Here is a 72089-nt window from a genome sequence, read left to right on the forward strand (position 1 = left end):
GTTAAATTTCGTTAAACTAGTTCCAAATGATGGATGAATTAGTGGGACATCCAGTAGTGGGGTGTGACAAACACTTCTCAATCAGTAAACTGAAGATTCACTCAAAATTAACTCATGCACGTCAGATCAAAGAAAGACCCAATTGAGATTAAAGTTCAGGGACAGTGTATTATCAGTGGTAAAATCATCCAAATTAAACCGATGATGCATGCAATCAGAGGAAGGCCTAATGATGGATTATGCAGTTATGGATGAGTAGTTTCCCAATTAAATATGGGTTAATTCCCTAGGAAACTATGCAAGGGAATAAGAGCTTGGAATGCAGCAGATTTGGATAAGTATTGGCGGGAGCTTGCTTGTGAAGCAGTGAGATAGATTGTGATAGTGCAGAGTTTTCTCGAGCTTGAGAAAAACATTGTAATCTTTTCAAATTTTCTGATTAATGAAATATACAGATAAAAGGGGTTTTTAGTTGTTGATTTCCCCAGAAAAGTATTGTGTTATGCATGATTAAATTCTTCCTTTTTCTGCTTCGTGATTTTATCAATCAATTATTGTTTCCGCTGATGGGCAAAGTAGATTCAAGTAAATTGTTTTAGCATATTACAATCTGAAATTTGAATCTATAAGGAATTAATACATGGTATCAAAGATGAAATCACTATAGAAGAGGAGAATATGCTTTTGTGTTTTGCAGGAGAAATCAAATTTTCATTGTCATACTAAAGAGTCAGCAAGATGTTGTTCTATGGATTGAGGCTCGAATATGCCCTTGAGGGAAATTTGAACTATATTTCTTGGCAGGACAAGATGGAGGTAGTGTTTGAAGACAACGGGCTTAAGAAATTCATAGACAATGATATTCCTAAGCCTCCAACAACTGATGCTCAAGATCTGGCAGAGTGGAGAAAGTGTGTGGCAAAGGCGAGAAGGATTATCCTAGAAGGAGTTCAAGATCATATTTTCTAGAACCTCCACGGTAAGGAAACTCCATTTGTAATGTGGAAGGCCTCGACCGAGCTGTTTCAAAACAATAGTGACCATAGGAAGTTGGCACTGAAGGAAAAGCTCAGAAATATCAAGATGGAGAAGGACGATACAATACCAAAGTACTTGACCAAGTTCACCCAATGTCGGGATGAGCTTGGAAGTGTCGGTGTTACAGTTGCTGAAGAAAATATGGAGAGCCTAGCACTTCTAGGACTTCCCAATAGCTGGTACAACTACTAAGACTCAGTTAATGGGAGAGAGAAGCTACCAAAGTGGGAACGATTGTGGTCCAACTTGGTACAAGAAGAGATCTGATGGAATATTAGAGATGGATCCTCATTCAAGCATGATGATGAGGAGAACTGTGCCTTAGCTGGGGAGATGAAGAAAGGGAAGGGGAATTCATCCCATTTAAATTCATATTCCAGTCAAGGCAGAAAGAATAAGGACATGTTGAATATTAAATGTTTTCACTGTCACAAGATGGGACAATGCCACAAACTGTCCACAAAATAAGTCTAGTAAGAAGCCCTCAGGAGGACATGAGGGCTTCACTGAATGAACCTATGACATAGCGTGTGCATTCATAGTATACTAAAAAATACCCTTAATTTGACTACATATTGGAAAATACCTCTAAAAATCACATTATCTAACCCCCTACCAATATGAACCCAATACACCTTCCAAATTAAAAAACCCCTACTATCACTAGATATTGTAGGTATCCATATTTTCGTTAACATTTTTTATACCCCTTTATATTTTTTCATTAACTTTGAGCTCCATTTTTTGTACCTCCTAATATAAAAACCCTTTACCCCCTATTATATGCTCAATATATTATGTCATTTTTTCCGCAATATATATCCCCCAATATGAATGCACGTGGTATGATATTGCTCTGCTAGTGAAGCCCCCGTGCAGGAGGAGCGGCAGGTGAAGCCCTTGCTTCACAATTCAAGCCAGATTTCACCCTCATCACTTGCATGGTGACATCAATGATGGATAGTGTGTGGTAACGGAATAGTGGAGCCTCATTCCATATGATTGACAACAAAGAGTTCTTCAATGACTTAGAGGAGAAGGACCTCCAGAAGCACATCGAGATGGGAGATGATAGGAGGTATAGCACGATCGACATCAATATTGTTACCTTTCAGAGGGAGTCTAGTTCTCCCCTCAAATTAAAGGATGTCATGTATTTTCCAGGTTTAAAGGAGAATTTGGTTTTAGTTGCCATGTTGGAGGACCGTGGCTACGATTTGATATTTAGTAAGGGAAAGGATTTCATTTGACACATAGCCTTAGGACAGGTGAAGCGGATCAGGGTTTGAGTGAAGAACCTCTACAAATTGGATGTAGAAGATTCCATTGCTTTGAGAAAAAAAGTAGAGAAGGCACAGAGCTGATACATTGGTGATTTGTGGTATAGAATATTGGGTCACTTGTACCACAGAGTTTTGAAGATCATGCAACAAATTTCTACAGGACTTACCAAGGGTACACTAGAGCAGAGAGACACAGGAAAAGGGTGTAAATTGGAGAAGTACACCAAAGGTTCCTTTCATGATAAAGACAGTTGAGCAGAAGTGATCCTTTATCGAGTTCACTCAAATGTGTGTGGACTATTCTTGACATCATCCACAACCAAGTACAAGTATTATATAATATTTGTTGATGATTTTTCCCATAAGTTTTGGATTTTCTTCATGCAAAAGAAATATTATACTTTTGATAAATTTTGTGAATTTAAAGCACTTGTCGAGAAAGATATTGGCGTGAAAGTTAAAGCTCCCAGAATAAATAATGATGAATAATATGTGTCAAATGAATTCAAGAACTTATGTCCATCAAAAGGCATTCAATAGGAGCTAATAGCACCTTGTAACCCATAACAGAATGGGGTGGCTGAAAGGAAGAAAATAAGTATTTTGGGAGCAGAACAAGAAATCTTACATGTTCAGGATATACCTTTGCACTTGTGGGCTAAAGCATGCAACACAATTGTTTATTTGCAGAACAAAATCCCTCGCCGAATACTCAGGATGAGTACACCAGAAGAAGCTTTTTCAGGTAAGAAACTAGATGTGGAGCACTTCAGGATCTTTGGTTCACCATTCTACTTTCATGTTACCAAGCATGCATAGAAAAATCTATATCCAATAGCTGATTTGGGAATTTTTGTGGGGTATACTGATACACCTCACAACTATCGGGTGTACCTGCCATCCAACATGATGACAATGGTTTGTAGAGATGTGAATTTCGATTAAGAGAAGGCCATGAGATGTTCCCTTGAGAGGGAGCTTCAGTTACATGTAGAAGTGGAACTTTTAGCTCCAAAGGAGGAACCTCGTGATGATGTGGAGAAGCCACATGCAGAGGAACAGAGAGTGGAAGCACCCACTCATGCAAAGACTTCCAAAGATGGAATGAAGCACACTAGAGAGGATGATAAATTGATGCATGATGCAAGAGAGAATGTGGGAGCACCCACATCACAGTGAAGGAAGAGGAGGTCACCATATCGATACACTAGTTTCATGGCTCTGATGAGCGAGAGTGTAGAGATTGAGCCATCCTCATTTGAGGAAGAAATGCAACAAACAATATGGGTTGATTCCATGGTTGAGGGGTATGTCCTCATTATCAGAAACATTGTTTGGGAAGTGGTCCCAAGACCAGAAGACAAGTTAGTGGTGAGTTCTAGATGACTTTACAAGGTAAAGTTATGTCAGCCTAAGCTGGCTCAACCCACAGTATGCATATAAATTACGTAATCTATTCTATCCTAGGAATTACAATTTCCCTACCTAGTCAAACCTTCACAAATTAAGGCTTTAGGCTTCTTAATTAAACCTCATGCGGAAACATTATATTTGACTATTTAATAGTCTAAACCTTCATTAACATTTGAGCGGAACTTTACTCAACCTTCATAAACTTCAGTTAATCCTTAAACGTTATTACTTAGCCTTCTAGTTGATTTCCACCTATCCGCTCACTCTTATTCATACCATGGTCTAAGATTTTGGTTAAACTCAACTTAACCCCAATTCATTAATCCACTTTATTTCTATTATAACCTTCGTATAATAGAAATACTCCACTTTTCCACGGTGTTTGCACATTCAATGCTTACCTTTATCGCGTTCAACCTCCACCATTGATTTCACTCCACCAGATCAATGGTTGTCGCGACATCTCCATTCATCTTCCGGAACTCAAACAAATTTAACTCACGTCCATAACCATATCAGGTCCACTCAACATATTAACATGCACACACCTTCTCCATGCGATATCCGTTCGATCAGACCAACAACAGACGGTCCTGATCACCAGATCTCAACAAGATTTAACCTCGCTGCATAAACTCTCATCGCGTCCATTTTTCAGAGATTCCTCCGCACTTGCTTAGCATGCAATACCCGTTCAATCACGGATTCAACGGATGGTCCGATCACATCTGGACTTCAATTGAATTAAGATATGGTTCATTAACTTTATCGGGTCCATTTTTCACTTACCACTTACAGTTTTGATGCCACGCGAAAACCACTTCCACCTAAGGAAACCACTCCTCTATTCCGCTAGCACTTGGGTTTAATCTCTACCGTTCATCTCTTTTACTTTATGTTATGCGACTTAATCTTGGTCACCCATCGCCTTCAACCTCGTTCGTTGATCTTATAGATCCAATGGCTCTTGCGCATCGTCATTTCATTTATTTATCCTTCTCTTTACTCTTTTTTAATGTGGTTTCTCAAGGTTCTTCTCTAGTTTCGGGCTTCTCCAGGCTTTTTGGCCTTTGGTTGTTTTGCAACACAACTCCCTCTAGGAATTACTCTACATACTTTAATCACTGTCACTCCTGAACCTCAACTGTGATCCTTCAAATTGATTCAAGCGATCCAACACGATCCTTCATCCTCACACTACTCTGTGTTCTGCTCGAACTCCACCTGCATACATATACTATGTAGAAACTCTAATTCACACACAATTTACCCTTTGATTTATCAATACACACCCTCAAACAATTCAAGAATTGAATCTCTCTCTCTCTCTCTCTCTCTCTATATATATATATATATATATATATATATATATATATATATATACAAATGATTACATAATGAGACTCTCTGTCTCTCTGGCCTGATTTTCTAATCAGTGGCCTCTGTTTTCCTACCTGCTCATAGGATTATAATCAAACCTCTGATTCCTAACTAGCTAACCATCTAACCCCTTTCTATGCCTTTTAGGCTTACATTTATACAAAAGGATTCTATAACCAATTCCTGGTTTAGATCCATAACCTTCTCAACAAAATCCTAAAATCTCTTCTTTATCCCTAAGGATCGTCCCTAGTTCCTCAAATCATGAAACCAACTCCTATTCTAGGATTTACAACTGATTCCCAAATCTTTCAACTATCCTAAATCTCTCATGTTCTCCAACATTCAAGAACATTTACAAATATGCCTCAGAATACTTAATTAATTCCTATTTTCAGTAAAATCACTCAAAATCCTAAATAATTACATTAATTTAACACCTAGGAAACCAACTTCCTTAAAACACAAGACCCCCTATCAGGGAAAACTTTAAGAACCACCCTAAATTTATATGTATAATAAATGGGCTAATCCTCATGATACATAGGAGAAATGGGAGGCGATTTTATCAATAATATAATATGTATATATAATTTTTTTGGCGAATCTCTCACCAAATTATATTATCTTGTACAGTGATGGAGAATCTTTCACTGAATTATAAAATATTGTAAGATCTTGGCAAATATTTTACTGAATAATAAAACATTGTGAAGTCTTGGCGAATGTTTTGTTAAAGTATGAAACCATATATGATAATAAGAAAACATATTCATTAAACTGTAATATACTAACATACATGTTTGGAAAAAAGAAACATAATTTTCTCTTCCTACAAACAATGTTCCAAGTTTCAGTGGCCGTGTTTGTCAAGGTTCTTACAATACACTCTTTCATATCCTTCTATTAGTTTTGATAATATTCCACAACAAAGATCTTGTAGATGTTGATGTTGATATTCACAATGACTTCTGTTAAGGTAGGAGAGATTAATCTTTTCTCTACAACTTTTGTCAAGCTACCACTTTTTTCAAGTTATCAAATTTCTTTCTTATTCCATAGACTCCAACTGCAAGATAAAAAAAAAAACCCATCAAGTTTGTTTACCCCAACACGCTAACAAGTAGCAAGCCCCAACTATATTATATAAGAAAGTATTAGGTATCCCAAAGGCTTGAAGCGGATCTAATTGAAAGAAGTGAACATTGTGAGAATCCTTTCAATCAATATATGAATATATAAATGTAGATTTATTATTATTTTAATTGGAAATCTTCAATTAAATAATAAAATTTAGTTATGTCTCTCCTAATCTAAATTGCTTATTAGCATAATTCACTACCCTCATAGGTCATTTTTTAACAACATTGTAACATGTATATTAATTTCCTTTTTGGTGAACAATCTCCACCTTTTAGGAAAATATGGTGCAGTGGCTCCAACCCCTATAGATCATTAGGACAAACTAAGAATAGAAAGAAAACATAAGATGAAAGGTTGTACAAACCAGCTTATTTTCAAACAACTAATCCAACATCAGTACCTAAACTTTTTCATGAAGATATCATATTGAGAATGTTTGAAAAATGGTGAGAAATCTTCTATGAGGGTGATGCGGAAAGAGTGATAAGGTTTCATTGTTTTGAATTTTTTTTGTTAAATCAGAAAAAAGTTAAAAACCAATATTAATGGAGATATTGGTATTTTTTACTAAATTTTGTGAAGTGACTAAATGTAGCTTTAACCATTCACCTTAAGATGTTTTTACAATATAATTTCCTAAGTCTATTTAATATCTTCATTATCATAAAAACCAACCTATATCCATCTTAACTCCACAACTACCACTCTTAGCGGATGAAATCTATTTATCCCTCTGAGCACTTGGTAGACCTAGAATTAACATGGATCTAAGATGATAGAATTTCCCCTTTAAATAGTCTATGCTCACATGAATACCATGGTATTACCATGGGTTATCATAACCTTGGAGCTTAAAAATTACTATTAGTAATTTATAAAAATTAATAAAATTAATAATTGATTTTTATTTTATTTTTTATTTTAACCAAGTTAAAATGTTTAACATACATTAAATTACAACATCCATTTTTACTCTTGATCCACCAAGCCCCGAGAGGGATCAAATATTTTTTCACTCTATGCTAGTTTGCATATCACGATATTTGATCCCTCTGGGGGCTTAGTAGATCCAGAGTAAAGATGGATCTATGCTGGTTTAATTCCCCCATTTAAATAGGCTACATTCCACGTGAATACCATGGTTCAATATCATGTGCCATTTTTATTAATACTAATATTAGGGTTAGTAATGTTTTTTTGCATGGTATTAATAATAATCTAGCCCATGGTATTTGGCCCATAGTATTTTGCCCATAGGTTTCACCTAAATATAACGCATTTTTTGAGTGTTCGTAAATATAAGGTGACTTATGGAGTAAATATAAAAAAATATTTTATTTGCTTACCATACCCCTCGTTTATTTATATTTTTATTAATTTACCATACCTCTTTTACAAATATGGTATTTGGCCCATAGGATTCACTTAAATAAAACCTCTTTTTTGAGCCTTCATAAATAGAAAGAGGGTTATGGACTAAATATAAAAATAGGTTTTATGTATTTACCATACGTCTAGTTTATTTATATTTTTATTTATTTACCATACCTTTTGAGTAAGTATAAAAAGAGGTTTTATTTATTTATCATACCTCCACTTTAGTTATATTTTTATTTGTTTACACCCTTGCATGTATATAAGGTGACTTATGGAGTAAATATAAAAAATGTTTTATTTATTTACCATACCTCTCATGTATTTATATTTTTATTAATTTACCATACCTCTTTTATAAATATTGTATTTGGCCCATAAGATTCACTTAAATAAAACCTATTCTTGAAAATTATATTTTTATTAATTTACCATACCTCTTTTATAAATATTGTATTTGGCCCATAAGATTCACTTAAATAAAACCTATTCTTGAAAATTAGGGCGAATGGAAGGTTGTAACTCCTAATTTCAAGGGCTAAATTTAACTTTTTTACCCTCTCCCTTAAAATAAGGTGGGCTATTTGAGGCTATTTGTAAAAATGTACTATAATACAAAATATTTGCCCACTAAAAATTTAAAACCCCTTAATTTCGCCTAAGGGCGAAAATTCGCCCCTAAAATATTCCATGCCTCTCAAGGTGTATGAAAATTTGCAAGTACAAGCATTTGATTTAATGGAAAATTGACATATTATACGACACTAATTTTTTTTGCAAAAAATGCTATTAGAAGAACAACATAATTATTCACAAATTGTCTGTTTACTTCGAATCAAAATTCACAATGCTTATATGAATTTTGAGGGTTTCAATTCGATAAAAGAGTAAAATCTTGAAATTTCATCGCACATGTGGCCCAAAAGTGCAACCCATCTTCATTCAGTCACCCATTACTGAGATCTTTGAAAAGAAGAGATAAGATTAAGGGGGGCTATATGTTTGCCTAAATATATAAATACAAGTTTGTAACCTCTTGTTCTATATCCTTCCTTTCACAAATACCATATGATTATTTACATTAAGTTTTATTCTTGTATTAACAATGACCTTATTATTCCTCACACCAAGTTTTGCAAATTTCACTCATTATGATCCATCAAAACTCTCTAAAATAATGACAATGAAATTATCTGTGAATATGAAAACAATTCATAACATAGTTTTTTATGAATTCAATATCACAATGCTAACATGATGCAATATATTTATGAATAAGAGGTTATTTTGACACAATCGACAAGTCAACGATTATAGTGATGCATGCACAAATATTCAATATTGATGCAAATAGACGTAGTCACGAGATAAGAAAATTAATTTTCTTCTAAAATTTTGAGTGTCATATGTTTGATGCAAACATGAAATTAATAAATAATGTAAATATGGTTAATATAATAACCTCATCCATAAAACTTTATTTTCGACTACCCTCCGTTGGCCCATAGCAAGTTCGCCTATGATTGGTACATCTATGACGCTCACATGAGCCTCCATGTGGCCTCTCTTGGCCAAAGTATGCTTCAAATTCTAATGGTCCAACCCTCATGTAACATGAGTTGTTGGTTTCTCTTGTTGCAACAATGTTATCCATTACTAGAGGATGTTGGGCACGTGGTTAGGCCTTTGTCCATGTGGATGAGGGCCTAGTGCTAGGTTGCGCCTAACATTATTGTCTATCTTGTGCAAACCCAACACACACCCCGTGGGAATCTCCCGTGTCAAAGTAGTTGACATGGAGTCCTAACTTGAACTCTACCCACAACTTCCTCAAGAAATATAAAGGTACCTCACTATTATTATAGGGAGGTTTATCAAATACCATGAGCCACCTAACCATCCAATTGTATTGAAATTATGGACAGGTGCATCGGTTTATACAAATGAATTTTTTGTTGATTGGTAAAGGTTGGTTTTTTCTTTGGTCAATGAAAAATGACAACTCTTTAGAAGAATGGAAACGAAATTGTGTGAATACGACAAAAAATTCATAATATATTTTTTTATGAATTCAATATCACAATGCTAACATGATGCAATATATTTATGAAAAAGAGGCTATTTTGATGTAATGATGCATAAAATATTATAATGACACATGCACAAAAATTCAATAATGATGGAATTAGACGCAGTCGCGAGAAAACGGAAATAATTTTCTTTTAAATATTTTGAGTGTTGTATGTTTGATGCAAACATGACATTAATCAAGAATGTTAAGGTGGTCAAGATAATAACCACCTACATAAAAAATTATTTTTTACTACCCTTCATTTTCCCATAGCAAGTTTGTCTACAATTGGTACATGCATGAGGCTCACATCAACCTCCGTGTGGCCTCTACTAGCCAAAGTATGCTTCAAAGTATAATGATCCAACAAATCCTGGATACAATGAAATGAACATTTTCTTTTTATGATAAATTTATTCAAAACTCTATAGTTAGTGACTAGATTCCATTCATGGGTTTGCTTCTTAGGGATTACCAAGCTATTGATCCATAGGGTAAGGTGGTGGGGTGAATCATGCATATTTGCAACAATGGCTAGATTTTTATGTCAATGTCAATTGTCTTGGTAGGAGTAAGACAATATGGCTAGGTATTAGGAAGATGGGTGTCAAGCACAAATTTGATGGTATGGTGAATATGTTGAGGGGGTGACAAAGTGGAGGGTTTAATGAAAACATCTTAGTGGTTGGAGAGGAGAGATTCCAATAATGTGGGGGTGAAAAGGTTTGATGATAAATAACACCTTGGATATCTAAATAGAAGAAATAAGAGTTGAGAATTTTTTATTCACTCCAAAAAGAATCCTTTTATAGGAAAATCCAAGATGGGGAGGTTAATTTTCACCATATTATCTCCTTTATTTTTAGTTGAAGGCTTCCTATTTCAACCGGCGGAAGGAGGCTTGTTTACTTTTTAATTAATGGTGAAGATTCGATATGCTGGGAATATGCTTCGCGTGAATCTTTATCTACAACTAGCACAACCACAACACATCTGGTAATAGATAAATATATAAGTGCATCGGGTAATGGATCGGGTATTGGGTAATTTTTTAGAAAATTGTGCTTGGTGTTATGACAGTTTGAATGGAATACAACTAGGTGCGGTACCAGGGGTGGTTCCATGAGCGTGATGGGTTGTTGCTCATCTACAACTACATGCCCAATGGAAGCCTCGACAAGTTCATCTTCTGGAAACCTGGGGAACAACATTAGAATCATAATCATCACCCTCTGAGTTGGGCGTTGATGCACCGAATCTTATGCGAGCTAGCTTTGTCGTTGTTGTACCTTCATGAAAAATGGGAGCAAAAAGTTGTACATCGGGACATTAAGGCCAACAACATTATGCTTGACAAAGACTTCAATGCTCGTCTCAGTGATTTCAGCCCCACCTACCTCATTGAGCAAGACAAGACATCTTCGGTTGTCAATACCAAGCTAGTAGGGACACCTTGAAACTAAGCGCCCCAATGTGGTTACATAGGTAAGGCCACTTCAGAGTTAGATGTTTACAGTTTCAGGGTCATCATGTGGGAGGTGGCAAGTGACATGCGGGTGGTGGAGCGACATCTGTTATTAGAAAAGGAGAATTTGGTAGATTGGATATGGGGTATTTATTGTCAGGGACAAGTTATCGAGGTGGAAGATCAGAGATTGAATGGTTATTTTGATGAAGAGAAGATGAAATAAGCACTCATTTTGGGACTTGTTTGCTCGCATCTTGTTCCCAAACTGCGTCCTTCAATAAGACAAGTTCTACAGGTTCTCATAAATCCCAATGAAGAGTTGATGTTGCTTCCTTCTTTGAGGTCATTAGCCATATATGTCGTTTTTCCACCCATATCTCCACTTAGTTCTCACTCCGCTTCTTCTTATTCAAATGATGTTGTTCGCGTCGCATCTTGTAGTGACAATGGAGTTGCTTTAGTGCAGACTCCACCCTAATTTATGGTAAAAAGAGATGAAACTCATCATCAGAATGAATGTATGATCATCATCTGATGGCATCGTATAGGAAAATATATGAAATTTAGGTAATAAGAAATAAGATTGTGATAAAGATTGTCTCAAATGAAAATCAACAATGATTAACCATGGTCCAATGTCAAATTACAACAAATATTGTCTCAACAATAGAATCAAGTATGGTCAGCCATGGTCAATAACCATGGTCACATTGTGACAAAGTTTGTCTCTTGGTCCAACATCACATTGTGACAACCATGGTCAACCATGGTCCAACGTCACATTACGACAAATATTCTCTCAATATGAAAATCAACCATGGTCAACTGTGGCCAAGCATTGTCCAACGTTGCATTGTTCCAAAGATTTTCTCAATATGAAAATCAATTATTGTCAACCATAGTCCAATATCGCATTGTGACAAAGATTATGTCAATATGAAAATCATTCGTGGTCAACCACGGTCAATCATGTTTATTTTAGGGTTTATAATATTTATCTTAGGGTTTATATACCTTGGGTTTATAATAGGCTTTTCTCAATATGAAAATCAATCATGGTCAACCATATTCTAATATCACATTGTGGCAAAGATTGTCTCAATATGAAAATCAATCACGGTCCAACATTGCATTGTGACAAAGATTGTCTCTACATTACAATCAATCATGATCAACCATGGTCACATTGTGACAAAGATTGTATCTTGGTAACATCACATTGTGATAACCATGGTCAAGCATGGTCCAACAATGCATTGTGACAAAGATTGTCTCAATATGTAAATCAACCATGGCCAATGTCACATTGTGACAAAGATTGTGTCAATATGAAAATCATTTGTGGTTAATCATGGTCAACCATGTTTATTTTTGGGTTTATATAGGTTTATAATATTTATCCCTTTGGTTTAGTATTATTCCCTTGGGTTTATAATATTGATCACTTGGGTTTAATATTATTCCCTTTGGTTTATAATACCTTTGGGTTTATACTATCAATCCCTTAGGTTTATCAATCGAAGCGTTCATATCCCTTGGGTTTATCAATCCCTTGGTCTAACGTCACATTGTGACAATCATGGTCATCCATGGTCAACCTTAGTGAACCATGTTTATTATAGGGTTTATAATATTAATTATTTATTATTAATATTTTTAGGTTCGAAACGTTGGCCATCAATTATCGCCTATGTGATTTATCCGATAACTTTTACAAAAATTATTATGGATCACAAAAGCCTTAGATCAAATAAAAAAACAATATTATTGTTAGTATTATTGTTTAATTAAATTATGTAATATTATTTAGTTATTTAATATTATTTAATTATTTGATATTTTTACATTATTTATTTTTTAATATTATTATTTATTATTACTTAAATTATTATTATTATTATTATTATTTATTAAATAATAATAATTAATTAATTAATTAATAATAACTAATCATTATTATTAATAATTTAATATTCAGAGTAATAATTATTAATATTTATTTATTTATAAATAATAAATATTTATTAATAGTGGTTATTGTTATTATTAAATAATTATTGTTAATAAATAAACATTTATAAATATTTATTAATTATTAATTATTTTTATTTTTATTTAAATTATTTTTATTGTTTAATTATTTAAATGATTTATTATTATTTTTATTAATTATAATAATAATATTTTTATGGTAATAGTTTTTTTTAATATTATTTTTATTATTATATATTTATCAATAATTTGTGTAATAAATATAAATGAAGGTTTCATCGTATATCAACTACATTTAATTAATTAAATATGTTGTGCTATTAATAATAAAAACCAACCCCTTATTAATTGTACTATTATAATGGAACATTGCTATGTTCAATATCTCTCTAAATTCATATTAATTATTCTCAAATATATTAAAAAAAAATCATGAAACAAAAATACTTTATTATATATAAAAGAAAATGCTCTTAACAAAACAAATTAATATATTTCTTAAAAAAATTAAAAACCTAAAACATCATTATACAAATTTATATGAAAGATAAATATAAAAGGGAAAAATTAATTAAAAATTTGAAAAAATTAATTCACTAAACTTTTTTAATAACCTTCCAATTTATGACCTATTTTTACATAGATAAAATTTATAATCTATTATATATGTATTATAAATAAAACTGGTATATGATATATAGTATTTTGCCCCTTTCTTTTCTTCATTATGAAAGTGAATTCTTATTCCGAAGCGAATAGTAGAAGGCCGTACTTGCATGTGAAATGGCCTAATGAAAAACACTGATGTTGTACTAGTGTGGTAGGGAATATGTGATGGCTTTGCCCGAAGATGAAGTTAACGAAGAAAAAGGAGAAGATGCCCTAATAAAGAAAAAGGTTGATGAATAATAAGAAGAGGAGGACCACAAAGATGGCTTTGCCCGAAGACGAAGTCATGAAGAAAAAGAAGATGCCTTTGGGAAAGAAGGATGAATATTAATAATAATAATAATAAGAGGACACAGATCAGTGAGCAGTGAGCTGAGAGAGTAGGCTATCCAAGGTGGAAGATCAGTGGAGTGAGTGAGTAAGGAGAGTGGATAATCTTTCATGGTCAAGATGTCAAAGGAAGAAGGCAATTTTGGGTAACGTCCTATTGGCATTCCAACTCTGCTTGGGCCTCTGGCAGTTTTTGAAGTTAACACCGCTAGGGGCTCTGCTACAAGGGGTAGTGGGCTGCTTGTTGCGCCCTTTGGGCCTCTCCCCATCTTACACCCGCCTTCAATGTTTGCCAGGACGTCTCTTCAAGAGAGTGCCGTACTTTCTTGTGTTCGAAGAGCCGCTTATACCACCACCTGGGAACGAGGGGGGGATATTGATGAGATCCGATTGAGGTACTTGGGCGCAGATTTCCATCTGCAGAGAAGGGGAACCGACAAAAACATGTTGTTTGTCAATGGCAAAATGTGTTATTACATCACACGACGCATCTGGAATGAACTGGTGGACACAACTGACTACCTCGCCTACGGCTCCGCCAACGCCGAGGTCCCCAGTGCAGTGTTTCTGGAGAATTATAAAGAAATTTGGGAACACGTCGCCACCGGTAGGGACATGACTTTCGAACAAGTTTTAGATCATATCATACTCGACCGCCACACACTGAGGCAGATAGAGGGTAGTTCTATGCTTCTAAGTTCTGCCTGTGGACTTGTCAGTTTCTGAGGAAAAGGTACTGAAAATGTTAAACTTGGCTGGGTTCTTCCTACAAACTAAGAAGGTCTATTGGCTAATTCCTCTGTTACTAAGCTTTACTTCCACAGTGTTGGAATTCAGCACACCATTGAGGATATGGATTTACGAAAAGATCAATTTGTTGTTCTGTTGCGCGATGCATGTGATATGTGACCCACTGCCCCGCTCAATGAGAAGCCACATATATGCTCTAGGGAAGTTGGTGGACAACTTAAAGCCGACGAACGACATAAAGCTGAAGGTTACGAAGGGCAATATAACTGCTACCATTGCGGGAGGTGCCAAAGTTCATACAGAGGGTGCATTAACTTTGGTTCCTTTGTTTGCCTTGGAAGAAGAAGCAACAGAAGCCACTTTCCATTATGACAACATTAAAATACAGTGCAGGTTTGACGCAGCCAACAGAATCTGCTTCATATGGGCCACCACGTTTGACGAGATTTCTGTGGGGGTTGGCAATCGGTTTGGTTTTTTGTTCACCCTCACATTGGTTTGGTCAATAGCAAAGAATGGTTCGGGTTCGTTGAAATCTTATGGACCTCACCGGAAGGTATGTGTTCGCGGGTTAAGGGAAACTGTGTACAGCTATATATTCGATGGTTGTCCAAAGGTATATGAAATGGAATTGGAGAATGTAGTCGTTAATTGATGTGAAGTAATGAGATTTGTTCAAAAGTTCTGTTTATATGGCAACATTGTCATTTTTCTCTTCCACATCTCCACCGGCTTCTATCAAATCGATTTTCGTTTTGATTGTGTAAATAAATTTAAACATAAAATGGCTGATCTAAAGCTATTCTAAGTTAGCATGAATAAAAGTTAGCATGGAATAATGCAAAAAAAAATATAAGATTGTAAATTTCAAGTAGAAAAAAAAATTGCTTTTCATGGGTAATTAATGTTTTTTCATTGGTAATTAATGTATTTCTTGTTTTTTTTTAGTTTATTTCTTTTTTTTTTTATAATTTTAAAAGAAATTTTAATTACATTTATTTTCACTATATCTTTACTAGTGGCAAAGAAATTTCAAAATATATTAAAACCCTCACATAATAAAACGTTAATAACTATAAACTTTTTATATTTTTATAATTTTAATAAAATCTATTCATTTCTTTATTAATTTTCTGTTAATAAAATTCTAAAAAATATTTTAAATTCTAATTTCATGTATATATAAATAAACTATTATACCTTCATGAATGAACAATACAACAATTGAAATGGACAAATTCTACTATCAATAATTTTGATTTTCAATTACATTTTAATTTTATTATAAAAAGCGAGTATTAAGCAGATTTATTAATTTATTAACTTCATAAATACAATATTACAAATGAGGCTATGATGTATCATATGTAAACAGAAAAGGCAAATAATGCATCATTTATCTTATAAAAAGAAAGCATGTAATGTATGGAAAGAGCTAACCAGCCATCCCCAGGGTATTTAATGTCCGGGGATATGCACGCCGGTTAACGCGATAACACGCGAAAGCCAAGTTTCAGCATTAACTAATATTTTGGCTTTCGCGTGTTATCGGGCTAAGCGGCGTACATATCCCCAAGCATTAAATACCCTGGGGATGACTGATTAGCTCTTTCCGTAATGTATCACCCTTCATACAATAAAAAAATGTAACGCCCATAACTTATTATGAGTGTGGATAGCCCCTTCTTCTCAACTCTCAATTGCGAATGGAAACTACTATGTTTCATAGATATGATCCAACAATGACAACTCACATAGTAGTATATAACGAATTATATTATATAATATTTAAATGGGTGATTAAAATTTTGATATAAATGCTATAAGTAATTTAAATATCTAGATTTTATGGAATAGAATTGAGTAAGCATGTCGAGCATTAATGATAATATTTACGGTAACAATTTTAGTTGGGAAGATTGGGGTCTTTTTTTACGAGATGTAGAATTTGAAATATTTTTAACTGCTTTTTGGGTTTGATGCCATTTGCAGGTTTTTGTAGTTTTGGGATAATAAATTTAAGATTAATTTTTATATTTTTGTTTTTATTATTATTGAGTGATTTAGGTGACAAGCTATTTAGTTTTTTTAGTTAAAACAAAATGAGGAATAGTAACATAAGTCAGGTAATCTATAAGGTGAACAGCTAAAGAAAATATTTATGGTTTGTAATAATGTTTAAATTTGTTTGTTATTCTTAGATGCTTTAGCAAGGATAAGATTATAGGATTAGCCATTGGGAAGGGTGGTGTTCAGCGTAATATTAATAATATGTTCAATATGTTATGGAAGTGGTAATGACAACATTCTAGTAGCTAAAAAAATGAGAGATTTGAATGATAAAGGAGGTGAAGAGGTTTAATGAGTATTAGCTTTCTTATATATAAATAGAAAAATAATGCAGACTGGAATACTTCTATTAACTCCAAAAGCTAAATAAATGGGGAAGATGGTTTTATAGATAAATCCAAAATAAAGTGATTAACTTTGACCCTATCATTTTATTTATTTTAATAATAAAAATTAACTATTTATTAAATGCAATATTATATTATAACACTACCATCTCATAACAACCCTCTTTCTAATCTATATCAACTAATATTAAATGTGTGAAAAAGACAAAGTCATACAACATAAGTTTTGTGTCACATGGACAAAATATTGAATGTTGCAATGTATGATAAAAAAATGCAATTCTTTTTCTCAAATGAAAATTAATATATTTTTTTAAAAAGCTAAAAAAATTATATAACACCATCGAACAAGTTGAAATGTAAAATGAATATACAAATTTAAATTAATAAGTTTGACAATTTTAAAGTCGAATGTAAAATGAATATACAAATTTAATTTAATAAGTTTGAAAATTTTAATTAATCAATTTTTTTTTCTATGAATATAAAATATATGTGTGAGCGAACACATGTAGAGTTTAGTGAGGCTTCAAATTTGCCCAAAAAACAATAGAAATTTTGGTAAGATAAGTGTCAATATTTTGGGTGCCCCTAGGGAGTTTTGATGGCGTTGAAGCCATTTACACCATTAAAAAAACAGGATTCAGGCACTCAATCTGTCATTTGAGAAATTTTGAGGCAAAAAACGGGCCTAAAAAATGTACAACAAAAATTAACTTTATAAGAACCAATAAGATTCAATATGATGATGTCAACCATGAGGGATGATTCACCATTTTCAGAGTAAAATGATAAAAATATTTAAAAAATAAAAAAATAAACTATTTTTTCAGTTCATATTTTCAGCTTATCTCCTTACGATTTTACTCAAATGTTAAGTGAGAACGCTTGTTGGATGAAAATTTTAATTTTTCATCCAAGGAGTACCCATGTTGCATACTTTCGATGGACGATACTATACGAAAAGTGTGAAATACATGAAAAATGTGATTTCAATCACATTTTCTCATGTATTTCACATTTTCCGTGTAATAGGGTCTATCAAAAGTATGCAAAATGGCTACGCTAAATTTTCTATCCAATGAGTGCTCCTGCTCAAAATTTGAGTTAAATCATAGGGAGATAAGTTGAAAATACGAGTTGAAAAAGTAGCCTTTTTCTTTTTTCCCTCCAAAACTTGATGAGGTAATCTAATCTTATTTTATTATTTCCACTATTATTTTATAATATTCTTTTGGAGGCCCATTTTAGATTTCAAAATTTATGTAATATAAATTGTTTGAGGAAAAAAACTAATGAGGAAATCATCATCATGTTACAAGGAAATCATCAAAATTTATGTAATTTAACAAGGAAACCATCACCGTGTTACAAAATTTATATATCGAAGAAATCATTATATAACATCAGAAATTACCAAAACATAATAGTTAGTTATAAGAATGAAAGCAAAAATGGTTTAGAGAGTTGTTGAATGCTAGAAATCTATGTGGAAAGAGACACATTTAGCTATATTAAGCTTGACTATGAATTCAACACCAAGATCTAATAGGATTGATAAAGTTTAGGCAATTATAATTGGTTTAACTTGTAATTTAAAATGAAGATCTAATAAAATTGATCAAATTTAATAATTATAATTCCTATTAGAAAATTTGTCATTGCTTAGACTATAACATTAATGATTCATGTTGGTGGACAATTATATAAGTAGGGAAGAACAGATATATATCATATTCACTAACCCAATTTTGTTAAAGAATTCATTCGAGAGAAAAATCTAGCTAACTGCATTTCTCTAAGTAGTATTACAAGAGTACGAGATCAATAAAATGATTATATTAATGTTTTTTTTTTTTTTTTTTGTAAACTTAGGTAGAGCCTCCTTTTCTATTTATATGAAAGCAAACTGAAACCACATACAGTTAATAGGTGGCCTCAACTTGCCCATTGGGAAACCAAGTTTGTTGGCCACCTATGCATATTGTAAGCCGTCCAAAAACGATAAATTATCAGTCTTTCTACCCAAGCAATGTATACATAACTATTTAAAAACCAGTCTATAGTCTTAGAACCCATAAGCATGCATGTAAAAGAAAGCTAGCCGCTAAAAAAACAAAAACCTGAGCTATCATTGTGCTCAACTATTCTTTGAGGTCTTCCGGTTCTATCGCTGGATCTTCAGCTGAATCTCCAGGTGCTGGTGTCATTTCAATAATACATGGAATGCATCGCTGTATATGGTCCAATCTTATTTCCTACTTGCAGAGCTGGAACTTGATAGTTTGCAGGTCCTTTTTATAATCTAGCATGTCTCTGATGATCAGAGCCATCCCCATGGACACTTGTTCCATTGCTTTTCCTACCAGTCTTTTCATGAGCCAATACAAATGCAGGGTCTGTTTGAATTGGGATAGTCTCCCTCTGGTGTTCCCAGGATCTAGAATGTGGTCTTTCCATTCCTCCATTTCGTCCTCGAAATCCTCTTCCATAATTCTTTTTGTTAGTGTTAGTATCTTCACACTGCCATCAGCGATCAAAATTTGCTCTTTTTGCATGCATGTTAGGTGTCTCATTCAATCAACTGCATTCCATTAGGTCATGGATCAACTGATGGTAGTGGTTTCATTTCAGTTTCCCTCATGTCATATACCTGCTGGCTTGTTCAAACCTCTTTTCAGTCATTCATAGTCATTTCAGTTCATTTCATTTATAAAAACCAGTCTTAGGGTTTAGTTTCACTAGGTCTTAGGGTTTGTCATCATGGTCATTCAGAAATGAATAAAAGGGTCAGCAGGCACATGAGGAGGATAAAAAGGTTCATATAGTCATGAGTTTACTTCTGATATGCTGAAATAAAGCTCTTTCACCTCAAAACTCTGTTTTGAGGTGAAATAGAGCATTTGTACTTAATGGTTTCATTTCATGTATATTATGTAATTTTATAGTTCCTATATGTAATAATTTTTTCACAAGCCGTTCCTGGTGACCTGGCAACAATGCCAACTCCTACCACTGCAAAAAGTCAATATGATGAAAATTAGTCCACCTACAAATAGGCAAAAACTCAGATATTAGCAAAACAAAGCATTTTGAAAAAGCTATCAAAACTATAGAAAAGTGGGTTTTGGTTTATGAAAAATCAAAAGAGGAAAAGCATAAAAGGCCAATTCATATGTTTTATTCATTCCTTGTTGAATTGGAGAGCTAAGGAGAATTGAAAACGCGATTTTGAGCCAAGGGAGGAAAATAGAGGAAATTTGGCAACGATTTGCTAGCGCTGTGCATTAAAAGTGTGTTGCGCACCTATTGCAGTTTCGCAGTGTTAATTTGGTTTGGCGCTACGCATTAAAATGGCGCTGCGCACCTGTTGGAGAAGCCCGAATCGCCTCAAATCGCCTCCAAACTTCCTAAAAAGCCAATTGATGCTTGTTTCAAGTAAGTATATCATTACTCCTTGCTAAGAAGAGTTATGCTTGGTTGCTTGAGTGTGTTTGGCTTCCTTAGAGCAAACCCTAGCTAAATGTTAAACACAAACCCTAACTAATTGCTAAATCACCTCTCACAAGTTATCAAAGGTCATTTTCTCTTCTCTCTTACTCCATCCATATTGAGTTTTCCAAATCCCAAACCCTATCCCTCAGTCATCAAAATTCACTCCCCTCATTCCCCTAAAGAACCCCAAATTCCTACTTCCTCAAGCATTCACATCCTCATACACCTCACTTACCTTGTATTTCTAAAATCTCTTCACACTCATCTTGTTATCACTATCATCCTTCATCTTACATCACTTATAGCATTAAAAAAAATCCAAGGAGGATGACATTGACTTGGGCTCTCAAGGCTCAAGAATCAAGGACATGATTATCAAAGAGAATGAGGCTGAAATACAAGACTTATCAGTTAACCTTGAGAGAGCTAAATGGATCATTAAATACCTTGAGCAAGAAAACAAGCAACTTACTGACAAACAAGAACTCATGGAGCTGCAAATCATCAAAGAAAACTGGCAAATGTCTAAGAGGGCAAAGGGCAAGTTGACCTCCATTGAACAAGAGAATGACCGAGAATATTTGTTGGAGAAGGTGAATATGCACTTGGAGAGGCTGATTGAAAAGGAAAACAAAGAGAAAAAGATGCTTCGCCACATGGCCTACCACAACCTAACCTGGAACAAGATTTGCAATGCAAGGACAAAGAGGCTAAAAGCCAAACTAAGAAGAGTTTTGAGGAACAAGAAAGAGCAAGATAAACTCAAAATCTTGGCTGAAGCATCATTGGCTCAACAAAGCACCTAATAAGGATCCTCATGCCAAATTTCAAGAAATTTTGAGCAATTTTTGTCATTTATGAATTTTGAAATTAGAAAAGCAGGTTTTTCCAATAGGTGCGCAGTGCCACTAGCGCTGTGCTTTTGATGGGGACATCCTCTTGCAAAATGGCTTACATATTTGGAATCAGCATGGAAAAATAAGTCAACTCAGAAATATTGAGAAATTTTGGAAAAGGTCTTGGTCACCAAAAGGGCAAAAAACACCCAAAAAGTGCCCTCTCTGCCACTTTTTTGCCACACAGGAAGGAGTCTTGGGAGAATCAAATTTTGGAGGGGCAAATGAGCTCCAAATCAGAAAAATAAAATTGTTCCAGAAACTAGATAGGTAGGGCTTTCCAACAAGCCAACTTGCACCTAATTTGGACACCGGGAAGGTCTCCAAAACTGGCCCTAAAAAGGCGCTGCGCATTAAATTTTTGGCGCTGCAAATTAAACTGATTTTGCCAGTTTTGCCTAAATTTCCAGTTTCTTCCTAGCTTTCTTGGAAATCGACTTTTTCCTCATTCCTTGGTAAATGTATGCATGGTAAATGATGAATTTGATGTAAATATGGATGAAAAATACCTCATAGGGTATATACATCAAGTTTCAAGTGGTTTTGATGATGAATGAATTGGTTTCTTAAGTTTTAGAGGCAAGTTGTTCCACTGCCTACTTTTGTGTTCCTAGTTTAGATATGGTTGAAACCACTCCTCTTCTCATGGTTTCAACCCCTGATAGCTAGCATGAGTTGTTTGCTTGCCTATATTATGTACTTTTTCAGTCATTTGTAAAGGTTGGACTCTTGTGGAAGCTCTGAAGTCTATTGTATATCTCTACAGCAGTTTGGCAAGGAATAAAACCAGGTTTCACAGCTATTTTTGTGGGATTCTTGTGACAGTGAGTTTATATATTATTTCTTCTTTTTAATGAGTTTTTCTTATGTTTTATATGTATCCAAATCTATCTTTCTCTTCTAAAACTGAATGAATCAAGGTGAATAGGCAAAATACACTGCTGTGATTTGTCTTGGGAATGCATTTGGTTTTCAATGTTTTCAACTGTTTGAAGAGGACTCATAGTTTCTTTATGCCCTCCTCAACTCCTCAGTTGTCTTAAACTACCATCTCAAATCCATTTTTAGTACATAAACCCTTGTCTACCTTGCCCCACAGAACATGACTGTATCCCTGAGATGATTTCCCGGACCCAATCTCCCTTCTCTAATTGATCCAGCAACCAAAACCTAAAAATCAAACCAAAAACCCTAATCTACTATACCTAGCCTAAAATCAGCATTCATTTCAATCATCTCAAGACATAATTGCAACCGTCCTCACTGAGATTGACAAGGGGGGAGCCCTCTCCCGACCTGGTAGGGCTAGCTACCAGGTTAAGAGTGGTTTGTAGTTACCCTAGAATTGCCTCCCTTCAGCCTGAGGTTGATCCAGGCTCTAACACTTTCCTCCATTTCTTCTATAATTTTTCAGATCCCTGCATCCGTCCCTTCCTTGTATGCTTTTGTTGCCGCCCTGACAGTCTCGTCCATGGGTCTTCTTCCTTGCCTCTGTTCCGAGGTTCCCATGTCCTTTGAACGAGGACCAGATTTTCCTCGTCCTCCGCAACCTCTTCCTCTGGCTGGACGCACCATGTCGCCGATGTCTGCTACCTGTTCACAGTGATCACAATTCAATGTCAGGATAAAACAACCATTACCACTCCAAATGCCAATTGCCCCGTGGGGTTTCTGTTCTCCGTCACTGCCTCGCCTCTGCCCACACTCCGTTGCTCCCAGGAATTTTAGTGGACCAGGGGTGGGCTTCACATTTTCCCTGCTCACCCTAACCTGCCTCTCGGTCAGACCCTTAGTCTCCGTCTCTCCTCCACTGTCCCTTCCTCCTGCGTTGAGGTCCCTAAGATTAACCCATTCTCTGTGTGACCCCGATAGAGCAAATGAAGGGAGCTTCGCGCTGAGACTCTCCTCCCTCCCCTTGCCTTGCTTGGCATCGACACTTCCTCTCCTCACAGCGCTACCTCCTCTGCATGTCACCCATTCCTTGCTTAGCTTCTTACCCAACTTCCCCTCCCAGGCTTGCTCTTCTCTGCTGTCATAGCTCCCCCTATCTACCTAGAAATTCAGCTTGAGGAAATTCTCTGGACCCTTAGTCCTCCATTCCACCTGGATAAAATCCTCTCTAGCCTTGCTAGCCTTAGCCCTGAGCAAAATGCGCCACTCCCTATTAGCTTCTATGCCCTCAAGCCTGGCCAGCATCAACGCAAAGCTACAGGGCCACTCTTCCTCACTTCTTTTGCCCTTTTTGTGCAGCATAACCTCTCCCCGTGGTATTTCTTTCCCCACCTGGCACAAATTTCTTCTCTCACCTGGCATACTGGACTTTCCTTCACGAATTACAGAAATAAAACAGTTAACGTACCCGTGGTTGCTATGCTTACTTGCTGAATGTGAGTATGGCTGGTCCTCCGCTCTCGTTCTCCCGCTACCCTGCAATCTAGCTATCCTCCCTTCTCTACGCTTCCTCTCATACTTTGCCTTACGTACCTGCCGTCCAATCCACCTTACGCTGCCGTCCTCACCACCTCTCCTCTTACCTACGTACCTAACGCCACTTCTCCCTTTGTTGCTGCAGACATACGGAACTCCACCACGCCCTGCGGTATAATCGTGTGGGCAGTGTTAGGCAGTCCTTTCACCTCCTGGCCTCTGACTTCCATAATTGTTTTGATTACCCACTCCGCCACCCCGATCGGGGGTATATTAATGTTTATTTTATTAGCTTCATAAGTGTGATATTATAAATGAAGCTATGCAACAAAAGCATCATTTTTCATATGAAATAAAAAAGGTTGGTAATGCATCATTTATCATATAAAAACAAACATGTAATGTATAATTTTCATATGAAAAAAACATATAACATGCATTACTTATTATGAGTGTGGATGGAAAATTCTTCTCAACTCTCACTTGCAAATGGAAACTGCTATTTTTTCATGAATATGATCCAACAATTGCAACTCACACACTAGTATATGACAAATTATATTATATAATATTTAAATGGGTGATTAGAACTTTGATATAAATGGGCATAATTAATTGAATATCTAGGGAAGAACTAAGTGTAACACTTCCCTAATAACTTTATAGCACCCCTCTATTGACACCCCTGTTATTTTTTGTTTATTTTCCATGAAAATATCATTTCTCTCTCTCTACCATTTTTGTCCGTTATTATCCAAGTTTGACGTGTATTCACAATCATGGGCTCATACACCATGTAAATGCTCAGTTCTAAGTCTCAAGACCACCATAACCACATTAATCTAATATAACAATATTAACATGAATAAATTTTTTTATTATTCATGATGAGGTGGAGAAAAATATTGGAGAAATTATAATATGTTTTATCCAATATTTCTCTCATCCCTTACAAATTAAATAATTACATTACAATAAACACACACACACACATATATATTTTAATTACGCCGATAGGCGTTCCTTTTTTAAAATGGCTAGGCTAACCTTTGTCGACCCTTTTACCATGACCCGTCCGATCATGTCTGACACTTCCAGCTGTTGATATGAAATGGTTGGTTTCGATACCGATTTTGCAGCCCATTATTACGTAACGCAGGGTTTCAACCATTGTTATGCATCACAGGTTTCAGCCAATTTTCCACCTCGGAACTGTTTGCCATATGTCTGGTTCTACGCAGTGGTGCTTCAACTTCCATTTTGTTACAATCAGTGACCTCTGTCAAACTGTGTTACACCGTTCGCCTTGTTACTGTTACACTTGTTGGAGGGTGGCTCCATTTTACGTCGATACATGATACATGATGGGTGCGACAATGATACATTAACATCGAGTATATGCAATGGAAATTTCAACAATGTGTTATCTGATGGAGTGAAAATTGTAGCAAGAGTAAGACATTTACAGTCAATTTTCTGTTAGTTTAGACAGTAGAAGAAGTTTAGACACAAGTGTTGAGAAGTTAGCACTAGATCAGAATGAAAGCTCCATGGTTGTACCAATGGAAGCCATCGATGAAAAGGAGATGGTGAGTCTACACTCCTCAAAGAATAGAGCAGTCCATCTTCTGACCTTTTAATCAAATTGAGAAATTCTCCAACATGACACAACGGGTCCCCCTTTTTCTTGTCCCATGAATGCTAATATCAGTTTCCTGAATCCAGACTTCTTCCAAAACACAACCTTTTTTTGGCTGAAGAATTCTCTGCTTCTTCCTGGAAATTCCATATCAAAATCATATAGTTCTCAGGAGAAATTGTTGTTGATTCTCACCTCAGGGTAGTATCATTCAACTCCCATAGAGAAATAAAAAAGATCCTGTGAAGGCAGAAAAATGTATGCATATATGCAAATCAGTTTATTAACAACTTGACTCAGAGAATGATCTGTTTGACTTTTACTATAACTAAACCCTATCCAAAAGTGGCCAAATTGCTTTATTTCAGTTACTATTGAGACATCCCTTATACATAAATGGATTACATGAATTTTTGCATGAAAGGCGAATAAATGGAGTCAAAATTCAATGATTTTATTAATGTTGTATCATGTTAGCAACCTGATAGCCATAATCTCCCCTTCCCAAAAATGAAATATGGTGTAGCACAATTTGGTTATGAGTAATACAATTATGATTGAGATGGAGCTTTTAAAATTGCATCTTCACAGGAATTGGTGACCACTAAGATAAATATTAAGCTTTTGAATTGATTCCCAACCGACATTGCTTGTACAACTCTAGACTTGAAACCCCATGAGAAGAATATTTTTTCACAACATAAACAAGGTTTAAAAAAAGAGAAAAATGTTGTCAAATCCACTGATTTGAACCCAAAAGCTCACCAGATAATTCAACTCTTCCTCATGGTTCTGCCTCCAGCAATATAGTATGATGAAGCATTTGGGTCTCCATTGAACAACCAATTAATCTGCTCATCATACCCACACACATCTATTGCAACAAAAGCCATTGGGGCCTTTCCAATATTCCACAGGAGACATGGTTCACTTTTTTAATTCTATAAACTCTCGGATTTCTCCAGAAATATCTCGGAAGGAAGTATTTGCAAAGAATTTCCATGAAGAATTAACTAAAGTTACATCATAGTTATTTTCATTGGAGGGATCGTATGCCTGCTCTCTTTGCAAAACAATCATTTGGAACCTAAAAAGTCCCCTAATTACCAGAAATTCTTTTTGGTTACCATCTTCTTTCTCCTCCAACAAACATAAATAAATGCTTTAGTGTATGGATAAGTAGGAACAGGTGCATACCAAGCACCAACAAGAATGTATATTGAGTCATGAATATCCATCTCACTCATTTCTCGATATCTTGGCACTTCCGCAATGTAGGTTTTAACCCTGTATAGAAATTACCTACAAACGAATTCTTAAAAACATAAAATTAATAATGGCAAGAGCATAAAGCATAAAACATATATACACAGAGAATTTCCCCTAGATCCCAAAACTGAGACTACCAGATTGATTTTTCATTATATTCCTTTCAATGTTACAATACATACATATACATGTCGAAGCATCCATAAACCCCAATCCATTAACCCTGGATTAGAACATAACCATAGTTCCCTTGATCAGATCTACAAGATAGCATGGGCGGAAAACCATCACGCCCATAACCATGTGCAAAACTCATGCGCAAAACCATAGGTAGGTCCGCCCACCTAATATAGGGTCCAAAAAAAAATTCTCGGGCGTTGCCGTGAACCCTATAGAGGGGGGTTACCGCCCCCCTCAAACCCCTTGATAGGGGGGTTTCCGCCCCTCCTACGACCCCCCGGTTACGCCCAAAGCAACGAAGGGGGGGTTGGTCACGTCCCCTCTAACGCCCGGGCTTTGTGCATGATGCTAGTTGTGGAAAGTATATAACACACACCCAACATTCTCCCACTTGTTGTTTTCTTTTCCACACAAGGGATCACAGGAGAGCTTAGTCATTATTCTAGCTCTGTAGTGCCCATTATTTCTCTACCCAAGAAAATTTCTCAGTACTCACAAAATACGTCAATGCATCTGCAGTTTTCTTCAAAGTGTCCACCTTTACCAACAACACCTTTTTGTCCTCAACCATATCCCTCACAAAGTGATACTGAACATCAACGTGCTTTGTCTTTGAATGATAAGCAAGGTTCTTTGCCAAGAAAATTGCACTTTGGCTGTCACAGTCTATCCTTATAGCTCCCTGTACTAACCCCATATTTGAACACAATCTCTGCAACCAAACTGCTTCCTTGCTTGCATGAGTGGCTGCCATGTATTCTGCCTCTGTAGTTGATAATGCCACTACATATTGTTTCTTACTCATACAACTGACTGCACCTCCAAATAGGTTAAACACATACCCACTTGTAGATCTTCTTTGATCGAAATCTCCAATGCAGTCTGCATCAACAAAGCCACGAATGTCCAAAACTATGTCTAATCTTGGTCTACCTTTGTAGTACAAACCATAATCACTAGTTCCACTCAAATACATGAAACCCCGCTTTACTATTGCCCAATGCTCCTTTCCTGGTTTTGACATAAACTTGCTCAATACTCTCACTGCATGTGCAATGTCTGGTCTAGTAAAAACCATTACATACATCAAGCTACCGACTGCACTTGCGTATGGAACACGGGACATGTCCTCTTCCTCTTCCTATGTCTTGGGACATTGTTCAGTAGATAACTTTACACCTACAAGAATAGGAACCTTCATCGGTTTACTATCGTGCATTAAACCTCTGCAATATTGTCTTTACATACTTCCTCTAGTTTAACCAAAGCTTCCTCTTTGCCTGATCTCGTTTAATTTCCATGCCCAAAATATATTTTGCAACACTGAGATCCTTCATGTCGAATTTGGAGGACAATTGGGTCTTCAAATCCTAGATAATTTCTTTGTCATTTACAATCAACAACATATCATCCGCATACAAGACCAAATAACTAACACAGTTACCAATTAATTTAAAATACACATAGTGATCCTCTTTGCTTCTGGTGAAGCCAAGTCCCTGTATAAATGTATCAAATTTCTGATACCACATCCTTGGTGACTATTTTAACCCATACAAATACTTTTTTAAACCTACATACTAGTTCTTTCTTACCCTTCACCGCAAAGCCTTCAGGTTGCTTCATGTAGATCTCTTCTTGCAGATCCTTGTGAAGAAATGTTGTCTTCACATCCATCTGTTCTACCTCAAAATAAAAAGAAACAACAATAGATAAAAGTAATCTAATAGAAGCTACCTTAGCAACAGGAAAAAAGATATCACTAAAATCGATTCCTGACACCTGGGAATAACCTTTTTCTACCAACCAATCTTTGTATTTCTCCACCTTTCCTTTTGAATTCATCTCCTTCTTAAACACCAATTTGCTTCCAATGGGTTTCTTTCCAGCTGACAAATCCATCAAATCCCGAGCCTCATTTTTGTGCAAAGATGTCATTTCATCGACCATGGCCTCTTTCCAAAGCTTTCCATCTCTGAATCTACTTCTTCCTAGATAGTTCTAGGATCATCATCAGTAATAAATAAAGCAAAATTTGAACAAAAAACAAATGGACTATACCTTTTTGGTTGGCTTCTTTCTCGAACTGATCTTCTCATAGCTAGAGTTTGTGGCTCTTCATCTTTTGATTCCTCTTTAGCTGTAGAGTCTGATTCTTCCTCCTTTAGCTCAAAATCTATCTTTTCAGGTTCCTTTGGTATGACTTCATGTTTAATAACATCTTTCACCTCTCTAAACACCACATCTCCGTTGTACATGAAATTCCTTGTTTCTAGGTTCCAAAGCTTATAACCTTTTAAACCATCCTTATACCCAATAAAAATGTACCTTTCAGATTTACTATCCAAATTGGTTCTTTTCTCCTTTGGAACATGTACATATGCATCCCAGCTAAATACCCTCATATGTGAAAGAGAGGGTTTCTTACCAGTCCATATCTATTGTGGAGACTTATCCTCCAATGTCGAGGAAGGTGATCTATTTACTAGGTAACATGCAGTCTCTGTTGCCTCTGCCCAGAATTCTTGTCTTAACCCGACACCACTGAACATGCTTTTTTCCTTTTCCATCAACGTCTAGTTCATTCTTTCCACAACTTCACTTTGCCGAGGTGTGTATGGAGTAGTCTTATGTCGTGCTATACCACACTTCTTACAAAACTCTTCAAATTCCTTCTTGCAGAACTCTCCACCATTATCTGTCCTCAACACCTTTATCTTATTCTTTGTCTAGTTTTCACCAGAGCCTTAAATTCTTTGAACCTATCAAAGAATTCAGATTTCTTCCTGAGGAAATATATCCATGTGTTCCTTGAGAAGTCATCTATAAATGACATACAGTACACAGACTTACCTAGTGATGCAACTGACACATGTCCAAACACATCACTATGCACAAGCTCTAATATCCCTTTCGCCCTCTTAGCACTAGAGGGGAAACTCACCTGATTTTGCTTCCCATATACACAATGTTCACAGAAATTGAAATCTAGAAAGAAATTAGACACAAATTCTACCATACCATACCATGAAGTATTTAGAGGCCCTTATCTTCAATATTTCCAAGCCTTCGATGCCATAGCATGGTCTTTTCTCTAAAGACCACAAGGTTTTCTGCTCCACTTTTAGGAACCACAGAACTGTTGCACCCATCAATACCAGTGCTACCCAGAAGCTTGTACATAGTTCCAATCTGAACTCCTCGCATCAATACTAGTGCTCCCCGAACCATCTTGCAGGTATCTTTCGCGAACCTTATTTTTACACTTGCATCATCCATCTTTCTTACATAAATCAAATTTCTGGCCAATGCAAGAATATGCAGAACACCCAGAAGTGTTCTAATCCTTCCACCTTGCAACTTCAACTTGACTTTTCCACTACTGATGATTCTAGCCTTCTTGTCATCCCCTAATAAGAAATCACCACCATCATATTTCTCATATTCGTAGAACAAATACCTATGGGGAGTGAAGTGAAAAGATGCACCAGAGTCAATCAACCATGCCTCATGATCTACATATGTACTTGAAGAAGAAGCCAAGTACACATCCCCATCTTCATCTGAGGTTGTTTTCGCCTCTGCAGAAGCGGTATCATCAGATCCCTTTCCTTTCACAAGAGCTTTAGATGTACAATCCTTTTTGAAGTACCCTTCCTTTCCACATTTCCAGCACTTCTCTATAGGTTTTCCTGGAGATTTAGATCTTCCTCTAGATTTAGATCTCCCACCTGAGGACTTATTTTTATTTTTCTTCTGGGACTGTCCTCGTACAAATAAGGCATCTCCATTTTTTTCCTTCTGTATTTTTCCATCTCATCTCCTCTGATAGGAAGGATGAGACTATTTCATCAAACTTCAAGGTAGTTGTATTACTACCTATTGCAACAACTAGGCTATCCCATGAATTTGGTAGAGAACACAACAAACTGATGCACTTATCTTCATCTGAAATTTTAATATCTACATACAACAACTGACTTAGCACAGTATTAAATGCGTTCAAATGCTTTGTCACCGAGTCTCCATCCTTCATCCTTAGGTTATACATCTTTTTATGTAGGAACAATTTGTTCATGAGAGACTTAGATTGGTACAAATTCCCTAACTTTTCCCACAAAGCCTTTGTTGTAGCTTCCCCTGCTACATTCAACCATACTGCATCTGAGATGCACAATTGTATTGTGTTGTTTTCTTTCTGATCCAACTTCATCCAGTCTTCATTTGACATTGTCGTTGGTTTAGTACTCAGATCTACCATGATCCACTAATCTATCCACCAGCAGATCCTCCATCTTGAGTTTCTACAACTCAAAAATCTGACTATTAAATTTCTCAATCTCTATCTTTCCACTACTCGCCATCTTCTTTCACTGGGAGAATCGATCCCCCAAATATCCCACTGAACAAGGTCTACCACAGGCCCGAGAAAAACCACTCAACAGCAAAGGTGTTCCTTTGAAGGCAAAACAAATCCCATACCAAATGTAGATTTTAACCCTGTACAAAAATTACCTGTAAACAAATTCTTAAAAATAGAAAATAAACAATGGTGAGAGCATAAAACATAAAATAAATATACATAGAGATTTTCCCATGGATCGCAAAACTGGGACTACCAGATTGATTTTTCATTATTTTCCTTTCAATGTTACAATACATATATATACATGTCAAAGCATCCATAAACCCCAATCCACTAACCCTAGATAAGAACATAACCGTAGTTCCCTTGACCAGATCTACAAGATACCATGGGAAAAAAACCATCATGCCCAAAACCATGTGCAAAACCCATGCACAAAACCATAGGTAGGTCCGCCAACCTAATATAGGGTAAAAAAACAAATTCCCAGGAGAAACCCATAGAGGGGGGGCTACTGCCCCCCTCAAACCCCCTGAAAGGGGGGGCTGCTGCCCCCCTGTGAACCACCTGGCGCAACGAAGGGGGGGACGATCACCCCCCTCTAACCCCCTGGCTTGGTGCGTGGGGCTAGTCAAGGAAAGAATATAACACACAACACAATAGTATAATAGAGACCCGCTTAAGATAGTCACAACTTTCTCCTTATCATCACTTACAAGTGCTCCCAAACTAGTTCCCCTAACCTCTAAATCAAAGTACTCAAAAATTACTCTAGAATATATAGTTGTAGAATAAAATCCATAGCTACAGGTTCTATAACCATCCTTTTCTTTGCAGTTTATGGATAAATTTTTCCAGCTAAACAAACTTAAATTTTGTTCTACACGAGTAAATGGACACAAAATCTTGGTGGTTTTAGGCATAAATATGAAAGCCTCATTGTTTCCCATAACTGTTCTAACATTATTTGGAGTTAATATTGCATTATGGGTACCTGAAATAAGCAAGACTAAAGGCAAAAAGGCATTATTGGGTACCCACGACTTCTCTCTGATCTTACGTTTGGCATAAGCAAACTATAAAATCATATACACTTCCCCAACAATTGTCTCCATTATGTATATAGTTTTTCCATGAAATATAATTGCATTGCTATTTCATGCTTATGTGGTGATGAACCCAATGTCCTCCATGCACTTGCCTAACTTTCTAACTATCCCCTTCCTTACTGTTCCAATAATTATCTATTAAAAAAAATTGTATTTCAGCAAGCATGTTGGTAATTTGATTTAAATACATCATATATGTTAATAAGAAAAGGGAAAACACAATTTATTTTGGAGTGGGAAAAATATACATATTTGCAGAAGAAATGATCGACATGAATTTAGTAACCTTACATTCTATAAGGGGACACACAACAGTGAGATTTGATGCTAGAAAAACATTCTATCATACAATTAAACTAACCACTACACCAAATTGATCCACTTAACAAGAAAAACCATCAGGCGTTGTTACTACCGAAGAGAAGAAAGATGTCATTCCATCAACCTAGGGACTTCCACCCAAATCCTGTTTGTCAAGGTAGAAAATATTTAAGTCCATATCATTCCTCATGAGGCCAAAACAATGTGCAAGAGAGGATGCACTTTTAGCGCAAGAAAGAAAACACTAATGAGGTAACTTTCAACAATTACAGAGATAGTGTTACTTTTAATTGGGGAAAAATGTCAAATCATATACAAGCACATCTCATTTTCAAAATGTCCTACAAAAAGAAGGAAAGTTAATTTCCAAAATGAAACTAGAAGTCAAGTAATGTCTAGGAAATTGATTATACACAATCGTGTTATTTTCAGAAAAAATACATTAATAATAGACAACCGAATCACATTTTTTTTCATAGTGCTCTACAAATTACTTGTGTCAACCCTAGATTTATAAATGATTAAAAAATTTAAGATACAAATTTCGATATTTTTCGAGGTTTAATTTTTATCTCTTTGTACTTATAAATAAAGGCTTACAAGAGTAATATAGATCTATTCTAGTATTTGATCGGCTGCTCATGAACTTGACTTGACCTAAAACTAAAACTGTGTATAAAAAAAATCCACACCTAGTCACTGGAAATTAAAGGCACGTAGAAGTAATCTAAATATTGTCGATAGTTTAATCATGGATAATGAATCAATGGGACTCTTGGAGTATAATTAATAATAATAAATTATTTGTAGTAGAAGAATGTTTGGAGGCATTCCAATTGTTCAAGAAAACACAACAAATAATTTACAAGTGCACTAATGATGGTTTCTTCTTTCCTAGAACATTCAAGTTATTAGGAGGTATTCACTCATTATTAACACAATTAGTATATATATTAGTTGGTATGAGGGTTTTTGCTAAAACTTGAAAGATTTCTTAAATATAGCATAATGACTCTTAGTCGCTTGTTAGTTAGGCTACCATGCATCAACTGTTTATCTTAACATTGAAATATTCCTTGAAGTTAACATAATGACTCTTAGTCACTTGTTATTTATGCTACCACACATCAACTTTCTATCTTCAACTATTAGATGTCAATATTGGACATGGAGGTAGCATTAGCAAGTTGACTCTATAGTCTGGTCACAAGGATAACACATGGACCTTTTCTTTATATTTAGGTATTGTTATCGTGAATTTTAAACCACCTTTGGCTTATGGTGATTATTGATATGATGTTAATGGGATACCCTTATAATGGGTAGGGATATATGGTTCATTACCTCTACTGTCATATTTCATTAATACCATCATCTTCTTCTTTTATGATGAAAATTTTAACTTCATAGGATAAACCACCATTGGTTTGTGGTGGTTATTGATATGATGTTAACAAGATATACCTATAATGGGTAGGGATTTATGATTGATTACCTCTAGTGCCATATTTCATTAATACCATCATCTTCTTCTTTTATGATGAAAAATTTAACTTCATAGAATAGAGAAAAATGTACTTAGCTTTATTTTAATAGGCACCAGGAGAATATATATATATATATATATATATATGATTGTTGAATGTTTATAAGCTTAGGAAATAGATTCAAATAAGGACCATTGTGACAATAGGGTTGGTAAGAATTTGCTTTTTAACATTGAAGATCAACTACTTAACTAAAAAAAATTGTCAACAATAAAAATAATAAAAATTATCATTTATAAAATACAAAGAACTTAATAAATTTAATTACATTTTTTATGAAACAATAATAATAGAAAACATTATTTTGAATATATACACAATATTTATAAAGATAAATCTTTATTTTTAATATACCAAGCATCTTAAGTCCAAATCTAACAAGCCTTGAGAGGGATCAAATCTCTCCAAGTGCAAACCTTACACTTAAAAACATAAATTTAATGTATCAAATATTATTTACTTGATTATGGAAATCAATTTTGATGGGACCAACCCAATACTCTACGGACTTTAGGCAATTTAATTTGATTAGGTGGTGATTGTATGATTGGTTAGACCTTCGGTTGTGATTACATGTGTGAGGAGTACACCATCGGATATTGTGGTACCGTGTTAGGTGGCATTCAATTACACAGTTATGACTGAGTACTTGCCTCGGGTTGTGTTTTTCCCGCTCCTTGCTATGCCAAAGCTCTTTTCTCGTCGTTCACTTGGTCATTTGCGTTGGGCTTGCCGAGGGTTTGTTCTACTGTGCTCTGCAAGTTTGAGTATGCAGCTTTGTTGCAGGTCTGGGCGCGCCTCCTGGTGATTTTCTGTACTGGTTCCTTGATGTATGCGTGGTTGCTCTTAAACCTGGTTCGTTGGGCAGGTGTGGTTTTCCCTGTCGCCGCCTGGGTAAGTGGTTCTTCTGTTATTGTTTGTTTTCCTTCTGTTGTTGGTTCAACAGGTCGCCGTGTTCCGAGTTATGTGCTGGTATTTCTCGTTCTTGTTGGCAACTTAGTGATTGGCTTGTATCCAGGCTCAAATCGATGGCATCCTTTCATCCTCAGCTTCAAATGCAGGTATTCCTCCTTCCTTGATTCAATTTGTGGTTCTCTTTCCTCAACTTCTAACCTTGTTTACTCCTTCGTCTCCACAGTTAGTCAAAAATCGTGGGTGAAATGTTGGTCCTCGGCTCTCACTGCAAATTCTCAGGTAAATTGAACTCAACTTCCATTATTTGCTTCTTTTCAGGCTCTGTAGTTTCACTTTCGTAACATCATATATTTCTAACACCTGGGTGTTGTTTGTTGTGCAGGTGTTGAGGGTTTGCGGTTGGAGGTCTTAGCAATGTATGCTTCGGTTTTGTCCGGTAGGCTCTGCTTCTTGTATTTTCTTCAGTCCTCATTCTGGTTTTAATTTAGGCCTTCTGGTCATGTGGGTTTATCACCCTCAATGCTTGTCGATTGACTCACGCTGTGAGTGATGTTCTATCACTTTGGAGGTCTGGGCTTCCACTATTTGGGATTTCTTTGACTGTAATTTTCTGTATATGAACGCAATTTTCTTCCAAAACCCTCACCTAGGGTTTGTCGTCCAAGGGTTTATGCATCTATAGCTATGTATGAGTCGGTGTTTGAAACCCTCACCTAGGGTTCGTCGTTCACGGCTTGTGCGTCTATGGATTTATCTTGCAGTGCTACTTTGCAATTGATATACACTTGTCTTGGCAATTTCGAAAGAGAAATTCTTCAGGAAAAAAAATAAAATTTGGTTTGGTTTACCTGAGTGACATGGATGTAATCATACCTTCGTGCTTTTGGTTTACTCTGAATTCCTACCCTGAACTGCAATTATAATTCTTCAATTTGCTTGTGATGTTTTATACGAACGTAAGTGAACACTGTAGATGTGCTGGTAATTTTGTATGACTGTCAATTTAAATGAATGGTGGAAGTTTTCGTCCGGTCGGTGGGTCCTTGGCCTGTGCCGAATATGTTTGTGTCACTCTTTTTCTATCTTCGTTGTTTGCTCCAAATGAGATATACGCCCTCGTATGGTATATGTTCCTGTATCTTGCTATTAGGATTGGTTCTTTTTCTCAGGAAAACAAAAAGAATTAAATTCGATAATCTGTGTACAGTAGGTTGTCTATTCAGATGTTCATAAATTTGAAAATACAATAAAATATAGTAGGACATACAGATGGACAGAATTGGTTTCTCTATTATTGATATTATTCGAGTGCGAGAGGTATTGAACCTTGTACATGACTTTTGTTGTTCCATTTATATGTTTCTTGTTCCAGTTAATGAAACTGTACAGTTGCTTTTCAGTTGTAGACTTTACAGTTACATGGTTACTAGTCATCCAGTTCTGTCCTTATGACAAGATTTTCCTTTTAGACACATTTGTCTTTTCCTTTTAAAATAACAGGACAATTATTAATTCATGATTTATTAGTAACAGTCAAGTAAATAACCCTAACTGACCAAGCTACCTTTGACTAATTTAGAGATTAAGATAAAAATAAAAATCCTACCTTCTACTCTGTCAAACTACTATAAAAGACAAATAAAAAAAATTAACTCAACTTTTTCAACCTGGCAGAGACCGACACCCGGTCATGGTGCTTGAGCTGGATGCTCCTGCATCAGGCTCTCGGGCAAAAGAAAATCATGACTCCGATCCATGAGCTCCTTGACTAAAGAACCTGTCTGCTCAATCTGCCTGGCATCAAGCCATAAACTGTCCTCAATACGACTGTTCTTCCACTTGACCAAGTATTGCAGATACTCCTTCCGCTGAGTTCGTTTGGCCACCTGAGTGTCGAGAATGCGCTCAATCTCGGGAGGCTGAACGTAAGGCATCTGTCTCATCCAAGCTTCTCCTCCATCCTGGGTATTCTGTGTAGGCTGCGTGGTTCCATCTTCTTCCTTTTCTTCTGGGTCAGCCGTGTAGGGGAACAGGTCTGCTACATTAAAGATAGGTGAAATGCCTATTCCGGGTGGCAACTGTATCTCATAGGCATTCGCCGAAAATTTCCGGAGGACTTTGTAGGGTCCTATCTTCTTGTACTTTAACTTATTGTATGTACCCTTAGGGAAGTGTTCTTTGCGCAAATGCGCGAGGACTTCATCCCCCACGTTAAACTGTACTTCCCTTCTCTTCAAATCTGCTTGTTGTTTATACTTTAGGCTGCTGTCCTGCAATTTAATTTTTACCTGCTCATGCAAATCTCTCATCGCGTTAGCGAAATCTTCTCCATCTATGCTTCGTCTTTCTTGCAATCCAAGATCCCACAACTCATGCACTCCACAAGGATGCATACCGTACAAGATCTGAAATGGACTGAAACCTGTGCTGTGGTTAGGCGAGTCGTTATAAGCAAACTCTGCCTATGCAAGCACTCAATCCCACATCCACGAATTCTCTCCAACCAAGCTTTGTAGCAAGTTTCCTAGACTCTTGTTTACAACCTCTGTTTGTCTGTTGGTTTGCGGATGATAAGCAGAACTGTAACTCAGCTGTGTGTCCATTTTCTTCCACAGGGTACGCCAAAAGTGTCTTGTAAACTTCACATCCCTGTCCGATAGGCTAGACTTAGACAACCCATGTAACCTAACAATCTCTGTGAAAAACAAGTGGGCCATGTGAGTGGCATCACCGGTTTTTCTCCAAGGAATAAAATGCGCCATTTTCGAGAATCTGTCCACTACTACCATCACCGAGTCGTAACCTCGTTGTGTCTTAGGTAGACCTAAGACAAAGTCCAAGCTGACTGAGTCCCATGGTCTGCTTGGAACAGGTAACGGTGTGTACAGTCCCGTGTTTTGACTATGACCCTTTGCCAACTGGCACACTTTACATCTGGCCACAAATCGCTGTACATCCCTCCGCATCTTTGGCCAAAAGTAGAAATGACTGAGCTACTCGAGTGTCTTGTCCATGCCGAAATGTCTGGCCAGACCTCCACTATGCTTCTCCCGAATAATATTCTCTCTCATCGAGCAGTCAGGTATGCATAGCTGTCCTCCCTTAAACAACAGTTTCTCCTGTAGGTTGTAGTCCAACCATGGGTTGTTATCTCTCACAAAGGGATTCTGACATGCCTCATAGGCCTCCTTAAAATCTATATCAGTTTGGTACAAGTCTCTTAAGTGCTAAAAACCCAGCACTTGCACAATTCTTTCTTGCAGAATCAAAGCTCTCCTACTTAGTGCATCCGCCACCTTATTGGCCTGCCCACTGATATGTTTCAACATGAAGTTGAAACTCTGCAAATAATCCACCCATTTGGCATGTTTGTGGTTCAACTTGTGCTGTTGCATTACATACTGTAGTGCAGAATTATCTAAAAACAACACAAATTCGTTTCCCAGCAGATAATGCCTCCAGTGTTTTAATCGTTGTATAATAGCATAGAACTCCTTGTCATAAGACGAATATTTCTGTCTGCTTTCATTTAGTTTCTCGCTGAAGAACGCCATAGGCTTATCCTCCTAGCTGAGCACAGCTCCAATAGCCGTACCGCTAGCATCACAGTGAACTTGAAAAAGCTTCTTGAAATCTGGCAATCTCAGGATCGGCCTCTCAGTGATCTTTCTCTTTAATAGCTGGAAACTTCATCCATCCATCGAAAAGGTTGACTGACCTTTTTAATGGTGTCCAACATAGGTGCACAAATTTCGCTAAAATTCCTTATGAATTTCCGGTAAAAACTCGCTAGTCCATGAAAGCTACGTACCTTGAATAAACTTTTCGGAGATGGCCAATTAACTATCCCTGCAACCTTCTCCAGATCCATCTTCAGTTCGTTTTCTGCTATTACAAAGCCCAAATAAATCAATTCCTTTTGCAAAAAGGTACATTTCTTCAAGTTTATTAGCAGTTTATTCTACTGTAATTTTTCCAGCACTTTCCGTACATGTTGAAGGTGTTCTTCCCTTGTCCTACTGAAAAATAGTATGTCGTCCAAGTATACTATTACAAATTTCCCGATGTACTCCTTCAGCATCTCATTCATTAACCTCATAAATGTACTGGGTGCATTTCTCAGTCCAAATGGCATGACCAGCCATTCGTACAGTCCCTCATTCATCTTAAAGGTTGTCTTCCATTTGTCCCCCTCTCATATCCGAATCTGATGATACCCGCTCTTCAAGTCTATCTTAGAGAAATATGCTGCCCCACTTAAGCAATCCATCATGTCATCCATCCGTGGTAGTGGAAACCTGTACTGGATGGTGATTTTGTTGATGGCCCTCGAGTCTGTGCACATCCGCCACTCTCCTCCCTTCTTGGGAGCGAGAACCATTGGGACTGCGCAAGGGCTCAAACTTTCCCTTATCAATCCCTTGTCTAGCAATTCTTGCACCTGCTTCCTAATCTCTTCATTGTCCTTGGGGCTCATTCGGTATGCCGCTTTGTTCGGCAAACTGGCTCCGGGTATGAAGTCAATATGATGACTTATGCTTCTTTTGGGGGGTAATTTGTCTGGCAAGTCATCCACCACTATATCCATAAATTCCTGCAACATTTGCTGGATTTCTGTAGGTAAATCTGATACCTCTGTATGCAACAACACTGTTCTTGCTTTCTTTACAACTGCATAACCCATCTCACTATCCTCAACTTGTTTCAGAAACTGTTTTCCGCTAACCAACAATGCTCTTGGTTCACTTGTCCCTACTGTCCCTTCCTCTTTGATGGGCACAAGCGTATGCTTGATTCCATCCTTGACAAACTTATAACAGTTCGTCAATCCATCGTGTACCACTTTCCTGTCGTACTGCCAAGGCCTGCCTAGCAGTATGTGACATACATCCATCGACATGATGTCACAAATGACTTTATCCTTATATCTGCCTATTTGAAACTCCACCTCGCACTGTTCATCCACCAGCAACTGATGGCCTTTTTGCAGCCATGAGACTTTGTAAGGGGTGGGATGTTTCAAGCGCTTCAACTCCAACTTTTCCACCATCTCCGTGGATACCAAATTATCGGTACTACTGCTGTCAATAATCAACTTACAACACTTCCCACGTGACTTACAAACTATTCTAAACAAAGCCTTCCGCTGTGTCTGTTCGGTGACCTCCTTGACTGGTTTTAACAACACCTTGTGTAGCACTAGGGCTTCCCTTGTCTCTGGAGTATTTTTTGCTTCTTGGGGACATGCCGTTGCTTCCTCTGGTTGTGCAACATATGCACCCCTCTGTCCAGCTTGATCTGCCTCTTGACATTCAAATGATCTGTGTCCCCATTTATGACACCTGTAGCATTGATAACCAGCCCCTCTTCCTCGGCCATTTCCCCTGCCTCGCTGGAATGACCTACTGCCTCTCGCATTATCACCTCTGTCCGCTGATCCAGAAGCTCTGGAATTGCTACCTTCCTCATTACTATTAGCAGTCCGCCCTCTGCCATATGACTGGCACTTTCCCCTGCCGGCACCTCTTCCTCTCCGGGCATTCTACCTTCTAGAAATTTTCTCTTCAACTTTCATCGCACTCTGATACGCTTCTTCAATGTTCTTTGGAGATAAAATATTGATTTCATCTAAAATTTCTAATCTTAACCCATTTACATACTTGGTTGTTCTTTCCGCGGTATCCTCTGTATATCCAGCTCTTAAGTTCACTCGATAGAACTCCTCCGTGTACTCCCTTACAGTCATTCCTTTCTATCTCAGATTTTGCACTTGCCTGTGTAGTGCAATCTGATAATATTTTGGCAGAAATATGCCCTTCAACTTGGCCACCATCCTTGACCAGGGCTTAATTAGCAACTTGTTCAATCTATTTCTCTCCGTCTGGACACTATCCCACCACATGGGTGCGTTTCCCTTCAATTTCGTCGCAGTGAACCTAACTCTGCAGTCTTTGCTGACTTCCTCACACTCGAAATACTTATCCATCTCGCTAATCCAATCCAATAAAACCTCGATAGATAGGCTGTCGTCATAGGTTGGGAGTTCTGGCTTGGGTTTACTGCTTGCCACTAAAACAGACCTCAACAATCTCACTTTTGGGGTCTCACCTTGCGGTCCATCTGTTGCTGCTTCAGTTTCCTCTTTGCTGTCATCGCCTACCTCTGGGTCTCTTCTTCTCCCTGCCTCTATTGCCTCCAAACGGGCAGCAAGAATTTTGATCTCCTCTCTCAGTCCTTCCTCCGCTATCCTTCGAGCACCTCTGCCACGACCTCACCTTCCCCTTTCCATTTCTTCAATCAATTTCACCTGCTCTGATACCACTATGATGGGACCAGCCCAATACTTTACAGACTTTAGGCAATTTAAATTGATTATGTGGTGATTGTATGATTGGTTAGATCTTCGGTTGTGATTACATGTGTGAGGAGTACACCATCGGATATTGTGGTATCATGTTAGGTGGCATTCAATTACACAGTTATGACTGAGTACTTGCCTCAGGTTGTGTTTTTCCTACTCCTTGCTAAGCCAAAGCTCTTTGCTCATCGTTCACTTGGCCATTTGTCATTGGGCTTGCCAAGGGTTTGTTCTGTTGTGCTCTGAAAGTTTGAGTATGCAGCTTTGCTGCGGGTCTGGGCACGCCTCCTGGTGATTTTCTATTCTGGTTCCTTGATGTGTGCGTGGTTGCTCTTAAACCTGGTTCGTTGGGTAGGTGTGGTTTGCCCTGTCGCCGTCTGGGTAAGTGATTCTTCTGTTATTGTTTGTTTTCCTTCTGCTGTTGGTTCAAAAGGCCACCGTATTCCAAGTTTTGTGCTGGTATTTCTCGTTCTTGTTGGAAACTTAGTGATTGGCTTGTCTCCAGGCTCGAATCGATGGCATTCTTTCATCCTTGGCTTCAAATGTAGGTAGTCCTCCTTCCTTGATTCAATTTGTGGTTCTCTTTCCTCAGCTTCTAACCTTGTTCGCTCCTTCGTCTCCGCAATTAGTCGAAAATCGTGGGTGAAATGTTGGCCCTCGGCTCTCGCTGCAAATTCTCAGGTAAATTGAACTCAACTTTCATTATTTTCTTCTTTCTAGGCTCTTTGGTTTCACTTCTGTAACATCATATATTTCTAACACCTGGGTGTCGTTTGCTGTGCAGGTGTTGAGGGTTTGCAGTTGGAGGTCTTAGCAATGTATGGTTCGGTTTTGTCCGGTAGGCTCTGCTTCTTGTATTTCCTTCAGTCCTCGTTTTGGTTTTAGTTTAGGCCTTCTGGTCATGTGGGTTTATCACCCTCGATGCTTGTCGATTGTCTCACGCTGTGAGTGATGTTTTGTCACTTTGGAGGTCTGGGCTTCCACTATTTGGGATTTCTTTGACTGTAATTTTCTGTATATGAACGCATTTTCCTTCTGAAACCCTCACCTAGGGTTTGTGTGTCTATAGCTATGTATGAGTCGTTGTTTGAAACCCTCACCTAGGGTTCATCGTTCACGGCTTGTGCGTTTATGGCTTTATCTTGCAGTGCTACTTTGTAATTGATATACACTTGTCTTGGAAATTTCGAAAGAGAAATTCTTCAGGAAAAAAACTAAAATTTGGTTTGGTTTACCTGAATGACATGGATGTAATCATACCGTCGTGCTTTTAGTTTACTCCGAATTCCTAGCCTGAACTGCAATTATAATTATTCAGTTTGCTTGTGATGTTTTATACGAATGTGCGTGAACGCTGTAGATGCGCTGGTAATTTTGTATGACTGTCAATTTAAATTAATGGTGGAAGTTTTTGTCCAGCCTGTGGGTGCTTGGCCTGTGCCGAATCTGTTTGTGTCACTCTTTGTCTATCTTCGTTGTTTGCTCCAAATGAGATATACGCCCTCATATGGTATCTCTTCCTCTGTCTTGATATTAGGACTGGTTCTTTTTCTCAGGAAAACAAAAAGAATTAAATTCGATAATCTGTGTACAGTAGGTTGTTTGTTTAGATGTTCATAAATTTGAAAATACAATAAAATACGGTAGGACATACAGATGGATAGAATTAGTTTCTCTATTATTGATATTATTCGAGTGCAAGAGGTACTAAACCTTGTACATGACTTTTGTTGTTCCATTTATATGTTTCTTGTTCTAGTTAATGAAACTGTACAGTTTCTTTTCAATTGTAGACTTTACAGTTACATGGTTACTAGTCATTCAGTTATGTCCTTATAACAAGATTTTCCTTTCAGACACATTTGTCTTTTCCTTTTAAAATAATAGGACAATTATTAATTCATGATTTATTAGTAACAGTCAAGTGAATAACCCTAACTGACCAAACTACCTTTGACTAATTTAGAGATTAAGATAAAAATAAAAATCCTACCTCCTACTCTGTCAAACTAACATAAAAGACAAATAAAAAAAATTAACTCAACTTTTTCGACCTGGCAGAGACCAACACCCGGTCATGGTGCCTGAGCTTGATGCTCCTGCATCAAATTTACAATTTTTTCCATTTAAAAATCTTATCGCCATGTCTTTGCACCTTTTGGGGCAATTGCTAGTTATACTGAAGGTGTATTTTAAGGGGAAGGTGCTCTAAGGAGTTTCGTTGTCTATCTAGAGCCTATTGTGAAATGACACGTGTTTGATTAGTTGTGTGGTGGGAGTGCATGTATGCCATCGGGCTCAGCGGAGTAGAGAGGAACTGGTAGTGGTTGTGGCGACGAAGTAGGGAGGAATGGGTAGTGGTCGTGGTGGTGAGATGACCAACCACTCACGACATTGCAGAACACCAACGCCTAGTCATCTGCCACTATGGGAGCTACCGCATGGCATGTGGTCTCCTTTCAAGAACCAATGGGTTTGCCTCTTAGTTTCCTGGGCTAATTTCATCTCCTATTCCAGCTTCTTCCACACCCGAAAATGCCTCTAGGGTCTCATCATGGTCTCTCGATATCCTTTTTCCCTAACCTTTAAATATGATATTTAAACTTTAGCTTAAGGGTGATGAGTTTTTCAAAAGTCCTCTTATCAAGTTTGACCTTTCTTTACCTATAAATTTATAACGAAAATATTTGGAAATCAAATCTGAAAAACTAAATGCATGTATAAACTGTGGACCCATATCCAAATGTATACTTATTCCAAATGTGTCTCTACACTATGTAGGGAGAGGTTCTTCAGAAAACGTAGGCTTGCATACCACTTGAAATCTACTTTTTCTGTCTAATGACCCGTTTTTGAATTCTTTTTAGTTTGGAGGCAGATACAATAACGTATCATGCTTTTCACTTCACAGTGAATATTGTGAAGGCCATTCCTCAAGTAATTTTATTATTTTTGATACATGTTTATGCTATCTCTATTTGTTGACTTTGTTTGCCCTCCATCAACCCATTATAATTGGTCCACCTATACATTATGGTTTTTTGTTTTCTAAGCATATCTGATGATTATCCAAAAAACTTGCAAACCATAAATTAAATATTTAAGTCCCTTGTGGTAAACTTTAATGAGGGGTCAAATTAAAACTTACTTCTTGTCACCAATATTGGGTTGGCTTGGCTAAAAATGAGATTATTATAGAAAGACAAATAATTTCAGAGAAAGATTGAAGTAATGGCATTCTTTTATTAAACATTATTAATATACATTTTATAAAATAAAATAAAAAATCAGTATTATAGAGTTAGATTAATAAGTTATTATTTTCTTTAAAATAATTATCTTCAAACTTAACTCTCAATAATTGCATATAACAAAACAAAAAAATTAACCCTCACAAATCTACTTAAAATATGAAATAACATGTATAAAAAGACAAATAGTCGTCATCAAATTTCCACTACAAACCAGATAAATTTGAAATTCCAAACCTAATCCCCTCCCTACATCAATTTTCCACTCTTGAACAAATAAATTTGAAATTTCAAACTTACTCCCCTCATTATTGTATCTTCTTGTGTTCAAAGTCACATGCGTCCTCACTGACTACATCCTCAGTGATTCCAAACCTAATCCCCTCCCTACATCAATTTTCCACTATTGAACAAATAAATTTGAAATTTCAAACTTACTCCCCTCATTATTGTATCTTCTTGTGTTCAAAGTCACATCCGTCCTCACTGACTACATCCTCCACTGTCTATGTACATTGGTTCCCACTGATGCGTCCATGTCAGTTTTTCTATCTAATTTTTACTCTAGTTAATGCACAACGACCCCATTACCATGGCCTATTCTTGTGTTTGTTTCTTCACGGTAGTGAGAACTGGACATTTCCTACAATTTTGCCTATTTTATAAGTAGTGTTAAAATTAGTGTAATCTTTTTATTTATCTTTATAAGTAGTTATTAAAATTAGTGTACTCAAATTAATAGATATTTTCAATTTATGTAATTTGTAAAATTTAAATTTCTCGTAACTCTTAATTAATTTATATATTAAAATTATATAATTTTTTAATAATAAAAAAATATGATCTCACTCCAAATAGTTTGTGTCATTTAAATTAACCTTTTCTCATATTTGGAGGGTTTTAAACTCATTTTATAAAAATGGTGAGGCAAAAATCACTTTTTTAAATAACATGTTATTCATAAAAACTAACGAATATTATAAAATATTAAAAAAATTCAAATTTTTATTTTTGCATGCTTTATCAACGCTTAGGAGGTTAAGAGCGTCCAAATATATTTATTCAATGCCTTCATTATTTTGCAGAAACATAGAATAAATGCCTTCATTATTTTGCAGAAACATAGAATCTTTTTATGAGGTTTCTTGAGGATCCATATTTGAGGGTTTTGAGGAGGCAAAAGGAGAAACCTTAGAGGATTTTTTGGGTTTTGGGATTTTTTAGGATTTTTTGGGGAAGGGTTTAGAGGAGGTGTTGGAATTCAATATTTGTAAGCAGTTCAAAGTTGTTGCTAGTAACAAGAGTTTTTCTAGATTGTGTCTATGGGAGTGGAGGCTTGGGTTCATGACTGTAATTAATATATCTAGAGAAGTCATCCTGATATGTAGCTTGACCTTGATTTGGAGTGGTCTCAAGAACCATCATGGGGAAATTTATGTAGAGATGTCTATATTCATGACATCTACAACAACATAATGGAATGTGTTTGTAACAGCCTTGGTGAAAAGTTCATGTAATAAAGTTAATAAAAGCAAAATAAGACCACAAGTAAGGGACACTTATTCCAAGCAGAATGTTGAGCAAAGATATCCTAGTGGGCATCACTGGATTTGTGTTTGGCTAAGGAAAATTGGCAAAGCCCAAGGCAAAGGCATTAAAAGACAAAAAGGAATTTTGGCACATTTATTTATGAAAATAAAGCAAATTAAGAGAAAAGTAAGGTGAAAGGTCGCAAGTTGCATGTGAGGAGGAAAATGAATGAAAATAATGGAAAATGAAGAAATTAGAGGCCTCATTCATATAAAGGATTCTGAGGATCAGATGGAAAGTTTTTGTCAGTGAAATATTTTTCTAGCATTAAATTGTTAGTTCAAGTTTGGAGCTCTCTCATTATTCTCTCTCTCTCTCACTCTTGGTCACTTAGAGTTTCTTGGAGCACTTGAGCTTTGGATCAAGAAAGGAAAAGCAAGAAAAGGAAAGGAAGGAAAGCAAGGATCAAGGAAAGGAAAGCAGGATTCAAGCAACTTCAGCAGAAATATTTGCAAGTAACCTTTTGCATGTGTGATTTCCTAGCTAGTTTGTGCATGCATGGATTTTCATGTTGGTGTATGGTTCTCTCGTTGTTGGTGGCATGGTTTTGTCAGGTTGTGACAATGGTTTTTTAGCCTAGCCTTTCGCTTTTCCATATGCCATGGTACGTTGGGATGTTTATTTCGGTTTTTGAGCTTTGGTTTGCTGGATGGATTTCGGAATCCTGGGCGGAGGTGGTTTCAATTTCCATTGCCAAAGGCCTAGGAATCCCTCAAGGATAGTGATAGATTCCGGATGGCATTCCAAGTTCAGTTCAGTTGCGATTAGAGCACTGGTTGTGGTGTGATCACGGTTTGATGAGGGTGGAGGTGGTTTAACCTCTAGATTCCATTGGTTGTTCTTGGATTGGTTGTTCTATGAGATCTCGCATTCATGCTTGGAATATGGAACAGGGGTGACTGGATGAAAGAGAGATTTGGTTCAGCCATGTCTATAGTTGGGTGGTACGTGGAAGTACCGAACCTGGTCGAATTTTCCTATGAATAATAAAAGCTAAGTTCTCTTACTTTTGCACTTGTTTATATGTGGATTTAATGGTTGTCATATCTCTGATATTTATATGGTTTTATGTTGGTTACAAGTATGGTTATATGACTGGTTTATGTCATGGTTATTTCATGTATTTACTTGTAACTATTAAATGGATGGATGCAAGACCTAATGGATGATATAATAGTTCAAGGGAGAAGGTAGTGATCCTTCTGGTTATGTTTCATAAGTTCTTCCAGTCATTTATGCTTTGTCTTGTATCTTAGACATGTAAGTTGTATTGATGCCAAATGTTTGACAAAATGTCAGTCCCGGATGGAGATTCTCAGGCTTAGTCCTGAGCTTGATTTTCGGTTTGTTTATCTTGTCATCATGCCTTGGATTTATTCTGGAAGTTGTAACAAGTTCTGGGCAAAGACCGAGATTCTAGGCTAGTAAAGTGGCTCAAATCTCAGGGTCATTGGCATAGGTCTACTGAGAAAAGTCCACAGTTGCTGGCACATAGGCCTATGCGAGTGACTTTGGGTTGTTGGTAATTGCCTTGCCTATAGCATGAGAATGACTTTGAGTTAAAAGGCTTAAAACATTAGTGGGACCCAAGGAAAAGATGTATGAGTGGATGTCATGTCTCCTGGGGGTGTTGTTCCTGATGTGGATGGATTTGTTTGATGAGTTCCATCGATTCCATTTCCTTAAGGTCACCAAGGAGATTGAATCCCTTATAGTAAACTCTCTCATCACACGTTTTCCCGACTGGTTGGTTTCTTGGGTGGACCTGGGAGGAGGGGTTGTTATAGGTTGGTATCAGAGCATTGTTATGCTCTCCTTGGGTGAAGGTGTTGGTCATGCATGCATGTCAGTTACATGTGTGTCTCTTACACTTGCATTCCATGTGCTTGTTGCATTGCATAATGATTGATCGTGATTGTAGTAAGGTTTTCATGAGGAACTTGATGTTGATTTTGTGGAATGCATCATCATGAGTATATGACTGGTTGCATATGGTTATATGTCGCTTACATGTTGATTTTATGTCACCTACTTAAATCCTTGTATGTTAGGTTACATTCTTGGTTGTTTGATTACATGTATCAGTCTTGTAGGTTCAGTCTTGTAGGTTGGTTACAAGATTTGATCGCTTGTGCTCGACTACATACATTCATGCGTATGTGTATTTGATTAGGCATTGCTTATGCATGTTGATAGTTGCATGTGGCAATGTGTACAATGGAGTACTGGTTGTTGTCATGCATGAGGTCATGGTTTGTGTGGTTGACATGGTCATGCATTGATGATTGGACTTTAGCTAGAATGATATGTATATGGTTTGGTACTCATGTGTTATATTTCTATATGCAATTGTTATGCATGTATGGTCTTGGCTATAGTTATGCATGAATAGTAGGTCAAACATGACTTGTGAAGTCATGGTATGCAATTTAGGTCATTAGGGTGATATTGGTATGTTATGATGCTATTGTGTTGGATGAGATAGAGTAGGAGATGTAGATCATCATAATGAGGTCGCAACATTGGACCTTGGGATAAGAGTAGATCGTCATACATGTATTGTATGTTTGTCATACATTGGGTTTATGTACATGTCTTTTGACGTTCATGATAGATGTTAGTTGATTAGTGTAGTTATATTCACATGTGTCAGATAGTCAAGAATGATAGTAACATGTAGTTGTATGCATGGCTACTGTTGTTTTGTATTAGATAACCTAATGATTATGTTATATGTTGTTGATGAGTATGTTATAGGTTAACTTCTTGTTGTTATATGACAATTAGCTTGATGGTTAGGTTATATGCTATTGATGAGCATGATATGTAGGTTATGGTTGTTATATGCTAGTAACTTGATGATTAAGGTTATTTCATTAAAATCTTGATGTCATATGTATCATGCTAAATTGGACTGGCCTACGCATATTGTTAGGGTTATGACATTTAGGTATGAGTCGACTTATTGTGTTACATTGTGTTGTACTAGTCTAGACTGATTGTACATATGTGATTGTTATGCATAAATGATAATTATTTACGAGTTAGGATGTGAACATGTTAGTTAGTGATTGTTATGGATAGCATGATATTATTTATGTTTAAGCTGATGTGTTGAGAAGTTATATCCTGCTAACTAGAGTGATTGTGCAGACAATATTGCCTCCCCTGAGATACATTAAGGTATGAACTTGCTTATGTCATCTACTTTGTGCTTGAATGTTTGATTATGTCATCTATATGTGGTTGAATGTTTGACTAATCGCATGATATGAGTATGAGCCTATAGGATTTCATGAAGAAATGATCTTGTTTTAAGATGATTGTACTAACATATGTGTTGAGACAATTGATATGTACTTGAGCGTAATAGGTGATAGTTGTAACATTATGTCTTATGACTATGAGTTGACTATGGATTATGACATGATTGTTAGCCTTAGTAAAGGTTTATTTCAAATTGATAGATATGATTGCATTGATATTTGGAACATATGATTAACATGTGTGAGCAGTTGCAGGAAACATGCTTGGTAGTAGTGAGACAAGGTAATTGTTGACGTGTTTATATAACTAACATTTGGGTGATGTGACAACACATAGTAAGCCTTGATTGCAGCAAGGTATAAAGGTAAAAGAAAGGAATTGGGAAAGAATTTATTTGGCTATGTTTGGAAACCCTAATTCCAAACAAATGAGTGATTTTCATATAGGGAGTCTTCTTAGCCTTGATTTTGTTTGACATTATGTGGATATGTGCTATATTCATGGACATGTATTTGACAAGTATATTAGCTAGTCTCTAGTTACAGGTGGATTTCTCAAGGGAATTGGAGTCCCTTGAGAGATGGCATGGGCGTGTTCAGCTACAAGGCAATGAACGTGGCACAACAAGATAAGGTAACTCATGTATTGTTATGTTTATTTATGCATTGAAAATTATGTATTTATGGTAGTATGATGCAGGGAGTTGCATGGCAAGAGAGGTTTCCATGAAATATTGAAGAAGGCTTAGGTTGAGCTTTCCTTGGGAACTATGGGGATTGAGTCATGGTGTCTATTGTTAGTCTTTTTATTTTGGTCTTTTATGATTTGTTGAGCTTAATTTGTGGTTTTTTTTATGTTTGGTGCAAGGCCTTACCACTTTGATTGTGGTTTCATATTGTTATTGGTTTTCATGGTTTTCTTCTTGGTTGTTTCTTGGCATTGCCTTTTATGTTTTGAGTCTTAGGAAATGTTTGGGAAAGAGGAAAGTTAATGGAACTCGGGGAGATTTGTGTGGTATCGAATAGGTATTGTAAGACTTAGATGAAGCTCTATGCATGAGTAAGCACAACGAAATATAAGACTATGACAATAGGTTGGACTAGTTGGCCCATTGTGGTAAATGGATGGTGGCAATACGGGCATGAGAAAGGTAACCAGAAAGGTAAAGTAAATGGATTTGAGGTTTCAGATTCCTTGGATATGTTGGGAATTGTTTTTATCAATATTGTGCATGTTGTAAAGGATGTTGACTCAGGATGATGCTACTATGGGATGATCTGTATTTGGTTCAATAATATGTGGTTGGTTCAGCATGTGATTTAGTGATTGATTCAATGTGGCAGTGATTCAAATTTAGGTATCATTGTTTTGACATCTATACATGGGTATTCTTCAGAAGAAGCATGTATATACGCAGGTATGATTAAGAACAATAGTGTATATAATCTGATGCATGCTTGATCAGGGTTTGTAGCAGCAAAAATTGGCTTCTGTGAAGGGTTACAATGTTTGACATGGTATATTGATGAGTGGATATGCATTGATATGATTTGTTATGATCTAGTTTGATCTAGTTGCATTGGTTACATTAGTATATTTGATGATTCATTATTTGAGTAGTTTATTTTATAATTGTTTGGAGTGGATCTAGTTTGAAACATTCTGAAAAGTGATCCAAAAAGAGTTGAGGATAATAGTCTTCAGAGAAGGATTTGTAGCTCCCTTCCAGTAGGAGATAGAAAATGAGAGAAGGTTGTAGCCTTCTGCAGGTAGGAGCCTGCGTACTGGTTAAAGCCTACACCAGTACAAGATTGTAAGAAGATTACTTTTAATAAAGAAAAATATAGAGATGATAGCACTGGTGGTTTTTTCCCACATTGGGTTTCCACCTAAAAAACCTGGTGTTCATATGGTTGTGTATGTTAATGTTCTATCTGCTTCTTAACTGCTCATAATTACTATTTAATTGATGAATAATGGAATAATAATGCACTGATTAATCTTGCATAGGTGATCAAAAAAATTATCTAGATATACGCCAGTTTCTGTAGAAATAGTTGCATACATAAGCTAGTTCCCTTTACAACATTGCGTATAAAAATTAGAATAAGAAATTGAAATTAAAGTGTGTAAAAGATTGATTCACCCTCACCCATCTCAGTATTTTTCCTAACAATTGGTATTAGATCAGGTCCTTCAGAAGAAGCTTGATCTTTTGAAGGAAGATTCATCAAGATGAGAAATCAAGAGGGAGTAACATCTATCAGGCCACCATTTTTTAATGGGACCAACTTGGTTTTCTGGAAAGTTAGAACAAGAGATTATCTACGGTCACTTGGAGTTGATGTTTGGAAAATCGTTAAAGGAGGCTATCAATATCCATCCCCCATTCCCACAGATGAAGTGGAAAAGAAAAAATATGAGACCAATGCAAAGGCTATCAAAACTCTATTGGGAAGCTTAGTAGAACTAGAATTTATGAAGCTTATGCAACTGAATACAACAAAGGCTACATGGGACAAGATCATCCAATGTTATGAAGGTGACACTAAGGTAAAGAGTGCCAAACTTCAAACATTTAGAGTTCAATATGAAACTCTCTGAATGCATGGTGATGAAAGTATTGCAAGTTTCTTTCTCAGGGTAGATGATATCGTTAATTCAATGATAAATCTTGGTGATGAAGTAAACAATTCAATGATTGTTGAGAAAATCCTTAGATATCTAACCCCAAATTTCGATTTGAAAGTATTTTCCATTGAATAAATGTAGCATTTGAAGAACCTTACTATTGAACAACTTCATGGGATCTTAATAGCTTATGAAATGAGACATTAGGGGAATTTTGAGGTCTAAAATGGGCCTCCTAAGAAAAATGTAAAACCAAAATAAACTTTATAAGAACCAATAGGATTCAAGATGATGATGTCAACCATGGGGGGTGATTCACCATTTTTGGATTTAAAATGTAAAAAGATTAAAAAATAATAAAATAATAAAACTATTTTTTCAACTCATATTTTCAACTTATCTCTCTAAGGTTTTACTCAAATTTCAAGCAGGAGTACTCGTTGGATGCAAAATTTAATTCCTCATCCAAGGAGTACCCATGTTGCATACTTCGATGGACCCTGCTACAAGAAAAATGAGAAATACATGAAAAAATGCGATTGTAATAATGTTTTTCATGTCTTTCTCATTTTTCATGTAGTAGTGTTCATTAAAAATATGCAACATGGGTACTCATTGGATGAGGAATCAAATTCCACATCCAACAAGTGTTTCCACTTGAAATCTGAGTAAACCCATAGGGAGATAAGTTGAAAATACAAGTTGAAAAAATAGTTTTTTCTTCTTTTTTTTCCCTCTAAAATTTGATGATGTAATCAAATCTTATTTTATTATTTCCACTATTATTTTATAATTTCCTTGGGAGGCCCATTTTAGACCTCAAAACTCCCCTAATGAAAGGGGGCCCCTTCAGATATCAGAGAAGCAACATTCAAAGCTACTTTTAAAAGAAAAGAAAATGAGGAGCTTAAGGAATCAAGTTACGTATCAGATGAAGAAGAGGTGAACTTCGTAAAGAAACTCCAAATAGGAACTGGCAGATTTAGAGGTAAGATTCCTTTCAAATGCTTTTCTTGTGGAAAAGTTGGTCATTATGCTACTAAATGCGCTTATAAAGGAAACCATGAAAACGGGAAGAAATATACAAAAGTAAATATTAGAGGAAGGTTTGAAAACAAGAAAAATTTCTACACACACAAAGATAGTGATGGTCTTTCAAATGGTGAAGAAGGTGAGTTTGATCAAGAATATCAATTACTTATTGCATTTTAAGATAAATGTATTGATGAGTCTGATGATGTTTTTATGGATTCCCTAGAAGAAAAGGATAATCTCATTGAAGAAATAACTCATTTAAAATTCATCCAGCGAAAGCTAAATTAGCAAAAGAGGCACTAAAGAAACAAATTCTAGAAAGGAGCAGCATAATGAAAAGTTAGAACTATAAATAGTAAGTCTAAGAAATTAACTTGAGAAAGCAAAAGGTATAAACCTTATATTTGCTAAAGGATCGAATACCCTAGAAGAAATCATCAAAGTACAACACTCTTCGCTAATAAAAAATCCTTGGATACAATGGATAATCATCAAAGATTGTAAAATATTCTTAAACATGTACAGGAAGCTATCTCAATGCAGTAAAGGGAAGAAGTCAACAAAATTACAACTCTCATCAAAGGAATGATGGATCAAATGTCTCTCAGGTAAAACATCCTTACCACAATATAAAGGGAAACTACACAAAAAAGATATTATACTCCCATGAACTTCTACTTCAATGGCAAATGCTTCACTTGTCATAATTTTGGTCATAAGGCTGCTCAATGTGTCGCTTATAAAATTATCATGACTAGAGAAGCAAGAAAACAAAAGAATGAGATTGGATTAAATAAATACTCTTACAATACTTTCTCACCTCTCCAAGATCAAACATAATGTTCCTTTTGCAATAAATTTGGGCATAGAGAGACTGAATGTAGAAGAAGAATGAGACCAACTCTTCAAAATGAACAAAAGGCAACAACATCCAAGGTATGGAAAAAGAAAACCATAGAATATGAAAATTGTGGTTTAGCCTTGTATGCAGGAGATCAAGAAAATTTGTAATCCATTAGAAGTGGATGCTCAAAGCATATGACAGGTGATAAAGATAACTTTATGTCCTTTAATGAAATAAAGAAAGAAAAGAGCATAACCTTTGGAAATAACTCACATGTTGTTATCAAAGGGAAAGGAATTGTATTGCTAAAGGATAAGGTTAAGGCTGGAAATGTTTGTTTGTTGATGGATTAAGACATAACTTGTTGAGTGTTGGTCAAATGTGTGACAAAGGGCATGAGGTTGTTTTTAGATCAAAAAATTACGTGGTATGGAATCTCGATACAGGTAAGATCATAATCAAGGGAACAAGAACTTTAGGTAATGTATATGTCTTGGAAGGATGCTAAGAGCATTGTTACTTGAGAAAGTCAGAAGAAAGTTGGCTTTGGAAAAAAATATTGGGACATCTAAGCTTCACTCAATTACACAAGTCAAGCAAAATGGGAGTAGTATGTGACTTGCCTAACATCTCTCTGCCAGAAAACAACATATGCAAATCCTGTCAATTTGGTAAGCAACCCAAAGTTCAGTTTAATGCTAAGGAAGGTACTTCAAGATAGCCACTTGAACTTATTCAAACTTATTTGTGCAGTCCTTTGAGAAAGAAGTCTCCTCAAGGTGAAAAATACTTCATATTATTCATTGACAATTTTACTAGAATGTGTTGGATTGGCTTATTGAAACATAAAAATGAAGCATTTGATAAATTTAAAGTCTTCAAATATCTAGTATAAAATTAGTTAGATTTGAAAATCAAATGTCTTATATCTTATAGAGGAGGAGAGTTTATATCAGATGAGGTTTTTTACTTTTGTGAACAACATCGCATCAAGAGGCAATTTTCTATTGTTAAAACTACTCAACAAAATGGAGTGGCAGAAAGAATGAATAGAACAATCCAATAAATGACACGTGCCATGTTTGATGAGTCTGGAGTGCCTCATAGTTTATGGGGGGAAGAAACACATACAACCATGAATATCCTCAAAAAGGCTCATATTCGGGTAAACAATGATTAAACTCTTTATGAATTATGGTTTGGTAAGCCTCCAATTATCAAACATTTTAGATTTTTTGGAAGAAAATGTTACATAAAGAATAATGACGATAAGTTTGGAAATTTTTAATCTAGAGTTGATGAAGGAATTCTCCTTGGATACTCATCCAAAAGAAAAGGATATAAATTTTATAATAAAAGGCTTCAAACTATAGTTGAATGCATTGATGTTGTAATTGATGAAGCATCCACAGGTACCAAAAAGGAAGCACCAACAAATGACGAACTTGTTACTACAACAAGCCAAAGGTTTGTAGGAGAGGGAATTAATGAATCACCAGAAGAAAGAATTCAAATAATAGTAGAATCAGAAAAGACTCCTTCAAGGAATGTTCATAAAAATCATCTCGAATCTCAAATTCTAGGTGAAAAAGAAGCTGGAGTACAAACTAGAAGAAATATTGTTGGAACTTCTAGTTACCTGACCTTACTATCCACAATTTAACCTCAAAATGTAAATCAAGAAAGCAAATATGAATGTTGGGTTAAGGCAATGGATGAAGAACTTGATCAAATAGAAAATAACCATACATGGGAATTAGTACCAAGACCTCATGATAAAAATGTTATTCGGACAAAATGGGTATTCAAAAATAAACTGAATGAAAATGGAGAGGTAATTAAAAACAAAGCAAGACTCGTATGTAAAGGCTGTGCTCAATAGGAAGGAATAGACTTTAAACAAACATTTGTACCAATAGCTAGACTTGAAGCCATAAGAATGTTTCTTGCACTTTCAAGCTTTCATAACTTCAAAGTATTTCAAATGGATGTTAAATCTGCATTTTTAAATGGGGATCTAGAAGAAGAAGTTTATATTGAACAACGTGAAGGATTCATTCTAAGAAATGATAAAAATCTTGTTTGCAAGATTAAGATAATATTCAAGTACTTACAAGGAACTCATTGGTCTATGGTATCCCAAAGTTGCATATTTTTCACTTCATGCTTACACAGATGCAAATTGGGTAGGTAATATTGAGGTTCGAAAGAGTACTAGTGGAGGAGAATTTTATTTGGAACCTTGCTTGGTGTTGTCACCTACTCTACCCCTCTTGCATTCATGCTAGAGAGGCCCTATTTTTCATGAGACAAGGCATCATATTTCATTTTTGAAAAGGGGGGACCTAAGAAGAGCTTATGTACAATAAGACAAGGGAGCATACTTCAAATCAAAGGAAAATGAGAGATTTCAGAGGCTAAAAAGTCTTTTTTCTCTCTCTTCCCCCTGCGAGACGTGGCAGAAAATGAGAAGCTTTGAGGTTTCATATTGGACCTCGAAACCTCAGAATATCGAGAAATTTAAAGGAATGACCACCTTATGCTAAAATGTCGAGGAACGATATCGGGGAAATAAGAAATTTGTGGGACCCATATCGGGAATCGGATATTGAAAGTTTTCATGGCAAGTCCCTTAAGAAGTTACAAGGTCAGGGGATTCTGATATATTGGCGCGCAGTCATAGCCCCCAGTCCCATGAAACAAAAAAGATAAAGGATAAGAGAAAGGAGCCAGAGTACTGACGAGGGACCTACTATTTATGGATCGTGCATCTTCTGAGCAGATCTCCACTAATCTTCGCCTTGCCGCCTTCCGGAAGTAATCTGGAGGAGTAACTTGCCCTAACGTTAAGCTTCTCCACCTCTCCAGAGTTGACTATTCAAAATTTAATCCAACGGTGGAGATTAATTCCGGGGGGAGGGGTAGAGGAGATGTTTGTCTTCCTGTTATTCGACCTCCGGAGCAGGGTGGGGACCACGCTAACGAGTGAATTTCATCCATCGGCGCTATGATTCATGAAGAAAGGAAGAATTCCAAATTTTCAATAGTAAATCATGTGCTTCCCCCCCCATCTTCTATCCACCACTCCACACGCCATCACTTAATCTCATCATGACACGTGTCCATCCTCCGTGACGTTGTCATGACATCACCTGACCGTTGACCAAACTATTTATAAAAAGGCTTCCCCCGCTCAAATTTTTATAATTTCTTCGCCACTTCTCGGTGCTCCTCCTGCCTATAACCTGCAAAGAATGCCATTTGCGCACCCCATAGTTCTGAAATCTCATCCTAGTGTCATTTTCAGCCTCCTCTATGGTGACTAGCTAACCTGCTCACCTATGCTCCGTGATTTTCACAAGTTAGCAGTTTAAATCGGAAAATGATAGCCTCAAATCCCTCAAAAACCCCAAGGGCTCCAAAAACCCACGATCCCAAGGCTTCATCAAACCTTGACCCCTTGTTGTAGGGAAAAGTATCCGACTCGGATGACCCTATCCCACTCTAAGGGTGACAGTTCCTTAGCAACAACTGTAAAACAAACTACTTAAGGTTTACTTCTTTATGAAAGCAAAAGAGAATGGAGAAAGCACTAACCATTGCCTTGCGCTTAATGTCGAATCCAAACTCTTCTCTTTGGCCGCTTGCTCCTAGCTCTTTGTTCTTCTGCTCGCCCAGCTACGATGAGATCCTGCAAAATAACAAAGAAGGAAACTACAAGAGGCATGCAATCATAACTGGTTCATGGATTAGTGTAAACCAAACATGCAATCATCACAATATATAATTGAAACAAGAGCACATAGAAGAACCTCAATAGCTTTTATTAATGAAGAAATAAAGGTTCTGAGAGTATTACAACCATTGAAAGCTCCAACCCAGCAACACCTCCCAGCAGAAAGAATTGCTCTTCTTCACCTCTCTCAAACAATCACCCAATAACTCAATAGTGAAACCAACAGCATATCATTACTTTGCACAAAATTCCAGCCTCCTGAGCTCATAGGAGAGAGCTCAATATATAGATGAATTGAGAAAGGATGAGTCAGCTTGCAACTGATGTGTAGCTGCCTTGTGTCCTCTCTCTCTTCAGTTAATCTTTAGTTGATCTTCAGTTCTTGAGTCCACTTGGAGAACTTTGCTTCCACTTGGAGAAACAGAGCCTCTGACTCATCACAAGGCGAAATACCTGATCCAAGTGTCATTTTTGGAAGATTCCAAAGCAATGACTCACTGTGCCACTTGTCTCTTCTCGCTCAGCGCAGGTGGCCTTTGTCCCACTTGCTTTGCAACGCATGTACACCATGGAGCAACTGAGTTTCAGCGCAGAAACCTAGTGGAGCACCTGCTTTGATTTCAGGATTGCTTGTTTTTGAGTGTTTTCAGGTGGAGAACTGATCTGAGAGCTGTTGGTTTGCTGACCTTGTTCCTCTAGGGGTAGGAACATCATGTTTAGGGAATTTTGGATCCCTTGGATTATTGACAATTCATGCTTGTTGCTGTAAGGCACAAAATTGTCTATAACAGATGCCCCCTAAAGTATGAGGTCGTTTATCGGGTGAAATGCTTTATTGAGAGGATCCGAAGTTCATTCAATCTGCTGAGAAGTGTCCTGTAATAAGATACAATACAATACATTATTTTTCATACGTTTTTCATGATCTAGCTGAGGCGGGCATTCCCATGCTCAACTTTATAAATACATTTTGGTACATAGAACAGACGATCGTCTGATTGTAGACTGATAATTCTCTGCTGAAATTATCATCCTTTGAGAAGGATGATCATCTGCTGTAATGGTGTACATATCAAATGTCTTTATGTCATGAATATATATCGCAACCCGGATGGATGAAACTAGATCCGGGGTCTTCAATCTCTTCCGATCTTCACTCGATGTACAAGTCGATCCATGTGAGAATTTCTTGAAGTCGAACATGGAAAGACATCGCTTGATTACCGGTCAATGATGTAAACCGTTAACAAGCGCGAGAGGAGTCACCGATAAGGATGATGACCCTCAAGGTACGGCAGTACAATCCACATGGTGGGAATAAAGGACTTGGCGTCGACCACCATGCAAAATCTTCTGGTCGAAGGTCATTGATGTATACCTGTCGCCGGAAGTGAGAAACTTGCCATTGAGGCATGCAAGCTTCAAAGTACTGAGGGGGGTGTTCCTAGATCAACTCCTTGGATAATGAGCTGATGTCGACAAGGAGCGATCCGTCAAAGGAGGGCCTTAATGAATCCCACATCAGTGACACGGAACGGAGCTAGTGATTGTGATGAGGTGAAAACAAACTGTGATGTATGATTCAGGGTGGCGGTCATGAAGTGGATGAAGGATAATGTATGGCAGTGGGTGGAACACGGTTGACTCTTTACAGAACCACATCTCTTGAACATATAACGACACTGATGTGATGGATTGGTAGCATTACCCCAATTGTGGATGGTGTGGCGAAGACCATGGTTATGAGACCGGTGAATGAAACAACCCAACCCGATGTGATACGGAGGACAAAGTGTCATGTTCAAGAGCGACTTGCTACCATTAATGCTGTGAGGTTCTCCCAATTTTTCCCCAGTCATTGCTGACCAGTACCTCTTTATTTTTGTCAAGCTTGAGGAGGATAACATATGCTTGTTCTATAACCTGCCCTTCGGGCAAGCCCATCGCTGTGTTTTAACGAGCCTAGCGATAGGGAAACTCGTTCTCGTCTAAAGACAAGTTTGTCACTATTTAATCATTTTAACGAGTCTAACGACAAAGAAAACTCGGTCCTTTTCATTTTTAGAGAGTCTGAAAAGGTACGAAAAGTTAACTCCAAAATTCCTTTTTCGTCTTCTAATCCCTTAAGTCCGAAAAAGTATAAAACAATATAGAAGGGATGAATTTTCGATTTCTTTAACGAGCCGAACAAAACAAGCGCTCGATCTTTTTGTGTAATAATCCCTCAGGTCCAATAAGATTAAAATCTAGAGGAGGGATAGCTCTTCTTGTCCTTTAACGAGCTGGAAGGCCAAAACTCGGCAAACTTTTCATATTTTACGAGTCAGTGAAAAGAGCTCAAAGAAGACTCGTCTTTTGAGGAACGAGTGATGAACAGGGATAGCAGCAGATTCCAGGTACAGGTTGGAATTCTCCAATCACGGCAGTGTCACAAGGATGGCTAAGTGAAATCACTCTTCGCAGCTGTTCCTCAAAATGGGTAAACAAACATATGGAGGTGAACGATTGGCCAAAATGAACGGATGGAGGTGATGGCATATAAACACGACCAAGGGCTTTTAATATGGCTTTCAAAGGTTACATTTCTCGAGGTTGTTTACCGGTTCATTTTTTCTGGATGAGCTTGAACTGTAGGGAAAGATTGCTCACAACTTGTGTTTATTTTTTAACGAGCATGAACTCTGTACAAAACTGCTCGATTCTTGCGTTTATTTTTTAACGAGCATGAACATTGCTAAAACTGCTCGATTATATGGTTTACTTTTGATTTTTTACCATAATTAGCTTCTCTTTTTCATTGATAGCACCGCATTTTCAATTTGCTGCAACAAACTAGTTAGAAATGGGTAATATTTACTTGAAAATGAGATTAACACATCAATATTTACCTTGAATTACGTAAGAAAGAAAATAAAAAGGGTTCTACCTCTCATTTTACCATTTCATTTGCATTTTGCTTGTTGGAGCTTTGGAGGAGCCTCTTTCCCCTCGATTTTCATCAGCTGATTCCGGGAGATTCTGCGGACGATTTTCGGCGCCGTTTGGACCAGGTAGGAGCTAAACCTTAGCTCTTCATTTTCATGGTTTCATTTTCCTGTTTTATGCCTGTTTTGTTGCTCTATTGAGCCTCTGGGGTTTTGCCAGGGCGCCCTCTGATCAACGCAGGTTCCCCATTCGAAAACTGCATTGGGATCCAAGCTGCTTGAAGGCAGCTTGTCCCCCAACGCAGATAGTACACTGGGCACCTGCTTTGGGGCATAAAAGCAACAATTTTTCACAGATTTTGATGAAATTTTCGCCAGTTTTTCATCAATTTCAGGAGCTGACTCATCCTCTTGTTTGTTTTGCAGGGATTCTTGAACATGATGGCCCTAACATGGCGAGAACGAGAACATGAAGAAGAAGATATGATTGCCCTTCATGATCCTGTTACGGTGGGCGCATTGCGAGACTGTGGTTTACTGAAGTTTTTCCGTATCTCTAGCATGAGAGCACAGATTTCACTACTGCAGTATTTTCTTGATGCTTGGGATCCTGTTAACCAAGTATTCCAGATCAGGAACAAACCTATTCCATTGGCTGTGACAGATATTTACTTCTTGACTGGCCTGTCAAGGCGGGGTGCCCCCATTTCTTTATCAGGTACAGTTCGGGGGAATGATTCCGTGAGAGATTATGTTCGCCAGTATTGCAGGGAGGGGTCCCAGCCGAGCAGAGACGGCAAGGTGGTTATCCGTGATGTTACTAGCAGGCCTCTCAGGTCCATTCTGTATACTCTTGGTAGGATGGCCGGTAGCGCATCTTTACATGTTGCCAACAGGTCTCATATGCAGCACGCCTTGGAATGTCTCCAACTGAAAATCTTCAACTGGAGTGATGCAGTGCTTAGTCAGATGAAAAATCAATTGAACAAGGTGAAGGACGGGAAGCTGAAGAACTTTGGTTTTGGTTTGATTCTGACTACCTTCGCCTTGGAGAAGATCCCTCTGATGCAACCTCAGTACATTGATCTCGGAGTGCCTTCTCCTACCGAGCCACGTATGCAGCGATGGGTTGATCACATGTCCAGGCATGCCGGTCAATCCCAGATTTCTTTCAATGCTGCTTTCTTTAGGTGGTTCGATCGCCAGGAGATGGCTTTTTCCGAGTACCCATATGTTGGTATGGATTTCCGGGGCGATCCAGATATGGTACTGCCAGACAGTGCTCAGTGGGATGCTACTAGTAAGAACTTCAACCATATTACCGTTCATTGTTTTCATTCATAATGTTCTTGTGCTTTATTCTTTCAAGACTTTAATTGAACTCATGTGCGCTTGCAGATGTCGGTCCTGTTCGTCCGGCATTTCGTTCGAGACCACCTGTTACTGTTCCGGCAGAGGAACCTGCTCGGAGAGTTATTATCCGTGATCTTAGCGACACAGAGACCCTTACAGCTGTGCAGGGGCAGGTCGAGAACCTTACCCGTGGTCTTCCGGATGTACAGATTGACGAGTTACCTTTACCGATGCAGCAGCATACTATCGGTGTACCTAGACGATGGACCCGTCTTCTGCGCATGATCGCACATACTGTGGCTTACTATCAGGAGCATCACTAGGCTAGGGTGCCCCCTAGCATTTTGAGTTTTTAGGTCATATGACCAATTTTGTCTTGGTTACAGAACATTATGTATGAACTTTATGAACAGCTTATATATATATTTTGATTTTCGAGTCTTATTCTGGTTGATTTGGATGATTCATATGTACACTTTTTATGATGTGTCCTTTATAAATGTTGCAAATGTCTATCTAACACATAGTTTGCCAATGAGTCAGTTAATGTGTTTTGATTTCTTGAAATATGTTGATATTGAATTGAATCAAATCATCTCTCCAAGATCTTTACTCTTAGGAACATGCGATAAATAGCTGGATTACGAACAGAATATATACCATTGAGTTGTAGTACTACGAGCTGTGAGTCTAGCCTGACAATTAGTCGGCGTATGCCTCGTGTGATGGCATCAGAGAGTAGTTCTATCAACGCGCTATATTCAGCGATGTTATTCGTTGATTGCCCAATACATACACCTCTGAAACTTACTAACTCGCCACTTGGATCAAAAATGGCCCATGCTGCGGAGGATAGGTTCCGCGAACTACGACTCGCTCCGTCGGCATATCCAACACATGTCTCCATAAGGTTTGACATCTGCAACGAATGAAAAAGGGAATCACTCAACCAGAACAAGAACTTTGGCGAAAAGAAAATACAACAAAATCATGCAGGTTACTATTTAAGCATAGTAACGCTTGAGGTACAGCCTGTTCCGGGGCTGCGCCAGTGGAATTCCGTCGTAATCTATTAACTCGTAGGCTCCTTTTGCTAACACTCTTTTAACAATATAGGGGCCCATCCATAAGGAATTGAATTTACCTGCTCCTAATTTATCGGATTCTTGGTCATAAAGCAAGACCAAATCACCTTCTGAGAAGACACGGGGTTTGACATTTTTGTCGAACTGAGCCTTGACTCGTTTCTTATGGGCTTCGTTAGCCAAAGCGGCATCACGACGGGTTTCATCCAATTGGACTAATTCCAAGAAACGAGCCTCTTCTTCCGAAGTTCCGGGGAGGAGATCAATTGCGAGTTTAAGCGACGAAATTTCACACTGGATCGGTAAGACTGCTTCTAGACCGTACACCAATTGGAAAGGTGTGAAACCGGTCGCGTTTCTTACCGAGGTTCGGTAGGCCCACAAGGCTGCATACAGGATTAGGTGCCATCTTCTTTTATGAACTCCGATCATCCTCTGCAACATACGCTTCAGGACCTTGTTGATTGCTTCAACTTGTCCGTTGGCTTGTGGATAATACGGAGTAGAGCTGTCGTGAGATAGCCCTAGTTTGGCAGCTAATTCGACCATCATGTGATTGCGGAAGTGCGATCCATGATCTGTAACTATAGCCTGGGGTACACCGAACCGGGCGACTACATGATTGAAAAAGAATAGGGCAGCTGTTTCACCAGTATTGTCCAATGTAGGCATTGCCTCGGCCCATTTGGTAAAATAGTCAACTGCGACTATAATATACCCATGCCCCCCGGTTGAGGTGGGGTTACATTGCATGAAATCGATGCCCCATTTGGCGAAAGGCCCAACCGCAACTATTGGTTGCAGCGGTGCGGGTGGTTTTCTGGTTTTGCTATCAAAGATTTGGCAGGAATGACAACTTCGGACTGTGATTATGCAGTCTTTGAACATTGTTGGCCAAAAATATCCTGCTCTTAATATCTTTTGGGCTGTAGCGAAACCTGATTGATGCCCCCCACACGCGCCTGAATGACACTCATTCAGGGCTTTTTCGGCTTCTTCATGGGTGAGACACCTCCTCAGAACGGTATCGATACCACGACGGTAAAGAGTATCACCGACGATCATGTAGTCTTTTGCTTGGTATCGTATACGTTTCTGTTCGGAGTGTGAGGTGTCAGGCCGAAACTTTTGGGTTTGGAGATAGATAATTATATCTCCATACCATTCATCGCTTGTAGATATCAGAAATAAAGTCTCGTCCACTATTGACTCCTTGGAAGTTTCGTCGTTGGACGATGATGGGAGATCGCATAATAATTCTGCGAATACCAGAGCTTTCTTTGACTTGGATTTCACAAATTCCAGATCAAACTCTTGAAGGATCGCTATCCATTTGGAATATTTGCCCCCCAGCAACTGTCGCGACAGTATATAAGTCATGGGGTTGCAATCTGACAGAATGGTAGTTTTCCTAAAGAGGATATAATGTCGAAATCTCTGTACCACTTGAACAGCAGCGAGCGCTAGCTTTTCAACGTAAGAATATTTACTTTCTGTATCATTTAAGTTTTTACTTAAATAATATACAGGATGTTCAACTCCATCGACTTCTTGTACTAAAACCATCGCAATGGTTGTATCTGCCGCAGCTAGATACAGGTTAAAATCCCTAAGATAATCTGGGGCGTACATTAATGATGCTTTTACTAGAGACTCTTTCAAAGCGTCAAAGGAAGCTTGCGCAACCTGGTCCCAATCGAAGGGTACATCCTTTTTCAAAAGACGTGTATAACCTTTAGCAAGTTCTGCGTAATTTGGAATGAACCTCCTCAGAAAGTTTGCTTTCCCTTGGAGTTCCTGAATCTGAAGCAAATTCGAAGGTGGAGGCAAATTAATGATTGCCTGAACCTTACAGGGGTCGAGACGAATCCCATCTTTAGAGACCACAAAGCCAAGTAAACGACCAGAACCGACGCAAAACACACATTTGTGAGGGTTGAGTCTTATCTTGTAGTGTCGGCAACGTAGAAATATCGCTCTTAAATGCTGCGGATGATCAGTCCGCTTTCGCGAATGAGCCGGAAGATCGTCGAGATATGGTTGAACAATGCTCTTGATGTCATGGAAGGCGTAATTCATAGCCCTCTGAAAAGTTGCCCCTGCGTTCTTCAAGCCAAAGGGTAATTTTCGATAAGCGAATGTGCCCCACGGACATATAAATGCTGTCTTTGACTGGTCCTGTGGGCGGATATTTATTTGATTATACCTGGAAAATCCATCCATAAAGGAAAAGATTTCACATCCGGCGCATTCATCAATTATCTGGTCGATGAAGGGCGTAGGGTAGTTGTCCTTCGGACAAGCTTGGTTTACATCCCTATAATCGACGCACACTCTTATCGTCCCTTGTTTTTTCATAACAGGGACAATATTCGATACCCAATCGGTTAGAGGAACCGAGTAGATGAATCCAGCATGGAGAAGTTTCTCAACTTCTGCTTTAATGGCAGCGGCTTTCTTAGGGTGCACCTATCGAAGCCGTTGTCTTACTGGTTTGACATCAGGATACATTTTAATTTCACGTTCAACGATACTCGAGTCGATGCCTAGCATTTCATCATATGACCAAGCAAAGACATCTCTAAATTCGCGAAAGAGAGTGTTATATATTTCCAGTTCTGAAGGGGAACAACCTTTGCCAACATGAATATTCTCTACAACATCAGGTTTTGTCGAGATATTTATGGCTATAGTCTCTTCAATATTTGATAAGTTTCACTCGGAATCCACCGTGTTTACAGTATTTGTTAGGAATTCAAAGACTGAAGGGTGGTAAAGATCTTTTTGAGTATCTTCTTCGTATTCTGGAAGAAGGGAACGATGGTGGTGATCATTCCATGGTGCCCCCTCAATCATCATTGATTGTAAGATTCCTTCGTCAGTCCCATGTATTTTCGACCAAGGATCTAATGGGGTACCATATTCTCTAGATCTATCTACCCAAACGCTCGACGAGTGTTGATTTGGGTTTGCCTCCCATGCATGAAACATTGATTGCTACAATATTTCAATGGGGCTTGGTGGCAAAACCATTGCATGATCCATAGCGACTCTGCCTTCTGTGACTTTCAAGGTGGATACCATATTGCATGTTGCTACAAATGGTACATTTCCTATACAAATAGGAGGTGGTAGCGCGAAAGTTCCCATCATAGTGGGGTCTTTCAACAGAACTACTCCAATGTCTTGAATCGACCGGTCGCTGCCATGGATCATGGGAACGCTTCCTGTAACTTGTGAACCATTAGGGAGGAAGTTTTGTTGATCGACGACCGTAATCCCTCCTTCAAAGGGGAATGCGATCTTCCTAAAATAAGTCGACACAACAGCTTGCATGGCATAAATCCATGGCCTTCCTAGTAGGATGTTATAGTCAAGATTGCCATCGATGACTTCAACATCTATTTCTACTGTTTTGCCCCCTAGTTCAACCTTCAGGTTACTAAGGATACCGTAAGGGGTATATATCCTTCCGTCGAATGCTTTCAATGTTGTCGATGATCACGGCAAGGTTGGAGATCCTAAAGTTTTCCAGCAACTCATCGACATAATACACGTCGATGCTCCCTCATCAATAATCGTTCTGTGAACTGTTTTGTTGAGGGCTTTCACTTGGACGAGGAAAGCTAATTGAGCCGGCAACTGAGGATCATACCCTTTGTGATCAAAGGATACCAGATTGGAATCTTTAGGATCCACCCCACCAATTGCTGATAACAATGCCTGCCTTTGGGATGGGCAATGCTGTAATACCTCAAGAGTCGACATAGCAGATGGCGATTGCGCTAAATCTTCTACTATGTTGTAATGCTGTGCCGCTCGGGCACGAGGATTAAATGTCGACTTGTGTATTACTCCCTTTGGCGGTTTTATTGTTAATTCATGTGTGATGGGGGGCACAACTTCTGCCGAAGTTGTTGTCGAACTGCTAGGTTGATCTGTCCCTTTATCGTTCGACACCTGTGGATTCCCATAATCTTTGCTCCTTGTCGAAATCAAAGCATCATTTTGCTGTTTCGAAATCGACAACATAAGTACTTGGGACGGGGAAGCGTTTCCACTATCAACCAGATTTTGACCTGGGTTAGGAAATTGATCACTTGACACAGTTGAGGTATGAGGACTTTTAAAGAACCTCTTTAGCTCAGCTTTGAATGGGCAATCCTTAGTGTTGTGATCTTTGTCATCGCATATTTGACACGGAAACTGTTTCCTATTCCCAGGAGGGTTTGAAGAATTTTTCTTAGGGGGTGACCCACCTTGTTTATTCTTCCTCCCTTTGTTTTGATTCTTCTTGCTTCCTGGTTGATTGGTTTCTTTGCCCTTATCTGTCGATACGGCATTTACTTCCGAGGCAAGAACTTCTTCATGCGCATTTTGATTCGAATCCTTACGGGCCTTCTTTTGATTGGTCCTTTTCGGATTCGTGTTTGCCGTGCCAATCACGCCATCACCGGCATGAGAGTCACTGTTTGATTTAGGAGGAGGAGGGATTGAAAATTCTGGCCTAGGGGCGTCTGGTATTTTGTCATAGAGCGTGCCGGACTGAGTATATACTAAGTCCAAATATTGTGCACGAGCAATAACCTGCTCTTCTGTTACGACTCCTCCCTTTGCCACATCTTCCGTTATGGCCGGAAGTAACGACTTTATAAACCACTCAGCTAAAAGCTGATCAGGAACGTATGTTTTAACCATTCTTCGTCGACGTCGCCACTCATGTATATGATCTGATATATGAGTTGCGGTTGTCTGTTTGAAGTTGGTCAATATCTCTGTTCCCGTTTCATACCTTATTGGTAATTGAAAGTGGGTTAAGAATGTCGTGGCAAGGGAGCTAAAATTGTCGAACGAAGCTCTAGGCAATTCTATATACCATTTTGCCGCTGGACCTGTCAATGTCCTTTGAAAGAGGCGAAGCCTTATCGAATCGTCATTTAAAGTGTTCGACGAACACCATAGATGAAATGTCATCACATGATTCGACGGGTCCTCACCTGGATTTCCATTGAATTTAGGAATGTCGGATGGAAGTTTGTGTGGAATCACTAGCCACCAAGGGGCGTAAGCAATTGGATCGTTGGTTAACCGATGTAAATTAGGCAACTCTAAAGTCGCCACGAATGGTAACTGCTGGTTCAAGTTAGGTGAAGCGTAACCAGGATACGATGGAATCGCCTGAACAGTCGGTCTTTGCATACCAGCATAATGGAGTTGATGTTGGTATGATGAATATGGTTGATGGACTTGACCACTATAAAGTGGTTGATTTTGACCATTTTGAATATATGGTTGTCCAGTATTCGCAAATATTTGCTGTTCAGAACCTTGGTACACTTGTTGGAATTGCGGCTGTTGGTATTGCACTATCCATGGTTGCGACACCATGGGTTGTTGCGCTACACTAACCATTGGACCAAGATGTGGGGTAGTTGTACCCGACTGTACTTGTGTTGCCCCACCAGTAGGCGATTGTGGTTGGGTTGCAGGGTCAAGGGGCTGTTGCATGAGAACCTGAGAAATCTGAGGTTGACATACAACAGGCATTGTTTGAACTTGCGACACGGTCACAATAGCCGGTGTAGTTGGGATGTTTGTCACAGGTACACACTGTTGTATAGAATATACAACTCTCGGTGGCTGGGATAGTATAGGTGCCCAACTACTCGTTGCAATTCCGCCATAACTTGAATAAGGTTGAGAACTCCCGTATGGGTACCCTCCCGGAGGGGGTAATGAAAGGGCATACTGCCCCCCATACGGTAGCAATCCAGAACTCAAGGCAATTGATTGTCCTGGAGGACTGGATGGCCTAATTAGATTCCCAAAAGGGTCAATTTGATGAGTCTCACCATGAGAGTTACCAGACATTACTCTGGAACAAACAGGAACAGACCATACTGTCGAGATAGTCTCTTGGTGGACTCCTTCTAGCGACTGAGAGCTAGTTGGGACAGATGGTATGCCGGCGAACATTGTTGGATTTGCAGCAGGTAATTCTGTCGTCGCCGTGTCATTTGACACAGTCCTAGATGTCGACGGTTGTTCAGTCATTTTTAGTCTATCCAATTGATCGTTTAGTGATTCTACAGGAACTTCCACTGGTGATGGACAAACTTCTGTTGTAGCAGGAAATAGAGTGACCCCTACTCCAAATTGAATCGGAGTGGATACTTGCGGTTCCTCTATAATTTCCTCTATCGCAATCAGACCAGGTGGAAGAGGAAGACCGTCAGGTCCGTAAAAGATTTCCGGTGCCGAAGAAGGGGTTGTATCGACAGCGACAGATGTTTGAGGAACAAAACTCTCTGGACCGGTTACAGATGGAACTGGTTCAGTCATACAAGTATTTGCCCCCAGACTAGGATCAGTGTTACTGTCCCTCTGTGGCGGTTGAACTTCTTCTATGGAGGCAGGGTTTCCGGAAATGTTTGGAGTGACCAGAATCTCAGATGTTGTTGGAACACTTGTTCTAACTTTTAAAGGAGATTTTGAACTGGTTCGACGAGCTCGCTTTGTCCGGATTGTTTTCGATTCCGGAGACAAAGACGGTTGACTCGCAAGCCTCCGAGAACGGCGGATATTCAATTGACTTTCTTCCACGATTGCGGATTACTCGATCAACTAAAATATAAAGGGGAAAATTTGTGTTTCCGATTTGAATGAATTTTATTAGACGCTTTTAAACATAACTTTGATTTTTCATGTTTTAAGAGTCGAGAAAAAGCTAAAGATGACTCTAGTCTCCTTCGATGTATTAACGAGCCCGAAGTGACAAATGCTCGGTTGGACCTTTTCAGTTATAGAGTTTGAAAAGGGCCAAAAGAAACTGCTCTGGAGATCTAGGCAGAGGGTGTTCCAGACTTTTTGCGAAACCACAGAATACGTTTTACGGTACGAGTGGTCGATCTTCGTGAATGCTGTGTTCACTGCATCGCGATCAGTAGGGCGGCCGACATGGCTTCCTATGGATAAAGGATAATTGCCTATAGGGGTCTCCCAATATATACGCGACGGTACGTGGGAGCACAAGTCCGTATTAGTGCCACCGACTCTCAGGAGGAATCACCCACCTTCGTAGAGATCGACAGTCACTATGTTTAACGACGCCGGAACACGTCTCTACCTAGACCTCTAGATGTTTGCGTTATGTTTCAAATGCGTTGTTAGGTTCATTCAGTATATTTTAAGTTGATCTTTTTAAAGTTTGCCTTTCAAGGTTCACCACGAGATGTATATGACAAATTCCTAAATGCAGCCTAAGATGAGAAGCAAGCTTTTTCAAATCTTTTTGACTGATGAAAATCTTAACTACTGAGGGAGAAGAAAGGCAAATTCTTTTCACACAGTTCATACAGCACAAACTAATGCACTTTCTCCTAAATCATCATGCAAACTTTTTCAAATGCAAAATGCACAATGCATGTATTTTCTTTTCCTTTTCTTAATGTTGATGGATTACAAAAAGAAAGTGGTTATATAACTTTGATTTCAATTTAGAGCGAAAACAAACAAGTTTGTCCAAAATCAAAAGACACCTTAAGATTCACTTGCTTAATCACTGGAAATACATGAAATCAAACCATACTGACGAAAGTAAAAATGACTAATCAGCTATGGACAGCAAACAAGCTAACTCTTTAGACCAGCGAAATGCCTAACACAGGTTCAGATCTAAAAGGCCAAAAGCATGACTATTTTACTTTTCGTTATGGGAAATTGTAAATGAGTAAGAAATACAAAGAACAAGTACAATTTCGTTATATAACAGAGGCAGAATGATGGCAAGTAATATTGGTTTCAAAACAGGCACAAGACTGACACCTAGCAGCAAAACTAAGTGAAAACAGGGAAGAGAAAGGAGGAAAACCCCAAATGCACTAGGCAAATTTGGGCCAACGCAGGCTCTGCACAGCCAAACTGGCTCTCAGCGCAGGTAGCCCCTTCGGGACCTGCGTTGCAAAGCAGGTAGCCTGTGTACTACCTGCTTTGGAAAACGAGAATTGCGTTTTCACAGTTTCCGGGTCATAATTTTCTCAAAAATGCACGGTTTTTGCTCAAATCAGAAGCAATCAGTCAAGCACACTCAAAGGGATGATTAGGAAGGTGCAAAGCTATCACTAAGAGCTTACAAGGATCCTTGTATATCATCTCTTCAAATCATGAATTTGCTCAGAAAATGAGCAAGAGTAGCTGCCCTCTACTTCGCTTTTGATATAGTCAAAAGCTTTTCGATTTGGTACTCTTTTGTTCAGGAAATGAATAGCAAAATACTACAAACACAATCAAATGGATACGATCCCCAGCGGAGTCACCAGTTTGTTGTAGGGAAAAGTATCCGACTCGGATGACCCTATCCCACTCTAAGGGTGACAGTTCCTTAGCAACAACTGTAAAACAAACTACTTAAGGTTTTACTTCTTTATGAAAGCAAAAGAGAATGGAGAAAGCACTAACCGTTGCCTTGCGCTTAATGTCAAATCCAAACTCTTCTCTTTGGCCGCTTGCTCCTAGCTCTTTGTT

This window comes from Pinus tabuliformis, chromosome 3_2 (genome assembly GCF_031772625.1).
Source record: "Pinus tabuliformis cultivar Carrire ecotype Pingquan chromosome 3_2, CPIR1, whole genome shotgun sequence".
NCBI lineage: Eukaryota > Viridiplantae > Streptophyta > Pinopsida > Pinales > Pinaceae > Pinus > Pinus tabuliformis.